Raw genomic sequence first — 70955 nt, forward strand, 5'->3', positions numbered from 1 at the left:
CGATAATTTTTACTCGTCCCTCACTCATCCAACAAATGGCCAAACCACACCGTCACATGTGTCCACACACGATACAAAATGCAATTGGGTCATGGGCGAAACCCGACCTTAATTAATCGGACTAATACTGAACCGATAGTCTAGTTTTTTGTAAATCTGATTTAGTCTTATTCAACCGGTTTATTCAGTTTTTCGTTGGTTCATTCTATCTTTTTTAACCAGTTTCTTCGATTTTCATTGGTTCATTCTATCGTTTTCAATTTCGATCACGGCGTTCGATCATCATCTAGCAATTGATACTGAGGTTTCGACCTTTTTGATCATCAAATTGTTTCCACAAACAACTGGTTTTCATATTTCCTTGTACCTAGTTGAAAATTTTGTTCATCGGAATTGAAACTTCAACTCCCTCATCAATTTTGCAATGATTTCAACATGAAAAGAGTCCCCTGCCGAATGTCCCACCGTTGCGATGGGACATTAGTTTCGATTACGATGTCCAATTTCTATCATTATGTTTTGCTTCACTTCGTCAAACCGTGTATGGCTCGAGGCTTCCCATAGTATTCTCAGAGAGTTCGTTGAAGGACGGCCATGTTGATCTTTCTCATTTTTTTCCCGGTCTCTGATCAGTTTTTCTTTTAGGCAAGGATAATTTCCTTATGTTATTCCCTGATATAAAGATATATTTTGCAATTTTTTCTGATAAGTTGATATTTTTCAAGGATATTTTGTTCGTTAATTGAGTTAATTTTCTTTCTAAAATTGTTTTGTATTATTGGTTTAAGCTAATTATCTTGTCTGCGAGAGCTCATTTGTGATATAAATAGTCTTAGGAATATAAATTTCTTTAGGAGGGAAAACAAAAGTATCACCCTGATAAAAAACTAATAAGTTCATATATTAATATATTAGCTTAAGCCAATTCTATAATTCGCTTAAGTAAATCTAACTAAAAGGATAACGATGAGTAATTGTTAAAAACTCCTAGCAATAATGATTTTGGTCGATTGAATGATTTGCCAAGGCCGACGTTTATATTGTATTCTTATTTATAGTCTCGGTTGTTAATGAATGCAACAATGATGATGACTAATTGATAGAAACAAATATTTTGAATATAGCTTACTTTTATTTTGTTTATTTATATTGGCACAAGCTAATTGTAATATCTGCCAGAGCTCATTTGTGTTATAAATAGTCTTAGGGATATAAATTTCTTTAGGAGGAAAAACAAAAGTAATAGCAAAGAGGATCCTGATGAAAAACTAATAAGTTCGTATATTTATATATTGACCTAGACCAATTCTGTAATCCGATTAAGCAAAGCTAACTAAAGGAATAACAATAAGTAATTGTTAAAGACTTCGAGCAATATTGATTTTGGTTGATTGAGACTTGTCAATGGTGGCTTTCATATTCTATTCCTGTTTATAGTCTCAATTGTTGATGAATATGACAATGATGCGACTATTTGATAAGAAAAAAAAATTGGAACAAAACTAACTTTTATTTTGTTTCTTTATATTGGCTCAATCTAATTGTCATGTCTTTCAAAACTCATTTGTTCTATAAATAGTCTTAGGAAGATAAATTTTTTTATGAAGGAAAACAAAAGCATCAGTGAAAAGGACCCTAATGAAAAACTAATAAGTTCGTATATTTGTATATTAGCCTTGGCCAATTCTATAATCCGCTTAATCAAATCTAACTAAAATGATAACAACGAGTTATTGTATGGTTATAGGTAAATGGCATTTAAGAGAATCATGTTTTTCATATTTTTTTACCTATTTTCCTAAATTTAATTTACTTTTTTAATTCCGTAATTTTCGGATAGAGATACCAATAAAAAAACTAATATTTCATATTTTTAAGAAGTTAAATTAGGGAAATTATTTTTAACCCGAATTTGTTTTTGGACAACTGGAAAAAAAAGATAAAAAAAAAGATAATTGTTCGGTCACTGGAAGCCGCCATCGACGATGGCGTTCATCATCTTTTAAATACGTTGAGGCTTATTGCAAGAATCTCGTTTCCTTTCCACAATCTCGTTGCCTTTTCATAAGTTTGCGTTCCACCATGTTGTGTTCGTCCAACTCCGACGGCACAACAAGACAACTACCAATGGTCATCGTTAGCACGTAGGAGCATGACTGGACATAAATCGTTCATGAAACTTAATTATAAGTTGACTAAATTCATTCGTTTAATTCATTTGATTATGTATTGTTTCATTTGGTTGTAATTCTCCAAATGAAAACCTAAGTCCATCTTTCTCTTCTCTGACGATGTGGATACCATGGCCGACGATGCTGTTTCAGAAGAATAACTAAATGTTTAAACCGAGTTTACGAATCAGACCCCTAAATCTAAGTCGATTTAATTATGAACAACTTTGTGTTAAACCGATTTTCTTGAAAAACCGTTCGAGTTTGTCGTGGTTCGGATATGAACGGTTAAAGGGTCAGGTAGTAATTAGGACACATGTCGGCGTCTACATGCGACACATCGTTAATCCAACATATTTGATTAATTTGAAATGTGACCCAATGATATTGTAACAAGATTGAAAAAATTTAGAGTTAAAATATACGTTTTAGTACTTAAAGGGTGCAAAAAGTATGTGTCTCATAAATAGGACATTATTTAGTGTTACATGCTAGAATTTTCCATTAATAAAAGGCCCTGTTGCAAGTGACATCGACATGGAAAAATACTCGATTGAATTGTCCATAAACATAAAATATTTTGTACCTAATTATTAGTGAGCTGTAATTATATGTTAATACAAATCCCTCAGCAATCGATCAATATATATATATACACTAAATCATCCACTCACACTATGCGCGATATTACGTACATTATAATATAAATAGATTATTAGATTTACTATATGAGTTTCTTCTTTTCCTTTTTAGCTGGCTATTAATTTTTCATCAACAGTATTTCTTCTCATTAGGAGGAATATTATAAAATAAAATAAGGGAAAGAAAATGTAGATGGAACCATAGAAAAGAAAAGCAAATAATATGATACCATCTTTTGATATTCTCTATTGTTGTGTTGAATAAATATATATGAAATTCATTATGAGGCTGTCGTAGTTGATACTGCTCTTTTCTAGCTAAAAAGCATTGATTTGAATTTACTTAACAATAATAATAATATTATTATTATTATTATTACTACTACTATCATCATCATCATTTATGAATATTATCAAGTATATATTCTGAAGTTTCTATATGCCGTTTGCAGAATGGCGCATGACAAGCTACAAGACATATTAAAATCTCATCAGTCAACATCAGTTTGTATTCAGACTCGCTAATTGGGAAAGCTCCATTGGGTTAATTATCTCAAGTACCGAAGATTAACAAATTTCGGTCACGAACTTTCTCATAGACAGAATCTGTTTGTTTTTTAATTAATAAATCTTGTATTCAGCAAATGATTTCACAAATATTATATTGAAAAATTAATTACGACAGAGAGAGGAAAAAAAAAGAAAAATGAGAGAAAAGAGAGAAAAGAGAAAGTGAGGAGATCATAATAGATGGCCACCCCCGCCACGAAAGCTTGAATATACAAAGAGAGATTTCGATTTGTTATCTTCTAATCAACTACAATTAACTAACTGATTAATTAATTAATTCCCTTTTTTAATAGTCTCTCTCTCAGTCTTTATTAATGCTCTTGCATGCATTATACTGCGTGGTACGTGAATCATACGCCATGCAAAAGTGTGGCCTGTTGGGAACATATTACATGCATGATAATAAAGAAGTTTAATTGAGAGAAAAGGGACGTAGAATGGCGCACGCTCTCGTCTGTCAATTAAGAGGTTGCAAGTTCTATTTTCGTTGTTGGACTATCTATGCCATTTTATTAGTTATAATTTTTTTAAAAAAAATTGTAATAAGGTTCATGATTGAATAATTGACTGTATAATAAAGGTCGATAGTCTGGTAACCAAGAGTTTGTAGGTTCGATACTTTTTGTGGAATTACCCTGCTCCTTTATTAGTCATTAGAATTTCTACTTCATTTTATTAAATCCATGAGTTTTCCTTATAACAGAAGGGGAAAAAACGTTTTCTTTTAGGAAAGTAATTCATTTTTCTATACATATTTTTATATATTTATGTGAGGAAGAACCAAATTCTAACTTAGGCCTTGGGAAAGACTAATGCATGTGAACTGCCGAAAAGAAGATTAATACATGTGACCCACAAATTGACAAGCACAAAATAAAAAGGCATCAGTGATCAATTGAGCTTTTTCTAAAAACTGTCTTTGCCAGTCGCACTTTCCATTTGATGACTGGAAGTTCTTTTTTATTAAAGAATATTATTTTGAAGAACAGAAAAAATAAAACCAAAAACAAAAACAATAGCAACAAAATTGATTTTAATTGCTATTCTTATGCCCAATTTTCTTTCTTAAGACAAAAGAAGATTTCGATTGCTCTATTCAAAGAAGATAGCGGGGAATAATCCTAATCCACGTTGTGGGCCAACTGATAGACAGGAGGAAAGGATCGAGGGCTTAACCTAGAGCTTAGTGGCCCTCTAATTCACTAGAATTTTTCAATGAAACATCAAATTATGTTTAATGATGGAATATTAATTTTTTCTAGTTCTTCTAATATTAAAGACAATGTTTTGTGACGTCATAAATTCATCGGGCTACTTGTACAGTACAATAAATTGGAGGGTCGCTTAAGTATCGATAACGTGTCGTTGATGTATTGTTGACGTGTATATAAAACCCACTTACATGTTGCTAACGTGTCCGGCTTATATTAGACATGTTTTCTTTGAAACTATTTTGTATGGTCTGGTTCAGTGACGGGGTGTGGTGAAATGTGATTGGTATATGTGACGAGAAGATTCGAGAACCGTGGTATAGTAGTTTAGGCAAAAATTTTAAAATGAAAATAGAAAGACTAGAAATACTATGGTAAAATATATAAATAATGGACGGATGAGATCGAAATTTGGTAGGATCTAATGGCTGAAATTAATGTTCCATCATGGAACACAAGTTGAGATTCTATTATAAAATTTAGCTATTTTCTATATATAATTATATGGGTTAATAATAAAAAATCCCAATCTTTTTAAATTTTAATAATTTTAGCACAAATTTTTTTCTTTTGCACAAAAATTCACCAACTATCGATTTAATAACAATATAAGCGTAACATTCATATCGCCGTTAATTTAAATCGGAATTGTTGTTGTATACTTGACGGTGCTACGTGACTCATGGTGATTGGCCGAGTGTGTCTCCTTTTTTAAATAAAAATTATTCTAAAAAAAAAAGCCTCAAGGTCAAAAAAGAGGAATAGGGGAGGTGTCTAGTGGTGGGACCTTGCCTCCTGCCGTCACCCCTCAATTGAGATCGTTTGGGGGTTTTTCAACTCCGATGGGGTCCTGATGTTGGCCAGCAATTTCCCATTGGCTCGTCACTGACAACCTCAATTGGAGAGGTGGTGGCTAGCATTGAGGCCTCCACCATCAAACACTTCCTATCTTCCTCTCAATTAGGGTTTTGGTCCTTTTTTTTCTCTCTTTTTCTATTTTTTTCATTTTTCAGAATAATTTTTATTTAAAAAATATTTGGAGCTCACTCGATCAATCACCACCGGGCCACGTGGCACTGTCAAGTATACATCAACAATTCCTTTATCATTTTTTTTATAATGAGAGTGTCCGGCTTTGTCCGACTAATCCACGGTCCACGTGAACATCCTCCAAGCCCACCAGATGGGTAAGTCCAACCACAGGCGTGCAAGTGGCACGATATGGAGTATTCTCTTGCATGGCATCTGAGACGTGATTTGAATTTCGAACTTCCCCTTCGTAGTCACACCCTTCCCCCTTGGTAGTCACACGTCAACAATTCCGATTAAAATTAAAGGAGATATTGACGTTGTATTAACATTGTTATCAAATCAATAATTTGTAATTTTTTGTGGAAAGAAAAAAATTCGTGCTAAAATCATTAAAATGTGAAAAAAATTATGTTTTTTTTTTATTAACCCTACTTATATATAAAATAATTATTTTTATATTTAAAGAAGGCAACCAATTTTTTCTTACCCATATTTCATTTTTTTTGGGGTAATATGGGAATTTTGAAAAGGAAGGGTGCAACATGAAGATTTTTCAAGAGGTCACCCATCATAGTACTATCTTCGTCCAAGTACGCTTAAATTCGGAGTTTTAATGGGACCCGATGCATTAGTATCGTTATGTTCCCACTCAGTTTCCTTTTCCTCCATTTATTTCGGTAGAGGCATTAGCCTATTGGGATGCTTCGATGTATTTGACATATCCGACTGTCGACTACTAGCAACTTCCTGGACTCAAGAACGAACATGCTCCAATTCTACAAAAGTTGATTTGTGAATGCGATACAGTGGTCGATCTCTTGCATCAATAGCCATCAGCTTCTTCTCTTTGATTTGATCATCTAAGATCCTTTCCTTTCTGCTGAACCTGAACTGGATGGCCGTCATCTGTTTTATTTAATGTCTTCAGGCATAGACAGATAATTTCGTCCGACTCTGAACTGACATACACCTTCGCCCAGTAACCAAGAGGTTCCGAGTTCGATACTCGGGAGTCACCCATGAACCTCTATTAGTTATTATGAACTTTATTTTATTGTATTAGATCAATAGATCTCTTCATGTAACCAAAAAAAAATATTGATATATAGATGATTCCATCTATTAAGGGTCTGAGTCGTCTGACCTTATCTAAAGAGGTTATAATGGCTAGCAGTTGGCTAAACTCCAGTCTCAAGCCCAATGAAGATGGACCTTTGTTCAAGTGGAGAAACATTGCAAGTACTTGACTCAGTGATCAAATTAACTGGAAAAAGAATTTCTATTTAAGAATTTCATAATCCGCAGTCTAGGTGGGTCCGAAAATTCAAATTGGGAATCATTCTCGATCAACTTCGATTAGAAGGGTCGTCGGCATTTTTGAAAAACATGGACAAATTTCTTTATATTCATAGTAGCTTAGCCAAGGCGACTGCCGTCCTGTCCGATACTGCATGCCACCCTCTGCAGTATGGCGTCGCTGCTGTTCGGAATCAGCAGAAATGACTGCCCCAATCTTGGCTCAGGCGGGTTGACCTCGGCCACCTGAGCTTAGCCGAGATCACCAACTTCATCAGTCCTTTCTACCGCTTCCTGGCAATGGTTGCCAGCTGTGTTGCAATTGCCGGAAGGAGTGGCAGAGGCCTTAAGAGGGTTGATTTCCTAATAAGAATTAGTTCATGAACACGAGAATAAACTACTTTCAATTAAACACATTTCCCTCAATAATTATCTTTGCCTCCACAATGGTCAAGTACGCAATACAAAAACAAGCCGATGATCATAGCCATATCCTCCATAAATCACCTCCTTCTATCCATTCCTGTGTCCAAAACTAAGACCCTCAAATTCACAAACAAAGCCGGATCGTTGATGCTAAAACCTCGATATTGGGCTGCAGTGTGTTTACTGAATGATATGCACTGTAGGGTTTTTCGATCGTACATTGGAGAAGATGGTTGGTCCTTGGCCTATTAACTACCGAACGTCAAAGAAGCAGTCAGCATGCTTACGAGTGGAACAGAAATGTTGTCATCAATCACCTCAGTAATCGGGAGGGACTCCACCACTGTTGCCACTAAGGAGATCAAAGCAACTTTCTGTATTGTCCCAATCCAATCCAGTTGAAAGTATCCAAGAGCTGAAAAATATTGGAGCATCCTACATGTTTGAAATAAATAACCAAGTCAGTTTTGAGCAAGAGGGTTTCCACTAGACTTCAGAGAATAGAGAGAGAAGAGAGAGATTCACCCGATTGAAACTAAGAAACCGAATGCGAACATTGAAATGCTCCCTGCCCAGCTCTTTCGTTGATTATATGGAAGCTTTTGCGAGCCAAAACTTCTCCCAATTATGTCAGCGATTCCTGCAAGATCGGATTTTCAAACAGATAGGCCACTAAGGAGGATTGATAGCGATGAAATATACGAGGCAGAAGTCTTACCATCTCCCCCGCACATCATGGCCACTGAGATTACTCCAGTGGGAGACTCCCGCCAGAAGACGACAGCACACAAGATCAACATCAGAACATAGTATAACGGACCCCTTAACAATTCCCTGTAAGAATCAATTCATGAATCTGAACAGACTCGATTTCCTATAATTTTAGAGCACAAAAGAGTCAGAACAAGTGGGAAGGAACTTTTACCCCGGATTTCCTTCGCGTGTAACAGATTTCACGAGTCCTTCATCAGTAACCAAGGAGAAGCCATTGATGACAAGCCTTAAGCAATTCACTAGCGGAACCAAGGAAGCAAAGTAGCGAGCCTCCACCGAGTTGCTATTCTAGATTTCAGAATTGCCAGTTGAATTCTGGCTAAACCATAACATAATATTTGTCATGACTTCAATTGAGCTGAAAAAGTACCTGAAAATTGGCCATGAAGCCATGAAGAGCAGCCCGGACAAGATATGAACCAACTTTCTGCTTAAACTCTGGTCATATTCAAAGGGGATCATGCAAGTTAGATGAGTGAGACGGAAAGCTCTTTAAGGTAAGGTCTGCAACAAAACGAAATTAGAGAGATATTCTTGCGGCTTCCACAGAACATTCATCTCTGATCTATTTAGGTACATTACTAGTTCAATGCCATCAGCACCGAACACACAGAAGAAGCTCTCCGGTAATCAAGTCCCCCAAACTCAGAAGGGAAAGAACTAAGCATCATCCCATGGGGCAACTAGTACCATTCCCGGCGTCCAACTCTACCAGGGGTTGAATACTTCAGTTCTGAACAGAGATTCATTCAAAGCATGTCGAGCTTTCCGATCATTCATATTGACATTATTTTTGCCGTTCTTCCTTTGCTTTTTCTGCTTCAAGACATGAACAAATCCTCTCACAAACACATGATCAAATCACACCAAGGCAACTAGGCAACTATAGATCGGAGCTACGATTCATTGAAACCTTATCCGATTAGAGAGAGGTGACAAAAATAGCAAATGCAAAGGCACTACGAGGCTTTCTGGCATTACTCCTTCAAATGGGATACTCATCGGACATCTTAACAGAATCATGAGCTATAGATGAATTCATAATGCAGTCTGAGAGAGCAAGACGGCGAAGAAGAGAGACAGACCTGTTGAATGACGTTATTCTCAGTGAGAGTGTCGAATGTGAGGACCAGAGAGTAAGCGCCGGCGAGGACTGCAGCGGTGGCGCCTGCATCCTGCAGCAGATATCCGGCGGCGGAGCCGGAACCGAGTGCGCACGGGCGGAGCGAGCGGGGCAGTGTGGGAGCATGAGCCAAGGAGTGCAGCAGGGGAAGGGGGACAAGCCGAGGGAAGCAAGGAGGGCGGAGAGAGGTCAGCGGGCGGCTAAGACGGAGAGCGGAGGAGGAGGAAAACGGCGGCAGCGGCGGCGATGACGACGGCAACAGGAAGAGGGAGAGACTCATGATGAAGATGAGTGGGTGGTGATGGGCTTCATCCCCAGTGATTGCCCTGGCCCTCGGCTCTACTCCGATAAATCGTGCTCAGATTTGAATTGATGCGATGGGCTGCCTATATACGAGCTTTTGCCCATAAATAACTATTTCTCAGGATAAAATTATGTATTACCAAAATGATTGATTCGAGCGATTCTGTACTTGTTCTTTTTAAATAAAGTTTCAGATTCGAGTCTTTTGAATGGATAAAATTTATGTTGAGAGAGCTTTACTCTTTTAATTGTCGACTTGGTTCGAACTGGATTAGTCGGGATTCAATGGGCTTATGGATAACAAAGTACGCACCGAAAAAAATCTATTAGTTTGTTAATTATCCTTTTTAAATCCATTTGCTATCCATAAAAACATATTTAAATTTTATGGATGAAATTACTAAAGATACTTTAAAACGGGTAAATTACATAAAAAGAATTCAAATTTTGCTTAAATTCTCAGCTTCAACTTAAATTTTACTTTTTTAAAAGAATTATCGTTTTTTATTTCGTCTTAGAAATATCATCTCGTCCAACTCCATTACGTTTTCCATCCATTTGCTTATGTAAACCTAACGAATATCAATATGGACTTGAAATTGCACGTGGCATTATTGGTCATGCGACTCCTCATAAAAAATTCAAAAAAAAATTAAATTAAAAAAATCACAGAAAATAAATAAAAATGAAATTTTTTAAAAAATATGAAAATTTAATAAATTAAAAAATAAATAAATTTCTAAAAGAGTTCGAAAAAAGTTCAAAAAATGAAAATTTTAGAATTAACGAAAAATTGAAAAAATTCAAAATATGGAAACAAATAAAAAATTAAATGAAATTTGAAAAGTACAAAAACCATCCATACAATTTTTTGAATTGACAGAAAATTTGGCATAATTTCATCCGAAAACTAAAACCATTCATGAAACGTCGCAAATAGACAAGGTTAATCAAGAACTTCAACTCAGGCATATCACCATCGATGCAGTACATTCTGACAAAATTCAAATAATTTCCTACAATTTTGCTAGATTTCTTAGTTTAATCGGAAGCTTACCTCAGAAGCAATTATTATAGAGCTCAAACTGCCAAAGATAAAATTGTAGTTTGAGAATTATTATTATTATTAACCTTTCTTTAAATTTGTTATTTTTCTATGTTTTCTATAATTTTAAAATATTATTTTCTCCGAGCAGTCCTTTTGATCAGTCCTCCTGATGTTAGGACTACTTCTAAAACCATCATATCGTACCTAATCCCGAATCGGTATCATTTTTTTCTGACTTGTGGGCAAATCTACCTATAAATGCTGGACATGGCCCTGGTCCCAATTTAGATGGGCTTGGGGGTGAAATCTTGCTTGAGTCCAAATGTTGTATTGTATCTCGATAGTACATGAGTGATGCTTCTGAGTTAAGATTCCTTGACGTTGATACAATATACGAGATCCTTAATATAAATATAGCGTTTGGTAATGAAATTAAGTTTGATTTAATTTAATTTAATATGATTTTAGGAGATGAGATAAAGTAGTTGGGAAAAGTACATGAGAGAATTTGAAGAAGATAAAAAAATGATTAATTGTATTATTAAATTGAGAAAAAATTATTGAAATTGAAGAAAAATTATTGAATAGTTGTGATAATTTAATATTAAAAATTAATTGTAATAATATATAAGAAAAAGTATGAGAAAGAATTTGAAAAAAAAAAGATAAAAAAGTAATGATTGTGTTGTTATACTGAAAAAAAAAAGTTAAATTAAATTAAATAAAATTTGATTTTGTTACCAAACATAGGTGTATCTCACTTCAGCGTGGCATTAGTCCCGAAAGTATATCGCAAATAGAGACGTTAACTACTCCGAAAGAGATCCAAGAGAGTGCTATTCATTATACCAAAAGTTTAACCATAGATCTTCTGCTCACTCATGCGTTTCAGTAATTGTTTTTACAACATAATTCAACTATAGTCAGATCTAGCTTTGTTTAGGATTAGAATTGAGTTAAACTCAACGAATTGGGTTGTAATAATTGTGTTGTTGAATTACGAGAAAAAATGTAAAAAGTAAGGAATAGTTGAGAGAATTTAGTATTAAAACTTAAATTGAATAGTTAAAAAAATTGAAAAAAAGGAAAAAAAGTAATAATTGTATTATTGAATTAAAAATAAATGGAGTAAAGTTAAAAATAAATTCTAAAACCAAATAAAACATTATTATTCATGTACAGGCCTCTAAGTTGAACTATTATGGAAGCTGATAAGGATGGTGGGGAAATGACAATCGGAAGAGACACTCCAAACACGATCATGAACCACGGACACGATCACAAACCATGAGCACAATCACAAACCACGAACACGAACTGCGATCACGAACAATACTTGAACTTGGGGGATGCCGTAGGGCATCCAAGAGTAGATTTGTCCCCACACTCAGTTACTTCGGGTTCTGGCAAAGAACTCTCAGGATACAATGAGACTCACGTTTTTCTCAAAAAGCAAAACTTAGAAAAACTCTCGCTTTAACTCACTCAAATTTCTGAAATGTTTAGATTGATCAATAATCACTTTTTTGTGCACCAAAGCGTCTATTTATTTGTATTCAATGAGCACAGAAGTAGAGAAAAGGCGTGTCTTCTCATTTGGGACGTATCCCATGGAGGAACCTTGCACCATTTTTGGCCAAAATAACTGCTTGTACAAATAGTCAAACGCGCCTTGACTGAACGGACGGTCGACGGACGTTAACTGTACGGATGGTCGACGAAAGTTGACCTTCTAGACGGCAAACACCCATTGACTATATGGATTTAAAAAAAAACCGAAATCTTATTTCCATCCACTTAGTACAAAGATTACACTAAGTAAATTACCGAAAATACAAACTCATTGAATTTGCAATGTAATTTCTCAATAATCCCCCACTAGATTGCCAATTCCAAAAATTTGTAACTCATTTACGACTTTGCATATGGGGATAGTATCGTTAAATTTCAATTCTCCCTTAGTGCTAATCTCTCAAAACCTCAACAAGGTGCTTGGTGGCTAGACACTTAAACCTTCACCCTTAAAATTGAATTCGAAAAAATCGCAAGCAAAGTCGCTTACTATACGAGTATGAGCATTCTTTTATTAGCACCGTTGTGATCATGTGCTCATCCTTTTTTGCAAACATGTACGAGAGAAAATCTTAAGAAACTCTTGTTCGAAGCGGCATCACTTCATGTCCGTATAGGTGGATTTCTCGACAACTAATGCCTATCCATTAATAGCGATCAACTCATCCTCCTTAAACATAAACACTAAATCATATATCTTCGTGCACTTATAATTCAATAATTTTTTATTACCCCTTAAACCTCGAGACTAAACTGTTGATTAGGCCGAGGTAGGGTTACCATTATCAATGACTCAATTGATGAATAGGTTTAAGACCCATCTTAGAGACTGTTCTTTTAACTATGTCTGAAGATAATCCTTTTGTGGAAGGATTAGCTATATTGTCACTCGATTTCACATAGGTAACGGTTATTAGTCCGTCCCTAATCAATTGCCTTGTATACTCATGTCTCAAACTTATATGTCTAGACTTTTTATTGTACACCATATTGTACGCACGAGACATGATAGACTTACTATCGCAATAAACAGAAATGACAATCATTGGTTATGGCCATAACTTTATAGCTAACAAGATATCTCTTAGACATCCTACTTCCTTGCCGACGGCCACCGAAGTTATAATTTTGGCTCCATCATAGAGTGTGAAATGCAAGTTTGCTTCTTGGAAGCCTAACTAATGGCTTTGCCTCCAATTGTAAAGACCCATCTCGATTTCAACTTATTATCACTTAGACTTATTATCCAACTTGCATATGAATATCCTTCAAGTATCCCGGGATAATCGCTATAGAATAATCCCAAATTTACGGTTTTTTTTAGATAACCGAAAACTTTACCTTGATAATTTGCACACAACATTTGGTCTAGTGCAGTACATTGCATACATTAAACTCCCAATTGCACTAGCATACTCTCATTGTGCTAATGCCCTACCATTATTCTCGAATATATCAATGTTCGGGTCATAAGGAGTGTTGGAATCCTTAACGTTCAAATGCTTGAATTTCTCCAGCACCTTCTCGATCAATGAGATTGACCAAGGACAAAACCGTTTTCATGTTTATGCACCTTAAACCCTAAAATTGTATTAACCTCGTTTAGATCTTTCATTTATAACTTCGAGGTTAGATACTCTTTGGTTTCACGAACACCTTCTAAGTTCGTGCCAAAGATCAACATATCGTCCACATATAGGCAAATAATGACTCCATATTTGTCTGTAAACTTGGAGTAAATGCACTTGTCTGCATTGATATGCGTAAATCCATTCGACAAGATCACTGAGTCGAATTTCTCGTTCCATTGTTTGGGTGCTTGTTTTAAGTTGTACAACAACTTGACTAATTTGCACACTTTCCTTTCATTTTCGAGCAGCACGAAGCCTTATGGTTGATCCATATAGATTTCTTCATCGAGTTCACCATTTAAGAAAGCCGCCTTCACAACCATTTGATGCACGTGCAATTTATATATGGAAGCCAAAGCCATTAGAACTTGTCGATATATGGATATCATCCTAGCAAGCGGTGCATAGGTATCAAATTTATTTCATTTTAGTTATTTTTTAATTTTTGTCTTATTTTATAAAATGTCCAATAATTTTTTCATTTTCTGAATTCTTTTGTATTTGCTTTTTTACATATTTTTGCTTATTTATAAAAATTTCAAATTATATTTTTATTTTTATGATTTTTTTCGATTCTTTGTATTTTAATAAAAAAGCCATAATATTTTATTTATTTTATTTATTTTCAAATCTTTTTTAGTTTTTATTTTAATTTTTTTACATTTTCTAATTTGTATTTGATTTTAGTTAATTTTATTCTATTTTTCTAAATTTATTATGTTTTTTCTATACATCTTTAAGAATTATTGACGTGGCGTCTGATGATTGGTCCACGTGTACTGATTGACGGCCAACTGGGATTGGTTCTAATAGTGTTATGCCCACGTCAATGACCGTTAACAGACAGTTACGGAATGAACCGAATCTATCAATTTTTTAAATGTTTATGATTGTATTTTTTCAAAGTCATACTTACAGGATTTAAACTCAAAAATAGCAAATTTTTTTATGACCATTGCTATCTTTTTTTCGTGCTAAACGTGACTAGTGGTTGGCCACAAACTATACGGTGAACTCAACCAGCCAGGTCTCAAATACTAAACGTGGAACCTATCCGATATTAGCACTCGGTAGAATGGGAAGCAACTATTATTTCGTGTTATATATACACACATTTTGTTTTTTGCATCAATGGTAGGAAAATGCTTTTTTTTACTTCTTCAATTCTCTAAAGTAATCCTTTCTGGGGCCAATCCAAGTATATTATAGCCGTAGCAAGCCTTATTCAGCACCAAAAAAAAAAAAAACTGTAGCAAGCCTTACCTATTCTCGTTTTAAAAAAAAGTTAGTCTTACGACTTCTTGCATGTCAAAGTAGGATTCGAACTTGAGACCAAGTATATCCGAATAGATTTCCTTAACTGTCCTATCAATTTTTATGCTGCTCTAGGATCCACCCTTTTGGGTCTTGTAAATCTCCTAAGCCAACGACCAACGTCTATATCTTGTCTTTCACTCGCCTAGGGAGATGGATTGTTATTAGAATAAAATGAACTAATTATATATCATTTTTTTTAATATCTAGAATATGTTCAGACTGTATTTTCAAAACTGGAGTGGATTTAGTATATAAAGGCTATCCCAATAGTTTGCTCGAAACCCGACTATTTGACAACCAGCACTCGTAGGAGTTTTTTTTTCCCTCAATAACGAGGGCTATTCAGACTTTGTCAAATTAATCCTTCAAATCCCGTACACCCCTGTAACACGCGGAAAGGGTAAATATGGCAAGTTATAATAGGTGACCTCAATGGAATTCGAACAAAAAATCATGTGAATACTTGCGCTCCTCTTTATCAGTAGGTTAATCCCTTGAGGTTTAACACTCATAGGAGTCAGATCGACTACATAAAAGTCGAGCAATTAAATTTGTGATAAACTAATGTTGTTGAATAATTATACCCAAGGAGCCACATCAACTTAAGGTAGAACATTAATACATTGATATGGCTTAAGTCCAGGTACCTTCGTTCCATCATTTTTTTTCCCCTATAATCATCGTCATCATCATATTAATACATGTGTTCCGATGATCGATTAGTTGTGTTAATGATTGACATATCGATTATCGTTCATAGTATAAATCGAAAGCAAACATCCCAGGAAAGGACTGCATTGACATTGATATTGGAAAATTTATTCATAAATATTTTTGGATTTGATTAATTAATTAATTATTGTTATTAATTTTTTGCTAGAGATTAATTATAATAAGGACATAAGGACATTCGGGGCAACCATGAAAAACCAGAGGATGCCATTGCCTAGGCCAGCCAACAACAAAGCTCTTGTCTGCCCGTCGGAATAATCAACCGAATATCCGTATCCCAGAGTGTTGACTTTGACTTCTCCGCACAAACTCCCTCCAGGGTCCCACCACCACGCTCATCTTAACCTTAAAATAAAATAATAAAAACCACGCCACGGGAGAATTTGCATTTTGCACCCTGTATTTTTATTTTATAAATTTCGCGACTATAAGTTCTTACCATGTTAAAAGTGAACCCTGTAGTCTCGGACATGATTCCACTGCCGTCTCAAAAAATTGAAAAGCCTGTTTACATATCCAAAGGCAAGTGTCACAATACATGAATTATCCAATATTCATGTTATATACTTTGTCGAAGATTGTAGAATCAACTTATGTTGTTGGCAAAATTATGATTCTTTTTTTGCAATGAACAAATGCATTTTGTTGTTATGTTGAAGTTAATGCAAAGTGAGTAACTGGTATCTGAATCTACATTTTTAATTACACGACAAAGATATCTCAAATGACAAAAGTTAGTTGTATATCGTCTTTTATCTGATCAAATTCCCTTTAATGTTATTCTTGGTTTATGAATCGATAAAACTATATATCTATATATCATGGCATACGTATATATTTGTTCAAATAACTGACTTTACCAATGGTTACGCTGTTACAGTACAAGGTGACTCAAACTTTAGGACACAAACATTCCTCATGTCAAACTTTAGGGCGCGCAGTGAAATTTCCTAATAATTCATTCCCGAATGTCAAATCACCTGGTGCCTAGCCTTCCCCACTTGGGCACAGGAGCTCCGATCGGCTGCTGCCGGTACCACCGTGCACCCGTCTTCGTCCGTATAAAATCGACTTCGTTTATATTTTAGCTTTCCAACTTCTCCAACAGCAAAGATCATTCTTTTGTCCGGGTCCATCAGGAAAGTCTTCTCCGATTGCTTTTCCGGTGGTTTCGCCGGCGTTGGATGGAGGCTACGGTGGCGTTCGGGTCGTGGATCCGGCGACCCGAGAACGTTAATCTCGTTGTGCTCGGGAAGTTGAGGCGCGGCTCCTCTTCGCCGGCGGTCGTCGAGATCTTCTCCTTCGACCCTAAGACGACATCTCTATCCTCTTCCCCTCTGGTACCTCACTCCGCCCTCATCTATAAGCGGAATCGCTCGATTTTTCTTTGCATATATGGTTGATATATCCATAGGCGAAGCAGAATTTAACGCCTTGACTCGTCTGAGATCGTTGCGTTGGTTATGGAAGTTGACTCTTCCGATTGGCCAAATACGCTTCGTTGATGTCTTCCACTGGCTGAATAAAGTTATATAATCTACCAGAAAGGAATTGCACGGAGCGATGTCTTTCAATGGCGTTGGCCAAATATCTTTCCCCTGCTATATGTTATCCCTTGTCGTTAACCATGATTTTGAAATTTTCCATGAATCTCTTATGTTTGTCAGGTAAGTTATGTGCTTGATGAAAGTGATGGGGACCCCTCCGCCATAGCAGTGCACCCCAGCGGAGATGATTTTGTGTGCTCTACAAGCACCGGCAGCTGCAAGTGAGTGCTCTCCCATCCATTGTTAAGCATTACGTTCATTCTCTGTATGAGCTTCGAAAATACAGGACATGACCGACTCATGACGGCAGTTTTAAGTTAGACGATTTTTCAGTTTCTGGTCAACTTTTATATGGGCTTATATTGCTCGACCGTTATTCTTTCTCCACAGTATATGCATAGAAACCTTTAAATCAAACTGCAGTGGGATGAGACGGACTAAGCCGGTTGCGTACTTTTCTTACAGAACTTGTTTCTTTTCTCTCTCGATGTCGAGTTTTATGTCATATGCAACTGTTAGCTTTGCTGTGTAATGATTTTAAAAAAAAAAAAGATGTAATAATTTTCACGGTTTACAGAACTTTTATTTTCCCAAAATGACTCAAAGTTGCAAATCAATGCTTAAATGGGCTTTTATATCTGACTTTTACGTCCCGGGGAAATTTTTGATGAAATGGCCGTGATTGCTTGAACTATACAGAGGCTGAAAATTTTGCAGCAGGTTCCATTGACGCTGTGCAAATTGATGCTTTCTATGCCTTCCAGATTGTTTGAAGTGTATGGTCATGAAACAAAATTGAAGCTGTTGACCAAGAGATTACCTCCTCTTAAAGATGTTGGTCTTCAAAAATGCCTCGCCTTCAGCCCAGATGGATCCAGATTTGCTGCCGGTGGATTGGTAAGCATAGCATCTTATATTGTGATTGATTATTTTAATCAGATTAAATGTGTTGCCCCGCATGCTTTTGTTCCAACTCTATATGAATTTTGTTATCTCTCATCTTTTCCACCACAGGATGGTCATCTAAGAATCTTGGAGTGGCCTAGTCTTCACGTCATATTGGATGAACCAAGAGCACACAAATCCTTCAGAGATATGGATTTCAGGTAGGATTTTGACCTTAAGGAATTTTAGGATATATAATATGACAATGAATGCTTCTGCAGCCCGACAGGATACATTTGAGCGATGCATGACATTTTAGCTTAACCGCTGGGTGCCTTACTATGGTCTCCAAAATGGGATAATATCATGTCCTTGGTTCAGATTTTCAGTGAAACACAGAGCTTTAAGTTTTGAGCGTCTTCTATCAGTAGTGACCTGGAACTACTGAAACCTTTAAAGACTAGGATCTGTGTATTGCATTTACGTACGTTAATAGGCCTAAAAATATTTAGGTATCAAAGCACTTGAGTATTTGAGATTGAACTGAGAAAATCTTCTTTATGCTCTACTGTTCAATTACAGTCTGGACTCCGAGTATTTGGCTTCAACATCTACTGATGGTTCAGCAAGAATATGGAGGGCAGAAGATGGCATCCCTTCAACTACCTTAACTCGCAAACCGGTATGATTTACTCTTTTAGCTGGTATTAGTACCTAGCTCTTTGTTCTTCTTTTTTTCCCCCTAATTTTTTGCTTCTTTCTTTATTTTTTATTTTAATTTTCCCGTGTTCCTTGGTTCAGGATGAAAGTATTGAATTGTGTCGATTCTCTAGGGATGGGACAAAACCATTTTTATTTTGCACGGTTCAGAAAGGTCAGTTCATGCAATTGCAGTTTTCTTGTTGACTGAATGATTAGATTTTCTGTGATTATCAACCTCAGGTTTCTTGCTTATTTTTCCTGGTATGAGTTTGTATTTTCTTATTGAGTTGGCACATGTTTAACTATGTAGGAGATAAAGCTGTGACTGCAGTTTGGGACATAAGTACGTGGAACAGAATCGGTTATAAGAGACTGCTCAGAAAGCCTGCTGCCATTATGTCCATCAGTTTGGACGGGAAATATCTTGGCTTGTAAGTGGTTCTCCTTCTGCACTGCTAGTCTACTTCTTAGAATATTATAATTAGTCTTGTTGAACATAAAAGAAACGGGGAATAGGAAAAATAGAAAGTGTCTGTCCTTGATAAGGCCTTTGGTACTGATTCCTTTGTCGAAACATCTAGGGGAAGCAAAGATGGTGATGTTTGTGTTGTGGAAGTTAAGAAAATGGAGATCAGCCATTGGAGCAGGAGGCTACATCTTGGCACCTCTATTACATCCCTCGAGTTCTGTCCCAGTGAGAGGTATGGCCCACTTCAGATAAAAGATATTATGCACAATCAGATAACTGGTATTTTCAGTTTAGGGCTTGCTTAATGTGCTGGAATCGAAGAATTATGCAACTTCACTATATTATGATTTGTAGCATTTCATCCTTGTGCCGTTATATACCAAACAGGCCGTAGCTCCATTCTCGTATTGTTTGTTGTGCACATGGATGAATGATCATCAAAAGAGGATGAATGATCATACGTGACTTTCCTTCAAAATGGTTGGTTGCTATTAGTTTCACCAAGTGCTAGGAGGTTTGGAGCGTCCAATGTTTGTGATTAACCAGTTTGAGGGCATCTTTTCTTTCCGGGTCCCAAAAGCTTGTGTATGTCTGCATGTATAGAATCATTTAGTTCTCAGTGATGGTGCAGGGTTGTGCTTACTTCTTCAAACCAGTGGGGCGCAATGGTGACTAAGCTAAATGTCCCTGCTGATTGGAAAGGTGAATAACTTCTTGATCTCAAAAGGATTTCTTTAGACTGAATTGTCCTGGGACTCGTGGCCCGCAAGGGCCCTAGCATATCCTGAGTTGATTCCCTTTCCTTGTGTGGCAGAGTGGCAAGTTTACCTAGTACTGGTGGGGCTGTTCTTGGCATCCTTGGTGGCGTTCTACATATTCTATGAAAACTCGGACTCGTTCTGGAACTTCCCTCTCGGGAGAGACCAGCCTGCGAGGCCGAAGATTGGGGCCATCCTGGGGGAGCCGCAGTCTTCCGACGATCAGAACATGTGGAGCGCTTTCGGTCCCTTGGATATGTGAGCGCACGTTATTACCAAAGCTATCTAGGCCCCTAGACCAGGTTTTTGTGTGAGGTGCAAATGCCAATGAACTTGAAAATAAGATTCTCATCACTACCCAAATCGATTGTAGTCTTCAAAATTAAAAGTTCCAACATATATATTAACGTAGTTAATCGTCTCTTTGTAATTTTATTATGGATTTTTCTGCCTTTTTAACTTTTTATTTTGGATGATAATAGGTATTTACCCTTCTGTTGTGGACTAAAACGGTTCTATGTTTAGTTTTCTTTTTGCCGGGAATTCTATGTTTAGTTGTTGTGCCCATCAAGGTTTAGTTTACTAATAGAAAGAGAAGCTCATCATAGGGAAAGGAAGAGAAACAAAACTGAAAATTCTCTGTGTAACGGAAATAGTCGGAATTATTTTATCAGTGAGATTACGAGATACGCTTATTAGCGTACTATCTGAGGTTAATACCGATTGGAATATCGACGTCACTATTTCTTGGCCGAAGGAGTTTAATCAATTGAACAAGAGGATGAGCTTCCATCATTTTTCTGTACTAGTCAGACGAAATTTCTCACCCTTTATAATTCCTGTGTTTTTTTTTTTTGGGTCTAGCCTTTTCTGGGAAATGGACTTCTTGTCTTGGCATAGGTTTTTTTCCACCCTGAATATAATTCATTTTCCGCCCGAACATGATTGGGATCCGCATAAAGTAGATATTTTTCGGCCACCGCAGCATGAGTGGGGTCCGCATGAAAGCAGACGTTATGCAGTGATCACCATCATTGATAAACGGAGTTCGATATTTATGACGATATTCTTTTAATAATTATTAAGATTTATATTTCTGCTGGTATCATTTTTATTGAAATATAGTCAATTCGTTCTATATATTTTTGGAAAGAATGTACTGATAAATTTCATATTCTACGTGGAATAAATTATATATTCATATATTTTTTTAAAATAGTATTTGAATAATAAAAAAATCACAAATTTTAAAAATCATGTGCAATGATGACGGGAGAGAACCGAAGAAGAAGAGAGTCAAAGATGATTTAGCAGTAAATATAATGAATTTTAAGTGATAGGTAGCTTACGTGCAACTTTTCCTCACACGAAAAAAAGTTTATATGCCATCTCCTCCTTGCAATAGTCTGAATTATATAATATATAATATATATATATTAAGTTCATCGAACTCATTATAATAATAATAATATAAAAAGATATTTGACGGGCTTCATCCTCCACTCCTCATTTTTTGGTTAATTTTCATGTGACCCCTGAAGTTGTCACGTGTATCTCATTTAACCTTATTTTAATCAATTTATCTGGCATTACTTTGATATTGGTCATCATATTCGCAAAACTTTATCTACATAAATTCGGAATTTGGTCACTGCACGTCCTAAGACGAAATTATGGGATGACCACGGAAAGAAGAAAGGAATTTGGGTAAAAAATTATGCATGAAAATTCTCGGAAGTCATTCAAAATTAAAGAGCATATTATATCAATTAAGTTATAATAACTGATGCATTTATCATATCGATCCTTCCACACTAGCTTTTAGAATATAATTATTGAATTAACCCTCATGGCAAAAATTATTCTATTAGCTCGTAGTACCGTTCGCGCACAATTGAAATTAAGAGAGATCCATAACTCCGAGGAGCGAAATGGCAACGCAAGAAACTTCCGGGCCCCATTTGATATCAAACGTGTCTGCTTTTTTTAACTTTTTTCTTCATTGGCCATGATTTGGAGATATTTCTCAAAATTTCTTCAACCTTTTCATCTTTCTTTCTTTCTTCTTTTTTTTTTCCCCTGAATTCTAAATTACAAAAAGGCATTTTCCTTTTTTTTTTTTTTTTTTCCCTGCTCAATCCACTGTCATCGTCACCTATAAAACCTGTCGAAGCAATTCATACCCAAAAAGGGAAAAAAGAAAAAAAGTCTACTCTCCCATTTCTACTTCTCTCTCAGCAAGCGGATCAGATGAATTGCCTTCAGAATCTTCCGAGGTTCCAATCACTCACTTCGAGCTCTCTCTCGATCTGCCTCCTTCCCCATCTTCAATCACGAATCTGTAATCGATTTTGCTTTTTTTTTTTTTTTTTTATCTTTGATTCGAACTCCAGGGCCTCATCTTTGCCTCTGCAAAGCTTCAAATGCCATAGCCAGTGGAAGCTACCGTGCTCTCTCAGTATGAAGGTACGGTGGATTTGAGCAGAATCGGCTTCGGTTTACGTTCGGTGTTATTTGCAGTCTACTTTTGTTAATCTGAGTCGCTTCCTTGAGCTGGCGCAGGGTGCTGCGGAAAGTTCCGATCCTCACAGGAGCATCTCTATGAAGGTAAACTATGGAGTCCGGAACTTAGCGAAGGTTTCAGTGACTGAATGTACTCGATTTTGTTGAAATGTCAATTTTCTTTCTATTCTAGCTTCAGTCTATGCTGTTGTGTTCATCAGATTTAGTCCTGACAAGCTGAGATTCTTTTTCTGTGGAGATCATAAGTTATTTCAATGCATTCCGAATTTGCAAGTGGAGTTTCTTATGCTCAAATTTTTCCTAGCCGAACCATCGGTGATAGAGTGAGCTCAAGATGATAAGATGAATGTTGTTACCCGTCAAGGGGGGAGATATTTCTATTATTGGCATGTCAGTTTCTGGATATGGGAATATTCCCACGTTTTGTCCTGTTTTACGAGATTGATCTTTAGTTAAATGTATACTCGACGTGTCTTTTGTAGTCATTGGTATTTTGTTTTCTAAAGGGCATCCGGTTAGCTAGGGGAAAGTAGTTTCTTTAATGAGCTTGAGCGTTGTGGTTTTATTAACATAATCTATTTGGATGGTCAACCAACGAGTCGTTTAACCGTAGTCGTGGCTTCCGGTGAAAGATAGAGGGTAAATAGAACTCTTAGCCGGTAAAATGTGTTTTGCTCTAACACAATCTCGAACTCATTTTCGCACTAGGCTTAATTGTGCTCATGTTTGTAGGCCATTTCTGGTTCGACTTCTAGTGCTGCAGAGATGAGTGGCTCTGACGTGAAGGAGGAAAAATCAGAGACTTATAGCAATAACATGACAGAAGCTATGGGTGCTGGTAAGTCTAATCATAACATGCATTGCAATTTGCATCTACTTTCTTGGTTTTGGCAATGATAGCTGATGATTCTTTTCTAAGGCAGTTTTGACTTATAGGCATGAACTGGGAATGAATTACAACTTCATTCGCCCAGACTTGATTGTGGGATCATGCCTACAGGTAATTATAATAATTTTACACTATATATGTAAGTTACTGTTTTGAGTTTATGGCTGGTTGCCATACTGGTCTGATACCTATCTTTTCTCCCTTCTTTTTGCCTTCCTGATTTCAGAACCCTGATGATGTTGACAAGCTTCGTGAGATTGGAGTCAAAACAATTTTTTGCTTACAACAAGATCCAGATTTGGAGTATCCATACGGCAGAGCATAAAGTTTTCATCCATGCTTATTTTAGACGTGGCCACTTGAAAAGATAGTCTACTCATCCAGTATTAAGTTATCTTCATTCCTTAAATAATACTTCCAGATATTTTGGGGTTGACATCAAAGCAATTCAAGAGTATGCCAAGACATACGATGACATTGAACACTTACGAGCTCGGATAAGGTTGGTAATGAAGAAATCCTGCAATTGATGAATAACTTCTGGAAGCATGAATAGTACTTACATTTTGCTGAATCCTTGATCATGCAGTTGAAATTCTGTACTTGATTTAAACTTCTTTACATGGATAGATTTGGGCTGTTGGCATTAAAAAATGTAAGACTTTTTTCGAACACATTACCCAGGAAATTTTGTAATTTGTCTGAAGCTTGGCAGCTTCAGCAGCCTAATAATGTCCTGGCACTCAAATGAGTGATGAGTCACATTGTTGGAGTTACTATTTGTTTCACTTAGTATACACCTAGCATCTGTTTAGCTTATTACATGATGCAAATTTAGATTCACCAAATAAAGGCTACCTTACAGTTATAATCCACTGTTCATATCGTATAGTACTCTAATATATCTTGTAGCAGGGATTTTGATGCATTTGATTTACGTATGCGGCTTCCAGCGGTGGTTAGCAAACTCTACAAAGCCATAAACCGAAATGGAGGTGTTACATATATACATTGTACTGCTGGACTTGGAAGAGCTCCTGCTGTTGCGGTACGCTCATATCTGATTAATTTGTTTCTTTTTCCCTTTTCCATTTCTTTTGGTTTTTGTCCCTAATCTAAGGGTACTGTGACACCTCTAACATATATGGTTCTCTTGTGCTGTTTGCATTTGTTTCAGTCAATTAATTCCTTTAGCAATTACCAATGTCAGTCATGTTCTCTTAAATTGATGGATTGATTGAATAGGGTGAATGGTAGACTGATGTCTTACTTTTAGTCAACAAAGGTTGATCCCTTTTGAGACTGCTGTATCCCTGCATGATAATATCTTCTTACAGATCCTAAAGTTTTCAAACTGAATGCAATATTTCAATAGTATTTTTCTACAAAGTCCTGCTGATGAGTCCATATGCGCTACAGAGAAGCAGTAGTTAGCGTTATTCCTTATATATCTTAATTATTCATTTCCATGCCGATCTATGTTGATACATAATTACTGATGCTTTACTTGAATTTCAGTTAGCATACATGTTCTGGATTCAGGGATATAAACTCAATGATGCTCACAGTTTGCTTCAGGTAATTGCTCCCTAATGATCAATGGTTTAGCTGAATTCGTGTGAATGTGCTTCTGACATGACTATTCTTTGGAATGATATGCAAATATTTCCCTCAGTTCCTTTCATTTGGAAAACTTTCTGATAAGTGAGCAGCGTTTTGCAAAATATGCATTTTAATTATTGCGCTACAAAATGGAAATTTGATCTTCCTGGTTTCCACTTAATTTATACTATTTACTTTAGAAAATGATTAGGCATTGACCTTTTAACTTCTCAGATAAGAATATATTGATATGACATTCTAAATTATTTTGTACAGTAAATTTAATGAATATTTTTTATTCGTAGGTAGACTATAGATAGCTCAGTAGATAACCATATTTTAGTTTGTCCCTATATAAGATCATGTCCTATTGAAATCGTGCCTGAAAGATTAGCAAGTATTAGGAGTCCAAAAGTTAGCTTGTGAAAAAATTACACATTTGCTCATAAGCTTACTGACTTGTTTCGCTAAAGTTATAGCTATTTGTGATGACCTGAAAATAATATGTTATCTCATTGCAGAGCAAGAGGTCATGCTTCCCAAAGCTTTACGCAATAAAAAGTGCCACTGCTGATATTGTGAGCGACTTTCCTTCTCTTACGCCTTGAAATAATCAATCTCTAAAGGTCTAAGCTTTTGTTGATCTCTGTTTTTTCATTATGTAAACATGATTTGGTGAAATATTCAGCATATTATAAGTGAGAATATTCCATTTTGGCTTATGGATTCTTAAAAAAGAACTGCTTCTGTCATTTTCCATTTCACAAACATTAAGCTAAGCTAGCAGAGGAGAAGATTGGATGCACACTTAGGAAACTTGAATTTGCCAATAAAATGCATGGACATAGATCAGGTAGCTCTTAAAGATGTCACTGTAAATTTTCCAGTCAAAAGTTAATTGCAAATGGTGGTAGCATATGATAAATTTGGGCCAAGACCTTACCGAGGGAAGTCGGTTAAAACATTAGATTAATCTTTCCTCCATCGGCAGCTTTCTTTAGGGAAAAGAAGAGAAGCTTTCTTGTTAATGCAATGGCCTAGGAAAAAAAATTTTATTCAATAATTATGCCAAATGATGCTGAAGGAGAAAGGCAAAAACATAGGATGGGACAGAAAATGTTAATATCTAAGACCATCCTGAAAGATTCAAAAATCTGACAAGAGAGAAAATTGTTATGCCAGAAAGTAGAGTTTGCGTTTTCATATTGATGTTTTAGGGCAATAACTGGATATCAAATTCATCATATCTGTTCTTAATTGAAGCTTACAGGATGTAAGAAGAAGCTGATAACTTTGACATGGAAATATGGTAACTGCTCTACTGTGGAAGTTTCTGGACTCGATATTGGATGGGGTCAGGTATTTATATTCTTCATATAGTACTCTTTTCTTTGTTTTCAAAATGTTAAAAAGCTTGCGTATGTGTCAATCTAGTTCCTCCATAAATTATAACCAACTTGAAAAAATGTGTTTCCCTCAAGCATCATCTGTGGTGGAAATGTTGCATGGTCGAGACATTTATTATAGGCTGATGTTGGGTCTGAACACTTTATCAAAGACATCTGAACGATTATTTACTTCATTTTGTTTAACATACTTTATCCGTTGGATACAAATTTGGTAAATATTATCATACTACATATGTTGGATACATGATTCTTGTTTTCCTTAACCCAATCGGATTCTACTGTTGAACTATCTCCAGAGAATGCCCCTTGAATTTGACAAGAAGACGAGATCATGGATTCTCGAAAGGGAATTACCTGTAAGTGCTCTACACTATATGATCTTTGAGAAGTATGCCAACTATTATATCTACCTAATTATACAATAGTTAAAATCTTAGATGTGGATATAAATAAAGTTCGCGCATCTGCAATGAAGATAGATGCATAAATTCAGAAAATCATAATTTATATAGAAATTACTAGAATAATGCTGAAGAAATAATGAATATATCATCTAGAGATCTTTCGTTTCGTCATAATGTAATGACTCTGCTGCTTGAAGGAAATAACAAGCTTTTCCTTTCATTTCATCTAACTGATGAATATTATTTTTTGGGAGGAAGACATCAGCTTCTTGGGTAAAGCATGTGTATTACGGCTTTTGTACATAATGTAACCACAGAGATTTACGTACTGCTTCCAATCATTGACAGGAAGGAGATTACGAGTATAAGTATATTGTTGATGGTGAATGGGTGTGCAATGAGAATGAGCTCATTACATCTCCAAACAAGGACAGCCATGTGAACAACTATATTACGGTGAGTTTCATTTGTCTCAACATATTCTAATGAAAACATGTGAACGACATGTTTGTGGAATTTGAATCATTGCTCTTTTTCATTTTTCACTTCTTATTATATGTACAGGTCACTGATGATGATCCCAGCAGCGCTAGTGCAATCCTGAGGAAGAGGCTAACATCAGACGACCCTGACCTGACGAAGGGTGAACGCATGATCATCAGGCAGTTTCTTGAGGCTTATGAGGAGTGAAAACATGAGCCATGGGTAATTCTGTCCACGCACACGTATTACCAACGACAGTAAATTTTGCGTGCTATGCAGGCAGAAATAGTTAGACGCATATTATATAACTATAGATGTTGTAGCATAATCGGTTGATAAATAAAAAATTATAGAAATGTATACATACAGACTTGAGAATAAATTCCATTATCACATCAAATAAAGGCCATGTAGAGTTATAGTTAACTATTTCTTCGGAGAACTGTCTGTTATTGCTCATATTATGCTTTAGTCATTCAATTCTCTATCTTCCATTGCATTCATTTTTTATTAACTAGGAAAATTCGGTTATAGTTTCGGAAAATAGCAAATTCGGATAGGTCATCTTCTGAAGGTCACAAGGCACGTGGTTGTATTGCTCATCAGATGCAGCTTAGGCTAATCTGGTCCAGACCGGCTACACGATGTCGTGACCTAGTGGCTTGAGCAAAGGTCGAATCGAACTTTGTGTTCGAGCTGTCCTGAATGGGATCCAACCTAGGTTCAAGTTACACGGATGAGATGGACTTGAGCCACTTGATCAAATTACATAAAGCAAATCGAGCTTTGGTTGCCAATGCCATCACATTGTCACAATCGCCGGCCTAAAAGTCAAATAAAGTGTTGAGTGAATCGTATAGTCATAGTAACTCTATAGAAATTGACCAACTAAACAACCGTGTATTATTGCAAGAGTTTTGTCGTGTCTTTCAGATAATAGTATTTTTTTTTTCAAAGACCACATAATTGATCACTTTATCAACACAAAATGTTATGATTGCATTCACCCAAACAAAAAATGTTATTATTGCATATATATATATATATATATACACACACAGAATATTAGGAGATTTTTGGACATATTTTGATTTGATACGAAAATAAAATTCTACTTCACTCTAGTCTATTCTTTCATTAACTTGACACAATTATTATCTTTTTTTTCTTCTATTTAATAATAAATTCATCATATTTTTTTAATTATTATTACAACTAATTTTTTAATAGTAATTTTTTTAACTATTAATTATTTTTTTTTGTATTTTTTAAAATTTTATAACAAATTATCTCACGTATTTTTTTCTTAACTATTGTTATAACTAATGTACTAAAATTATTAACTCTATTTTGAAACCAAACGCTTATATGATATATTCCTTTCTCATTTTGGCACGAGGAAAAGGAAGAAAAATGCACTCCCAAAACAAATACATTACCATTTTCCAAGATTTTGCGATAACGAAGTGCGTGGCGGGCTTCATTAATCGCTGGCGCGTGAACAGGGTAAATGAGAGTCAGAAATGGGAACAAAGGAAATTTCCTGTATCACCATCAGTCCTCTCGACTTTCAAAATTCAACAATTACCCCCTAAACTTTCGCGACTCTATGAGCTATGGTATGGCGAAGGCGAATGGACCTTCTGCCTCCATGATATGGAGCTCAACTCCTTCCTTCTCATGTGGCTGGTCAATTCTCTAGCCACTGAGAATGCGAGCTGGAATTGCAATCCACGATGTGTGATCTTATCAAGGGCGGTGATCGACTGTGTCTCATATTGTCATCTTTTTGCAAGGACTGAGTTTGGTCAATATTAAGAACGAGATTTTCCTCACAAGCCCATGTTGATAGATTTATCCTCCCAAACAGCTCACGGAGAATAAACGAAATGTTACAACTACGACGTTGCTACAACGACGACAGTCTATAGAGGAACTCCTCTTACTCATTTTTGTCTCCTTGAAAGCTTTTTATTTTATCTATATAAAATTCGTAAGACCTTGTTTTTTGGACTTTCAGTGCGATACGACTGCAAAAAATTTCGATAACTCAGGGGAATTACATTGTAGATGTGCCAAAAGTTGGGGAGTCGCAAAGATATTATCATTTTCAAGGGGGGGACAAACCTCAATCAGTAACAGACTAACAGGAATTAAAAAAAAAAAAAGAAGAAACAATATTCAACGAATCACATCAAATCTAACCAATGAGTAGTTAACTCTCTCGCTCTCTCTCTCTGTCTCTTCACTCCGCTCACGTCGACTCACCATTACCCAGAGAGAGCTGAAGCTCTGAGGTCTGGATCCGGAGCTCCATTTGCATACCCTTTGAGCTTCCCGAGCTTTCCCGGGAAGAGGAGGCCGCCCCTTCTTCATGGGCCGGAACTCTCCCCCGGACATGGATGACAGCCCCAGCAGCGCCACATTCGGCTCGATCCGCGATCGCTTCCCGGTCAAGCGCAACCCCAGCCACCACCACGATGCCGATCACTTCCGGGACTACCACGGCCGCTCCGCCCGCGGCCGGTTCGCCCGGAGCCGCTTCAACCGCAAGGGCCTCTTCTGGCTGTTCCCATTCCGCGGCAAGTCCCTCTTCTACGCGGCGATACTGTTCGCCGTGTTCGTGTTCGCGCTGGCGTCTATGGTGCTTCAGAGCTCGATCACGTCCGTCTTTGGCCGCCAGGGGAGCGAGCGCGCGAGGATGCTCAAGGAAGGGCTCAAGTTCGGGAGCACGCTGCGGTTTGTGTCCCCGCTTCAGCAGCTGGTGGAGGGCGGAGGCCTGGATCGAGCCCGGCTCGAGAGGAGGATCGGAGTTCGTCCGCCGAGGATTGCTCTTGTGAGTGTGTAGTGTTTCTCTTGCTGAGATTAGCCTCTGAAACAGTTTACTTTATTTTCTTGCATGATCTGTTGGTAGTTCTCTCAATTGTTTGCTGAAGCTGAAGAAGCTTAGGTGATATTTAGATTTACGCATACCTCTGCTTAGCTGCTCAATAAGCTGCATTTGCTATGCTATGGACATTCTTATGGTCCTTTTAAGCACGAGCAGTCGTTGTCAATGGTAAAAGGAATGTGCAGTTCTTGTTAGTATCCACTTGGGTGTTCATATTTTGGACATGGAGCTGGTAAACGGATTCATGAACGACATGTTGGGAATGTTGCTTCAGTGTGCTTAGTTGATGAGAAACATTGTTTCAGAAACTCGTGGTTTCACTTTCTAGCTCGACGTTTCTCTGGGTTTTGATTGCAGTTGGTTTGCTTTCCTCCCTTTCCTCTGGGGTTGATTCTAAGCAGGCAAATGGTTTGACCGAAAACAGTATGTCATTCTGTACATTGCATTGGGACAGTTCTGTTTCTATTTTGCTTAAGATCGTGGGTTTCTTTCATGAATTTCAGATATTAGGCAACATCAAGATGGACGCGCAGTCATTAATGCTATTTACTGTAGTGAAGAATCTACAGAAACTCGGTTATATGTTTAAGGTAAAAGTTTTTCGTGAGGACTTGTCAACAGTTGATTTTTTTTTTTTTGGTTTTTGTCATTTGCTTTCCCTTATAGTTGTTATGCGTTTTCATGATGGTCATTCTGCAGATATATGCTGTTGAAGATGGTGAAACACGTACTGTGTGGGAGACTGTTGGCAGTCAAATTTCGATCCTAGGTCCTGAGCAATCTGGCCATATTGATTGGTCAATGTATGATACTTTATTTATAGTTTGATTACCTTTAGGAGACCATCCAGTTTAATCAAGTGACAGGTCTCTTCTTAAATTTTAGTTAAATTAGCATCTTAATGTAAACCTTGTTCACTTTTCACAGTTATGAAGGCATAATGGTCAACTCTGTTGAAGCAAAAGAGGCCATTTCAAGGTGCATTTCTTATTGCATGTAGCTCATATATTGAGATTACTCTGTTCCAATATTTTCTATCTGGTCAATTTTACATGGGAATTAGCTCGTTGTTTTTCTTTTTTCAAGATTCCTTTTCGAGCAAGATGCTGACAATTGTTCAGCGCTTTCTCTGGTATTTTCTATTGAAGTATAAGTAGATTTTTCACTTCTTCCTTTTATTTTGATTCTATCAATTTAAGAAGGTTAGTACCATATCAGTTAAATCATCTTTTTTTTTTTACGTATATTATTTCTTCTAGGAGAATGCGATGCGTTGTCTTTAATGTGCTGAAGGATGTCAAGTTATTGTCCTAGAGGTTTTTTTATTTCTAAATTGCTAGGTTTAGTGATTTTATTTATGCAGCCTTATGCAGGAGCCTTTTTGTTCACTGCCCTTTATATGGATAGTACAAGAGGACATTCTTGCAAAGCGGCTCCCATTTTATGAGGAAATGGGTTGGAATCATCTTATTTCCTTATGGAAGGGTGCATTTAGTAGGGCAGACATCGTCCTGTTTTCTGACTTCACTATGCCGGTACACTTATCTTTTGTTTTAAATTTTCTTTACATAATTCTCCTGTTTATGAGGCCATTCTTTGGCATTTATAATGATTTTCTCTTCCTCTGTCAGATGTTATATAGTATGCTTGACACTGGAAACTTCTTTGTGATTCCTGGATCACCAGTAGATGTGTGGTCTGCAGAGAAGTACCTCGAGACCCACGTTAAGTATCAGTTGAGGGAGCAGTATGGACTCCATGAAGATGATTTGGTGGTTTTAGTTATTGGGAGTTCTTTCTTCTACAATGAGCTGACATGGGATTATGCAGTCGCAATGCATACCATCGGACCTCTACTTGTCAAGCATGCTAGGAGAAATGATGCAGGAAGGTCTTTCAAATTTGTCTTCTTGTGTGGTAACTCCACAGATGGACGTGATGAGGCTTTGCAGGTATTAATTATTCATTTGAGCAATATTTTCATGCTTCCAAGAAGAAACCAGCATTGTGATTTGTCGAATTTTGAGCTTTTCCCCATTTATTATACATATCCATTAAACAGAGACATTAGTCACAATCTTTGTCGAACAAGATTGCAGTGTTTAATAATATTTATTGCATAATATGATTATGCACCATGTTAATATATGTAGGCTTCTCACTGTTGAGTTTTTATTTAAACATTTAGTTTTAAGGAGATAACTACTTGGATGTTTAGTTTTGCTTGTTACGTCTTTAGATACGTTGTGTTTCCCATTTTATTTGGAGTATTGGCTCTTGTTGGTGCCAGTAAAAGCGTTTCCATTTGCTGTATCTGTTTGGTTATTGCACTTTATCTCTCTGTGAGTCTCTCACTTCTGATACATTATTTTTTATTTCTTACTTTTACAGGAGGTTGCGTCACGTCTAGGACTTCTCCCTGGTTCAGTTCGGCATTTTGGCATGAATGCTGATGTAAATGGTGCCTTGTTTATGGCAGACATTGTTCTTTATGGTTCTTCCCAGGATGAACAGGGTTTTCCACCATTACTTATACGAGCTATGACATTTGGGATTCCTCTTGTTGTACCGGATATTCCTATCATAACAAAATATGTATGTCTATTCACATTTTGACCTTCATTTCTCCTGAACTTTTAGGGTTCGTTGCATCATTTATCCCTGATATAGTTATTATTTCTGTGAAATTTACAGGTTATTGATGGTGTGCATGGAATCATTTTTCCAAAGCTTAATCCTGATGCTTTGATGAAGGCATTTTCCCTTTTGATATCAGATGGTAGACTCTCTGAGCTGTCTCTTGCTGTTGCTTCATCTGGAAAACTGCTTGCAAAAGACATGTGGGCATCAGAATGTGTAACTACATATGCAAAGCTTCTTGAGAACATTCTTCATTTTCCATCAGATGTTGTTTTGCCTGGTACTGTTTCTCAGCTTCAGCAGTTGACATGGGAGTGGAATTTTATTGCAAATCAAGAAACGAGTGACATGCCTAAACTAGATCATGAGGATATTCGCTTACCAAAATTTAGTGTTGTTTATGATCTGGAGGAAGAGTTGGGCGAACATCCTAGAGTCGCCTTTGAAAATGACACTGGTATTCTTCTGCAAGATTTCCCCAGTGAAGATGATTGGGAAGTTTTGCAGGGGATAGAACAGTTTGAAGAGTCTGAGAAGGTAGAAATGGAAGAGGTATGTTCCCTTTGCATTGATCAGCTCGACCTTGAGCATTTCTTTCTTCCTCTATTATCAACATTCAAGTTTAGTCTTCCTCTATATTGTAAGAAGAAGCTTATAACTCTACCTTTTTGGTGGTTTTAGCTTGAAGAAAGAATGGAGAAAGATCCTGGTGAATGGAATGATATATATCGCAACGCGCGCAAGTCGGAGAAGCTTAACTTCGAATCAAATGAAAGGGATGAAGGAGAATTAGAAAGAACAGGACAGCCAGTGTGTATATACGAGATATATGGAGGATCTGGAGCTTGGCCATTTTTGCATCATGGTTCTTTATACCGGGGCTTAAGTCTTGTAAGCTTCTTATTTATGTCAGTTATTGACCATCTTTCTAACTCGAAGCTCTTTCTTCAAATAATAATTATTCCTCATCTTCTTTTTTAAATGTGGACTCTTTTGGATTTGTCTCTATGCATTAGCATCCTGCTGGATGAATTAGTTGTTCTCTAGCCACCTACTCATATCCCAATTTGTGTGTCAGTCAAAGAGAGCAAGAAGGTTGAGATCGGATGATGTGGATGCAGTTGGTCGGCTCTCTCTCCTTAATGATACTTATTTCCGGGATCTTCTCTGTGAGATGGGAGGAATGTTTGCAATTGCAAACAAGGTTGATAACATTCATAAGAGGCCTTGGATTGGATTTCAATCCTGGCGTGCTTCTGGTAGAAAGGTATTTTTTTATCAAGGCAAATGGTCCAAATTCTTGATAAGTCTCGCAGATGTTGAGGTCATTATTGTAGTATCCAACAAACAAAGTTGAGAACAAAGACTGTTTTTGGGGAGCATTCTTCGTTGTATGCAAGCGAAGTTTTTGAAATTTACCTAATTTGCTGGCACAGGTTTCTTTGTCTACAGCAGCAGAGAAAGTTTTGGAAGAGATGATACAAGGGAAACCTAAAGGTGATGTCATATACTTTTGGGCACGGTTGGACATGGATGGTGGAGTTGCAGGAATGGAAGATGTCCTTACATTTTGGTCGATGTGTGATATGTTGAATGGTGGAGGCTGCAGGTAGTTTTCTTCATCAGTACAAGCAACAATGATGCTAGGAAACCCATTAAAATAGATAAAAAAGTACATAATTTTTGCTTAATATTTGGTTGCAAAAAATTGTCTTACTAAAAAGCAGGTATTCAGATAAGTCTGGGGCTGCTATTTAAAAGATGCGTCTTGCAATGAAAATTTAGAAACTTGTTCTTATTTCTGAAAAATTTAAGGAGGATTTCAAATGCAATTTGATTTTAGAAATGTGTTGAGCATACAATTTCCTCGACTTTTATGCATAACATTAGTACTACTATTAGATCACAACTGTCTTTTTATTGTTGAACATGTGTAGAAATGCTTTTGAGCATGCGTTCCAAAAGATGTACTCATTACCACCTCAAATGGAAGCTCTGCCTCCAATGCCTGAAGATGGTGGTTACTGGTCCACTCTTCATAGCTGGGTCATGCCGACCCCTTCATTTCTTGAGTTTATGATGTTCACTCGGTAAACTTTCTTTTAAATTTCTAATCCAACTAGCTGTCCTTTTTTCTTTTGTTGAAGGATCGACTTCCCAACTCACTGTAGAAAACATTCTTTCTATTAAATTGCACTATGAGAATCGGTCTGTCTTTAAATCTTGCAGGATGTTTGCTGACTCTCTGGCCTCCTTGCATGTAAATTCTAGCTCAAGCAACTTCTGTTTGATGGGTTCCACGGAACTTGAGGTAACAAGTGGAACTTAACTTAAGATCCTTTTTTTTTTCCCCTGGGAAACTTGGAAGAAGTTTCCCGATATTCCATTGTTGTACTTTTGGGGGGGAAAAAGGGACAAAGGAAATCACGTTATATAGCACTTACTGAAGATGTTAATTTTCCTTCTGCTGAATAATGAACAGAAAAGGCACTGTTACTGTCGTGTTCTGGAGCTTCTGATCAATGTGTGGGCCTATCATAGTGCAAGGAAGATGGTCTACATGGACCCGCACACGGGTTTGCTGTTGGAGCAGCATCCGATTGAGCTAAGGAGAGGGTTCATGTGGTCAAAGTACTTCAACTTCACGCTTCTCAAGAGCATGGACGAAGACCTAGCAGAAGCTGCCGATGATGGTGATTACCCTTCGGAGCAATGGCTATGGCCGTTAACAGGTGAAATCCACTGGCAAGGGGTCTATGACAGGGAGAGGGAGGAGAGGTACAGGCTGAAGATGGACAAGAAGAGGAAAACCCGAGAGAAACTGTACGAGAGGATGAAATTCGGGTATAAGCAGAAATCACTCGGGAGATGAGAGCAGAGAATTATTTGTTTTGCCTTGGAAACTTTGTCAAGGCATATCTGTCCAAGGGTGCCCCAACGAGACACTCGCGATATAGCTTGGAGATGCATAAGATTTGAGGGAGTCGGGTTATTCCTTCTAACCATATGGCAGCATTGATCCTGTCATTACCACTTTGAAATTGATCTCTTCATTCTTTACGGAGGCAAGCAGGTAAGATTGAGAAGCAGCTTCCTCTGAGATGGATATTTCTTTGCATTTTCCGTAAGTTTTAGTTCGATAGGTTTGATTGAGGTGGCGGGAGTATATAACCAGAATTCGAGAGCGCTGGAGTTTAGATTCGATTTTGTTCTTTAACACTATGATTAAGAAGTTTCATAGTTAGGGAGAGTCTCTAATTCTTTTCCTCTGTACATGCGATCTGCTATATGAGAAGGAGATTTTCATGAGAGTTCGGATTTTAATTTCCATTAGAAATAGAAGCTTCTAATTTTTTTTTTCCGAGTTCGGAACCTACTTGTTACTTTCGACTAGTCTTATTCAAGTTCTACAAAATCATTGAAGAGAATACAAATGATGATGGTGATTAAAGTCATCAGTTTGAGATGGTGATGGAGTCAGATTATTTTGAGATTCTTAATACATCGTCGGCACGGAATGTACTTAGCTAAGACTTGGCACGGAACAAGCAAACAAATGTCGGCCCGATAGAATTAGAAGTAGCCTAAAATTCGAAACGCATGCATTTGATTGCGCCTAAAAATTCGTACGGACTGTCCGATTCCATCCGACCATGAAACTACAGGGAACTACGTAGTATTACCGACACGAAATATTTATTGGTTGGACCGGGGACTGGTTCGTCCGGGCCGGTCTATCCGGTTTAATGCCATCCGCCATTTTCACACCATCATCACAGCCATTTCCCTCTCTCTCACTCGCTCAGAGTCACAGTTCACCGGCCACTCTGCGCAGTGCGCGCTTCCACTGCGTAGGGTTTTCTTAGCTTCTCACTTGTCTCCTTAAACCCCTCCTCCACTCACCCTCCTTACCTACCTCCCTCTGTCTCTCTCTCTCACTCTCTCTGTGTGTAAGCTCTCTATTCCTTCTGGGTCTCTCAATTTCGTTGACATGAGTAACCAGATTGATTGATAGTTTCGTGTCCTTCAATGCAGTTTTGTCGCCGGTGCTGGTTCCGGAGCTATGCACACCCTTAAGGGTGGTTGGGTCGGGCAGACATTTGCTCTGGCCAAGTGCAATGAGTCGTCATCGGACTCCGGCGGCAAGAAGTCTCGCATCCGACGGTCCAAGGAAGAGCGGAAAGCCATGGTTCAGTCCTTCATCAATAAGTAAATATCCCACCAGCCCTCCTACTCTTATAAACTGTAATCGTAGTAGATTGAGTGTTTGCGTCATCAGCAGTTGCATTCTCTCGGGTTTTATAATCTGGTCTTTCTACCTGTTTGTTATCTGAGAAATGATGATCCTAATGTGGTGCCTGTTAGAGGTAGTTTTCTCATTCATATGTTAAAATTGATATCTCCAGGTATCAGAATAAAAACAATGGGAATTTCCCGTCGCTGAACCTCACACACAAGGAAGTTGGTGGGTCGTTCTATACTGTAAGAGAAATCGTCCGCGAGATTATTCAAGAGAATAGAGTGCTCGGACCCGCCAAATTTTCTCCTCAACAGAAGACGTCAGATGATCAATTCTCACAAGAGTACCCTTTGGGCTCGATAGCCGCTGAACTTCAAGTTCCTCTTTCCATGATTCCGAATGAAGCTCAGCCTGATCTTGTTTCTTTTCTCAATGATGGTGATAGTGACGAGTGGGTTGGATTATCTGATGAGAAATTTAGCGCTGACAAAGAACTGCAGATCACCAATGGGAGTCTAGTAGACTCGGAGAACGATAAACCTGTAGTAACAGCTGAAGCTGGGGTCCTCGTGGATGAGTCGGTAATATCTAACTCTAAAGTGATTGATTTGACAAATGTGGAAGTGGAGACTTTTCCATCGAAGTCGATCACCGAGGGTGCAAATATCACAAGGGAAACTACCGGTAAAATTACAGCCAACTCTCGTGAAACTTTGGATGAGAGACAAGACATAGACTTACACTCAAGATCAGCCAGTGACAGTTCTCGGCTTTGTGGAGTAAGTTCTCCAGAAAAGTCTGTGCTTGAGGATGATAAAGTGGATTTGAATCACGCGAGGTCATTGGTAGCTGTAGAGAGCAACAAAAATGAGGACTCAAAAGTAGTAGGAAAACTTGCAGGCCCTTCGGTGGAAAGTTCAGATAGCAGCTCTATAACACAAGAAGGGATTACACATGATGCCGAAAACGGTAAAAGTTTGATCGACAAAGAATCACCTTGTGATGCTTCAACTCCCAAGGGATCCAAAGACATCAAGGAAGATGCTGCAGAGCAGGTAACAATTATTCCATAAATTTGGCTGCATAACATCTCTGTTTTTTCTGTTACTGTTCAGACTAATTATTAGAACTATTTAGTTAGGACACAGTCAATAACTTCCGTATGCTTTGCTGCATAACATCTCCGTTATTTGATGGGCAGAAAAGACCTCTTGAAAAAATTAGCAGGCATCTATTAACTAACAATTCACGTGAAACTTAAGAATGCTTTGCTGCATGTTTCAGATTGCTTCATATTTTTTGCTATTCCTTATAAACGGTCTTTGTTTTTTGCTTGTTGCTATGCAATTTATGCTGATTTTCGTTTGTTGTCTATTAGATGATGGTGAACATATTTCACATGAATGAGGCAATAGCTTGAAACTTGATGAAAATAATCAGTTGATGCTATTTTCATGTTTCGGATAATCTCGAGATTGTTGCTCAAGACAACTATTATTTTATCCCCTTTCTCTTCTTGGATTCTGCCCCCTTTACAGTCTATAAATCAACCAAATGGTGTACCTGTTAAGAGTTTGAATGGCGCTATTCAGAAAAAAGAGGCCGTGAATCCATCCCAAGAGACAGAAATCAAAACCAAACCTGACGCCTCATCTAATGGGAGCTTGCCCAGAGAGAAGAGTCCTACTCCTACTTTAGATAGAATTAACCTGTAAGTTAAATGTTTCTTCCTTCACATATTATCTCGGCATGGTCGGGAAGTTCACATATGAGTGTGCACTTTCATAAGTGGCTGCCGGTTCTTATTACATGATTTTTTTTTTCCCCTCTCTGGCAGCGAGTCCTGGGAAGTTTCGTCGAGGAGTACATCGAGAAAGGAAACCAATCCGCTCTTGGCAATTTTCAAGGCTTTCGTCGCATCCTTTGTGAAATTTTGGTCGGAATGACAGATTTGTGTCTGTGATTTTCTTGTGGGTTTGCTTGGTTTGTTTGCTTAGCTGATTAGAGGGCATTTACTCATTGCCTGGTTCTTGAGTGGTTCCCATGAGTCGGTCTGTTTCAGTGTTGTGCTCTTGGTACGTTGGTAGCACCGGGAAACATATATTAGCAGGTGAGAATATATATCAATTTCATTACCGAAATTGCGTCAAACGATGAAATTACTTCAGTATCGGAGGGAGGAAGAAATTGTTCAATTTTACTTCCCATTTTGTACTTCTTCGAGCTGAGCCTATTACCTTAAGTAGAAATGCTGACCAATACGTGCTAGAGCACGGTCCAGCACAATGGGCCGGGAAAATTGGAGCGGTAGGTTTGCATGGTTTTGAAATTGAATCCATCGAATCCTATAAGATTCAATTTGGCCAGATCACTCATCAAACGTTTAGTTCGTTTTACGCTTTTGGATCAGATTGTTACTGAGGGTTAAAACATATAATTATATTATACTCAATTTAATTTTTAATACTAAATTCTCTCAACTATTCATTACCTTTTCACACTTTTTCTCATAATTCAACAACACAATCATTACAATCCAATTAAAATCAAAACTCAACTCTACTCAACTCTAAAATTCTATCTTACCATCAATTGATGCCACATTCTGGAACCTTCTAAAATTTGTTTTGTTACTGAGTGCGATGAGGCATGCCTTCTGGAGGTGAAATCCTGCATCCACCAAAATAATGCACTCCTAAAAGCCTATCCTGCACACGAAACGAATTATGTGACCATGATATATGTAGGACTGGTGCCCCGCTAAGTGGGCTGGGCCTAAATTTTCCACCAACCTTGGCCCATTTGAAAGTTTGCTAACTTCCAAACATGGAAAAAGCCCATCAAGTAGGGCTTCTCTTCGCCCCCCCATGGATCTCATGCGCACGTCCCATATATAGTTGCGTGCTATTCCACTTGTCGGTTTTCATTAATACTCCAGTGCACGCATGAGGGGAAAGTGTTGCCCGGAACACTTACCAAGCAATTCAATAGAGTAAGCTTTTGCTGTTGCATCGGAATTAATTGATTCGACCCGTAGGTCGGTCCTTAATTTCAATCCATACGTAGCGTCATGCCCTTCATTTTGCCTTTTCGTCTAGATTAGGTTTACGCCGATTCTTTTCTCGATTAATCCGAACAACCATATTAGTAGGTAGCCCTGGCACGACTCATTGAGTTATTCTTTCTAGCAGCCTCCCCCCCAGCAGATCTAGAAGTCGGGTCGACGACGTCTTTCCGGTTTGGGGCATATTCAACTACTAGCATTACTGTTCATTCATTGATCCTTGTTATCATACAACCTTAATTAATATTAGTCCTTTACTTTCAGTTCCACCGGATTCAGTTCAATGCCATTAATTTCCACACAAAAACCTTAATTTACCCATTTCTCTTTAAGGATTTTGACATTAAATGAGCAGTGAAAGGGCATATTATAGGGGCAAAAAAAAAATCTTACTACCATTTCCGCCAAATGTGTATAATGAATGGCGTTGCCAAACCTTCAACTACTTCTTAATTCATCTAAGGCTTACCTAGCTAGGTGTACGTTTGATTCCCTATGATTAATATATATATATGGTCCTCTATGTAGGGTATTGTCGACTGGTCTAACGATTATAGGCCTCGCTATATATATATATAGATGAAGAAGAAGATTTAGAGAAAATATCTTATTGTTCACTTAATTAATAGCATGGATTTTAGTTTCCAACCCTAGATTCTCCATAGCATGGATTTTCCAATGACAGTTGCAGTAGCTAGGGTTAGGTTTTCCTCTCATTTTATTTGCGACATATTATTAGAAATGAGTATTGAGTCTATGAGCCCTATCTTGGTGCTTTGGTTAAACAAAGAAATGGAGTATTAGATAACCTAATTCGTTGCTAAAGTGTTTTTGGTTATACTATGATTTGGAAGATACAATTTCATAAGTTTTACTCGGGCTTGATCATTTTCTTAATTGAAATTTCATTTGTAATCACACTAAAAAATTTCAGTTAAATGAAATGAGATTTTGGGTCGGAGAGTTAATCGTTGAGCGAGATCATAATTAAGAGTGCCCCTACAGTGCAAGGCATCAACATCTTTTTCGAGAATATCACGTGGCATCTGCATGAGATGAACCCGTCTTTTTTTTTTTTGTTATAAGGGAGGCTTATGGTCTAGTATATTGAAATAGAAGTCCCACTGGATATCAAACTTTCTGACCTCTTAGTCAACAGGCGAGAGGAGCGCCACTACGCTATACCTTCTCTTGATATGAACCCGTCTTACTACATAGACACATGTATAGTTTTTTTTTTTGGTAATAAAAGGAGTTCTCATTCAAATATTAAGGAACATCGAAGTCTATTACAATACGAGGTTCCGATAACCCCCATAGCATCCTTAAGCAAGCCTAGGCCTAAAAAGGAAGGAACAACGTCATAGATTATCAATGACTCGAACTGGACTCCGCCCTTATTGGCCAGTAGATCAGCGCATGTGTTTGCCTCTCGATAAACATGGGGCAAGCCTGATTTAGTCAAATTGGCTGCGTAGAATCCAGCAATCATCGATGAGCAACTTCAATGATCTGTTATGGGATTTGTCACCCATATCCATTGTAGCAGCAGTAAGGCATCGATGTCAAAAGACAGCTTATCAATACCCACAAGTTTCTCTCAGTCCATTAAGTTCTGCTACTACACTTGTTGTTGTACCCACATTCATTGAGAAACCCGTAATCCACGAACCATTAGAGTCCCTAATAACTCCCCCTGCTCCTGCTTTTCCTGGATTTCCTAAGCTCGACCCATCAGAGTTTAGCTTACAGAAGCCTTCTGGAGGTGGGTTTCATCGGATTTGGATCTGGATCGGTGTCTTTGCAGCACTTGTTTCCTTTGTAGCTTGGAATTCAGCTGGTTGCTGAAGTACTACGCGGGGAAGGTTGCTACATTTTGTCAGTTTGAACGCAACTAGGTTTCGAGGGGCGTAGAGAAGAATTTGGTTCTATCATCCAGGGGAAGCAAAGAATCCCAAAGGGAGACAGCAATGCATCCATCTCCAAGAATATGTAGGACAGATTCGGGTTCGAGGTAGCAAAAGGGGCAGGTGGGATCACTAACGATGCCTCTCTGGTTGAGTAAAAAGGTTGTGGTCAATCTTTTGTTAAGGCACAGCCAGATGAATAAACGGATACGAGGCAGTGCATCAATTTGTCAAACCCAGTACGTGTCGCATGTTGGAGCTGGATTACAAAAATTTTATAGGCCGACGTAGAAATATAGGATTAATTGTGTAAAGGGCTCACATTTCCGGTTAAATAATATTTCAATGTTTTACGTTTTCACAAGAAAAGATCCATATTGGTTCCAATTTCCAAATCTTTTCGCTATGGGACAGTGAATTCTTCATCAACGTTTACCATGCTTGCATTTGTTGTTGCCGACACCGGTTTTATGAAGGGCGTGTACAATTTCAATGGTTAAGGGCTTCAAAAAAAAAAAAAACTCTGAATAATAACATTAATAATGATTTTTTTATACGTATTGTATCCATTTGTTCGTTACCTTGGAGGTAAAAAAAAAAAGAAGAAAAAGAAAACCCCTAATTAAAGAGATTCAAAATGGGAAATATTCTCTCCGCTGGTGAAAATCCCGAAATGGGGGTTAAACCAAAAAAGGAGATAAGTTGGATTAATAATTAATTAAAAAGCAAACGGTTAATGGTACGTTACGTAGTATAGCTGCTAATGCTTCCTCGTAATAGAATCAGCAGCGTTGCCCCCTCCAAAATCTGCCATTCTGTCAAAGAATAATTAATAATTAACTATTATTAATTAAATTACAAATAATAATTCAAAAAAACAAATCCAAACCATAAAATAACTTATATAGGATTTGAATATGTTTTTAGAGCAGAAAGAGTCAACCAAAGAACGTGAACCGATCCCCCTCTTTTTAGTCTCTCTCATATCCCTCGCCTTGATCCTACTCCTTTTATTATTATTATTATTATTATTATTAAACTATATATATAAATTTTTCTAATTTACTTAATTGTGTATATGTGTGTGTATATATAATAAGGTCATTAGTTAGAAAGAGTAAAAGAGCAGGGAAGCGTAAAGAAGCCTAGCTAAGAAAGGGGGATCCTTCCTCCTTTGGATCTGATATGTGTTATATATATATATATATATATATATATATAATGAAGAAGCCATTATTACTAATTAAAAAGTTTTTTTCTCTGCTATGCTCTGTGTGCAATGATCCCTGCAACTGCTAAATGGAGAGACAAAGAATATAAAAAAAGGAAGTAAGTAAGGAGGCTTGTGCTTATGCTGCTGCATCCAATGACAAAAACAAAGGGAAAATAAACAAATAAATAACTCACACATAGAGACAAAGAGAAATTCTTATTATTTAATTAGCATGCAGTAAAACCCTAGATAAAAAAAAGTAGAACTTGACATGAGGAATAAAGTGGTGATTAACGAGGTACATACGTACGTTAACATTCCGAATGTTCTTTTCCAATGCTCCCTCTCTCCCCTTCATCCCCGTCTCTCTTGTTAATTCTATAGGAAGCTTCCTCTTCTTCTTCTTTTTTTTTTTCAATAGGAGTAATAAATTAAAATGATTGTAAAATTTAACAATATGATCGGGAGTGAGGTCAGAAATAGTAGATTCTAACTCAGCCCGTAAAGACCGATATAATTAATTATTCGGATATAAATGACGAGTCCAAAAGTAATTAGACCAGCGGTATCATTTTGAGGTAAAGAAAAATGGCCGGCCAAACCAAATATTTTGTTGTGAGACAAAACCTAGAGAGATTTCACAAGATCATATGAATACTAAAGAAATTCTTGCTTATATGCATGCATGTTTGATATCTGAATGCAACGTATCTCTCCATTCTACGTGCAATACAAAATTTCATTTATCAACTCCGGTGGTTCGAGTGAGATTTGAATTCCACGTGTAATACGAAATTTCATTTATCAACTCCGGTGGTTCGAGTGAGATTTGAATCATGTCGCCTCATGATCGATAACTAATTGATTACATTAATTTTTTCCTAGACTATAATCAAAGAATTGGGCATATTATTACAAAATTATAGTTTTTTTTATTATTTGTGTTTAATTGTTTAATGGAGAAATACATAATAATAATAATAATAATAATAATAATAATAATAATGCAACAATGTTGGAAGAGAGGAAACGGACACTTCACGTGGGAAGATTCAATTTCCACGATGGGTTAGGCGTATTCGGTAAACTCACAAATCCAATCCCCCACCCGATCCATCCAATAGATTCATTCATCACCCAAAAGGAATCCTATGCTGAAGAGATATTATGGTAGGAGATAACATAAAAAGGGCATTGAGATGTACACCGGATGCATGTGAGCCCAGAGAGACTGGACTATTCGTCCAAAGAAGGGCTTGTGTACACCCGGAGCATAGTCGAAGTGTTTTCGAGCGATCGAAGTGAGCAGCCGTTTTCTCATTGAATTGGCGCCACGCGCTTTGATGCGACTGACCTCACGCTCCAGATAGTTTCTTCCCCTCGTCTCATGGGCCATTTAATGAGAGCCTTAGGAAGCCACCTGTTAGAAAGGGAAATAACTTTTAATATTATATCTCTCAAAATTATACGAGTAATATTTTTCATATTTTTTTTAGAAAAAATCTAAAGTATACTAAAAAATGATTGAAAGATTACTCAATGATGAGAATTTTTTCAGTCATTTCATCTTATTTTGAATGAGGATATACCAATAGTTTAATTTGTTTGTATTATTTCAATCGATGCACACATTTATCTTTACATTCTTAGTTGTTTCATATATTTTGTCACATAGCCATCATCTGTTTTAATTATACTATTTTTACAATTATATGAGATACATAATTGTTTATAACTACATAATTGAAACAAGGGGTGTGAATGGATGGGTACGGGTGGTTTTTAGGGAAATTTTTCGGTCTCCATTTACTTCGAACTGTTTTTTTGAAACAAAAAAATCACACCAAAACCATTTGATGGTAAGAAAGACCGACCATGCATAATTTCGATTTTTCGGGTGGTTTTTGGGACCAAAAAAATAAAAGAGACTATGTCTTAAGCATTGTTAAGTCCAAATGATAAATACAACCATCAATCTTACAGCTTCCAAAGAGAGTCAATACAAAACTTCAAAATAACTACAAAGCAATTAACAAGACCAAACATCACATTAATAACAAAATCCACTACAAGTCAATGCAACGAACTTAAGAGTTGACAACGAGATGGACCAAGGATTGAGGCTAGAGAATCGAAGATGGTTGAAGAGACCAAAGAGCGGAGGAGGAGGAGACAGTGGAAGAGTCTGGAGAGGAACTGAGGAAGAACAATGGTTAGGGCTTGGAAATTAGAGATTAGAATAGAATTTTGAAATTAAAATTAAGTAAAAAAACATTTTAAATATGTAATATATATAAATTGGGCGAGTTCGGGTACTGCCGATTACACCAGGTGGTCCACAATTTTTTTAGTTCAGTTTTTCCTACCCCTAAAACCCGCCCAAAATTGTCATTAGGTTTTTTGATTCGATTAGGTTCGCGTTTAATTTTTTGGTTTTTTAGATTTTTACGTACACTTCTAATTGAAATGGCCCTTCAGGTTCTTAGATATTTTAATTTGTTCAAATTTTTATACTCTATTAGGATTTTTTCTCTTTTTATCATTCTTTTGGGCGATAATATTTTGGATTTATCCAGTTGAGGATAATCCATTTCACCTCCAAAAGAAAAAAATAAATAAAGGGAAAAAAAAGAAGATGAGAGTGTAGGAGACGTTTCTGAAGGAGCGCGTGGGATATAGCATTGAATGCTGCCCACCAAATCTTAGTTGTATGCTTCACAAGTCATTTCAATAAAGTTACCAATTAACCACTTGGACCCTGTCAACTTTAATTTACTAATTAATAGTTATTTAAGTATTTCCTCATAAAGGCTGAGATTTTATTATCTTTTATGGTCTGCAAATTTATTAAGTATTAAATTTAATGAGAAACCAAGACGTAATATTAGGTGAACCAGCTTGATAATATTTGGAACTCTTTTATTATTAAATAAATCTTTATTTTACAATGTTGTAATCTAAAATTCAATTATACAAAGATGACTTTTAAAATTGAATTTTAGAGGCTTAATAAACTCATATTTGCCCGCATAAATGAAATATATGTTTTTCGACTATATTTCTAATTAGAGAAATCGATGAAAGATTAGGTTATGGAAATATTAAAATCACTATTGATCAATATGAATTGATTCAGGTAGCTCAACACCTATTCCATTTAAATAAGGTATTGAGTTCAATTCTTCAGAAAAAAAAATTACGATAGGAAGAGTTTCACCTCTTCCTTCATTAACCTGACCTTAACCTTTTGGATGAGGGGTGGGGCATAATAAAAAAAAAAGTCTGGGAAATATATATGAGAAGCTAGTAGATATTCTTAATACCTCATAGGATCTTTTGTTTTGGGGTTAGAATAATCTTATTCGCTTTGTCTTCGTAAGTGACAACAAAACACTAAGCTAAGGGCAGCCAAAAGTGCTCGGTTAGAAAAATTAATATTACCATTCACAATGCACCAATGCATAAAACTAACTATTAGGCCATCGTTTCATGTTTCGAAATTTGTCATCGCGGATACATCTTATTCAAATGTAAAAGCATTATCACAGAGTTCTCAGTCATACACTTAACAATCACGTCTCGGGGCGAAAGGATGACCTGACTGTCACAATATCCACAATTAGAAGACACATACGGATGTGACATTCTAAATTAAAATGTAGACCTAAAAGATCCTATAAGGTGGTTGGGTGATCGGGTCACGGTACTCATCCGATAAGTCCTATCCACGTAACGCATTTAACAATCCCGATATAACCCGAAGCTAGAAAAGACTGCACTGGTCCCGTTGTGCCGAGATAAAACCGAACGATAATACGGGATCGTGATATATATCGGGGTGAGATTGCTTCAAGACCTGCAGGCGGGCGGATTCGCTCAAATATAAAATGCAAGTCCATGGCACAGAAGGACAAAGCAGATTAAAGACCCCACCGGACTACCACTCCCTCTCTCTCTCCTCCCCCCCTCTACCTTCTCAGGCACGTCTCTTCGATCAACGAATCCTTCTCCGCCATAAATAGCCACAAGCTCTCGCTCGAGCAAACTCCGATCCCGATCCCCCTCTCCTCTCCATCTTCTCTCTCCGCTTCTGAAGCTCGAAGATGTCCACCAACACGGATCTCGATCAGGACCGTGACGACTCGTCCCTCCCCAGCCTACCGAGGATCAGAGCTCCTCCGCCGTCCTCCTCCTCCTCCTCCGCCGCCGCGGTCAATTCAAGCAGCTGCAGCTCCGCTGATCGAGCACCGCCTGACGGAGACGAAGGATGCCGTACGCCGACCTCGTCCGAGCACAGGATCGCCCCCGCGCTGACCTGCCCGCCGGCTCCACGGAAGCCGCGGCGCACGGCCACGCGGAAGAGAGCGCGGCCATCGGAGGCGGAAGAGCTGCTCCGGAAGGTCAGCCAGGAGGAGATCGAGGCGTTCTTCCTCAGCTGCGAGCCGAAGACGGCCGGGGCCGGCGTGTTTCGCGTGGCCGCGAAGAGGACGTGTTCCTGTAAATGAAACTCTCTCTCTCTCTCTCTCTCATATTCTCTCTATAATTTCTCTTTTTTATTTTTAAATTTATTTTTCTAGAATTTTTTTGAGATAATTCTCGACGGGGAGAATTAATTAATTGTGTACGTACACAGAAACACGTTGATATATTGTCACACGCAAATGCACTGTTAGAATTCATATATAGATATCACATCACATCATATATTGTTCATCATCATCATCATGTATTCGACGAGTTCGAATGATATCGAATCAACGAAATTTGGATCTATAGTAATTACATATCAAATTACATTTATTTCTCAATTCGACTTGATTTATTTTTTTCATTGGTGATAACTTTCTTGAGTATAATGTTTGTTTTAGATCAGAGAACAAAATAGTTCCCTTTCATGGGAGGAGAGGCCAAAAAAAAAAAATGCAAAAGAAAACGGTCACATGCAAAATCTGAATATGTATAGCCCCTTTGAATATTCTCCTGAATATAGCATAGGGTCCCCCCCTTTTTTTTTTTTTTTTTGGCCCTTTTTGAGACCTTTCGATATCTTCTGAAATTAATGGAACAACATTAATTCTCGATTTATTACTTCTTAGGCTCGATAGATTGGATACCCGAGTCTTATATCGATTGTTAAGGGGGGACAAATGATACGTCCATCAATAAATGCTAAAACTTGGATCGAGAGATGATCGGTTGGTTAACCTCTGCAAGATCGTAAGGGATGAATTATTGTCAAATCACAGTACTCTTTGTTTTTAATAACACTTATTACCATACTATCACATTTAAACTTTGAAAGGCATATTGTTTTCATATATATCTTATAAGTGTTTTTTCTTCTGCGACATAGATCGTTCTTCGCAATATTTACATAATTATCAAATGGATTTATAAATCGACCGACTCGGAGCATTCTAAGTAAGGGTTCGCTGAACTTTTGACCTAAGAGGATCAATCGGTCAATCTACAACATTTGTGTAGTCCGCTCATAAACTGTACACAAATATGAGAACATAAAAAAAAAAGTTTTTATCTTGAATTAAGAAGGATTTGATTTCTTTTTTTTGGCTGTAAGTGGTGTATTCGCTTTTCCTGGACGGAGATAATTTTTTTTCAGTGTGCATCCTGGTTTCCGGAAACCTAATGAGCTCTAACTAATCCAGTCGAGCCGGATTGACTCACAAAGGGGAAATACTCTTCAAGTATGTATTTTCTCCGTGATAGAGATAATTTTTTACAAAAATGAATTGAAGGCGTGATTAATTATTGTGAATTAATCCATGGTAGATGAGATTAGTTGTAATTTTGGTGCAAGAGAAGATTTTAACTACCTGGCAATGGAGAAAGAAAGAAAAACTAATTACAAGCAACAACGCACAGAACTGGTCATCGTGACAAGCCAGCAAAGCATATTGGCAGGCATACTTAATTTAATTTAATTTAATTTGGAGACAAGCAAAGCACATTGCTGCCAACTTTTTTTGTTTGACGATGTTTGTTTTTTCCTTTTATTTGTTTCGTAATAGACACACCACCTAGGGATCAGATCACACAATCTGCATGTACATTATTATTAATATGTAAAGATTATCCAACCCACAAGAGAGTTAATACTAATAAATATATATACATATATATAGGGGTGAATTGAATATGTCTATCTGTACGTATGGCGTTCACGAACGTACATCGTCGATCGGTAAGTTCCTACTTGGAAGCCTGGTCAGAGGACTCATTTCACGTTATTTTGACCTTTTATATGTCACAACTAAATTTGGCTCTCCGGCCTGCAAACCTCCATCTCGAATTCGACCGGTAATTTAGTCGATCGTGTGAAGAAATATACCCTCAAACTTCGTACTGAACCAACTTTAATTTCAATTTCTCGTGCTAATTTATTACATTTAATGAATTTGCTGTGTTTTTGTGGTTTCTAGCTAGTGTAATAAGTTGTTTGTCTGTGCCTTATTGTCATCTATTCCTTATGTATAAAGAGATTTATGCACGAAAATGAACTCATTATTATGAATAAAAATTAAAAGAGCTTCTCATATCTAATACGGACGTCTGAAAAATATATTCGAATTTGACTAATTATTAGAGATATATGCATAAAAAAGTTGCCCAAAAGATGAAGAAAATATACGCAAATATTATAGTATCGACAGAAATTTACCTGTCTTGCTAATATTCGACAATTTTCCATTTTAAAGGGTGAATAAGAACATTGTGAAAAGCATTATAATAATTTAACAAAATATAGGGGAAAGAAAATTACAATATGTTATAATTTCAAATTAATAGATGTATAAATCTGGTCACATCATGAAATTAAATCGGTTCCCCTAAATCATGGCCCGGAGTGATGGTAACCCCTTGTGGCAGCCGTGTGATGCGTGCGTGGACCGCGTCCAACACCGCATCCGACTCTGATACGGGTCAGTACGATCAGGAGTGATGCAAGAATTCCCTCTATATTTTTTAGAATAACATTGGAAATTTAAATTCAAATCATTCTAGTTCCGAAGATGCGTGGCATTTCATCATCCCTGTGAAAATAGTTGAACTAATTTAAATTTAGTGATAACAGTATTAATAATTCAGATCTATAACTTATGATATTGACTTATAATATTCATAACAGATGCGTCGAATGGACGTCAAGTGGTTGATATTATCCCCCAGGACTCGAACTTCTTTGTTTCAGCGGGCGAATCTATCAAACTTGATTGGCCATTAACGAGTAACCCTAATGTGGGTGGATTTGGCCAAGGGGATGCAGAAATAGTACTTCAAGATCCATTCCGTGTCCAAGGCCTTTTGTTCTTCTTAGCATTTATTATTTTGGCACAAATATTTTTGGTTCTTAAGAAGAAACAGTTTGAGAAGGTTGGTCATCCGAAATGAATTTCTAGATTGGCAAATTTATCATCATCGAGTTCATAAAAAAGAATCGAATTCTAGTCGGCGATTATTTGTACTGCATTCCTAGTCATAGTATGTATATTGTGAAGAAGACTATTTGACTTTATTCCTTTTCTGTTTTTTGAGCCAAATTAAATTGGAGCAGCATCAGTATGTCATTATTGCATTATTGTTTAAATGTCCTAGAATGAAAATAGAATGAATCAATATTTTTCTAATCTAATAGGCTATCTAATAGACTAAAAAATATAGTCTTGTTTGGATTTACAATAAAAAAAATTTAATTTTAACTTTAACTTTAACTCAACACACTACACAACAAAAACACACATTTCCCAAGTAAAAAATTTTAACTTTAACTTTAACTCAACACACTACATAATAAAAACGGGAAAATGACACTTGAGGTCCTATATGTTTGTTAATTTTTGACATCGAGTCCTAAATGTTTAAGTTTGGAAAAACAAGTCCTAAAAGGTTTGAAAAAGTGACACTTTTGGTCTTTTCTGTTACTCCCGTTAACGGAATTCAGCAAGGCAAACGGAATGCCACGTGGCGCTTCATGAGTGGTCACGAGTGGATTCAGGTCCGGATGTCGGGGGCAGAATCGGGTCGGGTTCGGGCCGGGTGTCTCCTTCTTCACCCGACTCCATCCCCTGCAACCGCTGCCCCTGCAACAATGGCATCAGGGCCATCCTTCTTCAAGCCTTTCCTCACACCACCCTTTGTCTTCTTGGGCAAGCGAGGAACATTCTATGGACTTGCAGGAGGTTGCTCTGGACCTGCTCATCAGCCCTGTCCACATTCTCCAGGAATACAACACACAGGTTTTTTGCTGAGGTCCCCTGCAATTATGTCCTCTGAAGTCTTCCCTGAAGTGAGCGACCATTTGGCTTATTTGCCTTATAGCCTCCTGCTGCCTTCCGACCTTCTCCCTGAGAGCTTTGAAAATAGCCTTGAAATCATCACTGAAGAATTGCTCGGAAATGTCAGGAACAGAGATTGAGTTGGTAGCTTCTCCAATTTCTGAACGTCTTCCATAATTTTGTCAAGAAACTTTCCTTCCTACTAGAGTTGGGAGCAATTTTTTGTTCATGGTTTCCAGAAAACCCTAAGATTGCAGATCGATTGTTTGTTCATAGTTTTGAGAAAACCCTAAGATTGCGGTGAGGAACGATGAAGAGCTGAGCAAGCTCTTGGGCTCTATGACCATCGCCAATAGAGGAGTCTTTCCAGCACAGGGGCGGCGCTAGGGTTTCGAGTGCAGGGGCGGCGCATGGGGAAGGAGTCGGGTGAAGAAGGAGACATTCGGACCCGAACCCGACCCGATTCTACCCCCAACTACCCGAACCAACTCTTGACCACTCAGGAAGCGCCACGTGGCATTCCGTTTGCTTTGCTGGAATTCCGTTAACGGGAGTAACAGAAAGGACCAAAAGTGTCACTTTTCTAAACCTTTTAGGACTTGTTTTTCCAAACTGAAACATTTAGGACTCGATGTCAAAAATTGACAAACATATAGGACTTCAAGTGTCATTCTCCCTAATAAAAACACACGTTTTCGAAGTCAAATTTATAATCATATCTCATTTGTCTTTTTTCACGATAAAAATCAAAATCAAAATCAAAATTATTTTAACTCTGAAACCAAACGCATAAAAAATTCCACTGGATACTAACCATAAGATAAGTAAGTGGAGAATAAAAAGCAAAGGATTCTTTATCTTCATAGTCTTCGACACAAGAAGGGAATTTTGCAGTTCCTTCCTTGTGTCAACATAATAATGGTTTTTGATCTCGTTCATTAAAGATTACTATTTTTAATGTTGAGACTTAAGTCCCACATCAAAAATATAAAAGGAATTCCACAATTTTAGAAGAGATTGTGTACCATAACCTATCAGTTCAAGCTTTTGGGTTGAAGATGGGCCCAATCACTTATAAGCTCAGTGGGAATTTTACACTTAAAGATTACTGTTCTCTTCTTTGTTTTGATTTTTTACAAGTTTATCAAAACCTTTTTTTGTTATTTTTTTACGTATACACCAAAAATAGTGAAAAAAATGGGGGGAAATATTTTGAGAAAATAGAACTTATTCGATGAACTTATAAAAATATTTTAACTTTGATGGAGTACTAAATAGAGTAGGAGTCTATCCGAAAGGATTTGGATAATTTCTGATCTATAGATATTGGAATTGTGTCATTCAGAAAAACTAAATCGAGCAATTCCTCCTCCCTTTGCTTCTAACTTTGAAAGTATCAATAGATCCTATCCATCAAGTAAGAGATGTTATAAATCAATTAATGAAGCTTTCAAAAATATTATGAAAAAGAAAACGAAATGATGTTTTCTTAAACATTGAGGAAAGTGATCTATTTGGTGTAAATTTCAAGGCTCCTGGCTTTCTCTCTCTCTCTCTCTCTCTCACACACACACACACACATATGTATTACTTATTTATTTAGAATCATGTAATTAAATAATACTCCTCCCAGTTCATAAATGTAATTTATTTTGGCGAATCGTTAATCGAAGTTTTCAATGCAAACATGCTGAAATTTTGAGAAAATTACAGAGTAAACATTCATATCTGTTAGTCAACATCCTAGATTTGAGTCTACATACAGAATATATAGTACAACACGATGCTACGAATACTATTTACTCAAAAGCAACCCGTGGCCATATGACTTATGAGTTACGAGGGCCCTCAGTTTTAAGTTTCCGATGAAAAGAAAAATGATTTACTTACAGCAATCATATATAATACCTGTTTTAATTTAATCTTATTAATTAACTGTCTGCACTAAAAAATTTGAAATGACAGTTTACGTAATGATTTCTTATCTGTTACTCTCCAAAAGTAAAAAATACTTGATTTATTTCTTGTCTTTAAAGATTAAAATTGAAAACAAAAGGAGGAAAAAGAAATGCTTATTTTATACGTGCATGGAACATGTATGCCCCATGTCAAGGGAGTCCCGATCCCGAGGAGTGGATTAACTAATAACAAAAATCTAAAAAACATATATAATAAAATTTAAATTACGCGATCAGTTAATTAGTCAACTTTGGAGCTGATTTATATTTACTGTATATAGGCTCACATGGCTAGATTAAAAAATTGATTTGTTCGTAGATTCTTGCCCAAAATAGATAGTTATTACATATCTGTAAATTGAACATGCTCGATATTAAGTGATAAACTATATTTCATGTTAGATATTAAGTTATGACAATATTTCAGACTTCCGCATTGTAAATTGAGATTTAATTGACGGCATCAATAAATATCACAAGTATCTAATGGAAGAGTTATCAAAGAAGTGACGATTTCGGTTTGTAGGTTCGACATGAGCTTCATGAAAAGCCTTGATTCCATGGACTTGCGGTTCCAGGTTGGTTTGGGGTGCCAATGCAATGGCTGTCACCTACCATATTTAAAGAATTAAAGAGAAATGGGTTTGACCTCGTCTGGTAATAATTTCAAGATTTGAAGTTTGATTCTTGTTGTGCAGCAGAACTATTCATGAACCTTTACTAAGTTTTTTTTAATGTAATAAACAAATAAGCTTCCTTCGTAAATCAAAAATAAAAATAAAAAAGAAAAGCAGTGAGAAGAAATGCTAAAATTGACAATGACCATCACTGTCGCTGAACAACAATTTCAGATGGGCCTGAAGGCGTTGTAAACTGAAATGGGCTTCGTTTGTTTTGCCTACCTTTACGGAGCCCAATGGGCCAAAACGTGGCACCAACACATGGGCTTCCGAGCCCATTATCTTATATATGGGCAAAAGTAGACCACGGGGCAAACCTCGTCTTCGGGCATCTCGCATATTAGCTTGTCCAAGTACTCATCGGATTCTCATTGAAGACTTCTTGATTCTGACTCGAATTCTCGTTCTCTACGGAGTCTAATTTTTCATGAGTATTTTTTGAGGAAAGAGTTCCATATTGACAATGATACTAGTCGAAACGCTCTATGGTGCGGGAGAACTACTAAGTCGAGTCAAGAGCTGACTGTGTATGTTTTACATGCTAATGCAGGACGATGAGAAGAAAACACGGGAAACCAGTTAAGGAACCTTGCTTGAGTTCGATATAAGGGTTTGCAAAGTCGAAACAGTAGGGCGTGGCTATTGATGACACCAAAACCCAGGTGTAAATTCCTGTATACTTCGTGAAGTTTTCACCATCATCGACATCGAGTTGGTGGATATACTATGACACAACTCAAGTACAAATTGGCATCAAATCGTGAGAAAACATCAATTTCTTGGTCTCTTCTATTCCCTGAGTGTGCTTTATTTGGGTCTGAATTAATTGTTGAGTTATGGAGCCTGAAGTACTGTGAATCCGGATCGGCCATTGGGGATGTAATTAGGGTTTGTTCTCTTTAAAACAACAGTTTATATCTCTTGTAACCCTAACTCAAAATAGTGGATATACCTGGTTTGGTGGCGCCCCCAGACGTAATCAGAATTACTGACGAACTGGGTAATCAATTCCGTGTGTCACTTTTGCTTTTTCGTTCATGTTGTCTTCTACTATCGTACATCAGTTGCAACATTATTCGTGTAAAAGACGGGTTCAAAATTTTTGTGATTTATGAAAATTGGTACATTGTGGTTACATGGATTCTCTGCAGCTGTAGAGAAGTAGACTTGAGAGGATATTCTCGGTTTAGCTTTTCATTTTCTGTAGTTCTGAATCCATCCCAAATCGAAACCAAATCTGGTTTCAACACTGAACACTAGGAAATGCGTGACTTGTGAGCATAAACTGGTCAGGTCAGATAATTCCCACTGATCCCCAGATGGATCGATCGGCATGCTGGGGTGGGATCGGCATTAATCAGCTCTGGTTTGAGTTTCCTATGATGAGTCCAGACCGAACCAGATCATGCTAGAAGAATGAAAGTAAAGAGAAATGGGACAATGCTTGTTATCGGAGGGAAAATGGATTAAGTGTGAGGCTCAGGCTTTCCCTTCCAAACAACTTCATACAAATCAAATTGGGGGCCTGATCGATTCATGAAGAACGCGCCTTTTGCCTTCTTATATATTTCTCGATCAGCCAATATGATGATATGATATTGTGGAAGATAAAACCGGCACATTTCCTGACTAACTTCGAATGGCAGCATTCAGCAGTGGACAAGAGAGCAAGCAACCACTTACGATCCTGGACTACCCTGAAACCGGGCAACGAGTGCACCTGTTCACAAAGCAGGTTACGGCATCTGACCTCAGACTGGGTTTACGACTGATCAAGTCTGCAGAAACTTACTTTAATGAGATTCCCCTGCAACTCCGGAACGAGATCCGCGAACATGGGGTAGATGGTAACGTGTTACACCCCAGCTGCACGTTTCCCCGACATCATGCTTGAGAATAGCGATATCGTTGGTCCTCCCATCTACAGGTTGTCCAAAAGTGGCTGGGAAGAGGTCGCCTCAGCAAATGATTGGCACAAAGATCATTCAATCGACTGTTGGGCAGTGTTCGATCCGATGACAGGCATGTTGAGCTTATTGATCGAATAAAGTAACAACAAAAAGAATTGGCGCAATTTAACTCAACAGTCATGTGCAGGTCATGTCAAGATGGTTATGATCTGGATTTGATTTTTCAGCACTTATTTTACTCTTTAATAAGCTTAGCATGCAAGAGCATTTTGTCTGAATAAAATTCAGATTTTATTGTTTCTCCTTTTACTTTGATGAAGAATCGTAAATCATGGTCTCGATCGAGCTCTTATATTGCTTATAGATAATCACAGTTACTGCCACAAAATTGATGGAATAGATTATTCTCTTTTACGGTATTAAGGGTGACCGATAATCAGAACAACAATATCCTGCCTTACAATGGGGCTAATATTGATAATCCATCATCAGCAAGGGAGACCGATGGACTTATTACAATGAAAATATACATCAACATTTTGAAAGTGGATATACCCACGAACTCATTTTTTTATGCTTCTTTAGTTGTATCTGAACTTGATCGAAATTCAGTGTCTTATATTGGCAACCCATTGAAACAAGAGGAAGCAGGAGCAAAGGACATGCATCCTTCCTTACCCCCAAAAAAAGACATGGATCGAGTTACATCGAGTACAACAATTTAGTAGATTTCGCTTAATTTATCATTTGGTTCAGTTTTACTCTTATGTTTATGAAATATTGTTCCCCAAAACAAAGCGGTTAGACTAGAATCATTCTGCAATTCGGTGTAGCTGGACAAACTTTGTCGTGTCTTAGTGCAAAATTTCACATGTATACTGATGACGGAGACATTGATGCTCCGTTTGATTTCGCAGTTAAAATCACAAAAATTTTAACTTTAACTTTAACTCAACGCACTACACAACACATATACACATTTCCTAAGTCAAAAATTTTAACTTTAACTTTAACTCAACACACTACACAATCATTTGTCATTTTCTACAATCAAAATCAAAGTTACTTTAACTCTGAACCAAATGTATCATGCGACTTCATTATATATTGGTGACAACATGAAGAGTTGACACCGACTCGAACGGGTCAGCAGCTTCACTTTAAAAGGACGAACTAGAGAATTTTTACTTCTAATTATTCTTTTCAAAAAATCATCCGATCCATTTAAAAAATCATTTCTTATGCCTTTATATATAACATGTGAAATAAACTTTTTCCAATGGATCTCCCGAAGAAAAAAAAAGTTTATTTGACGACTTGCATGGGAAGTAATTGCTCCTTGGAAGTGGAAGCAAATAACCATACTAAGGAAGCGACCGATCGGCTCATAATTATAGGGAAAAAAGTCATTTTTTATGTTCATCATAAATCTTTTTTTTCATTCACTTTCATATTCAACCTTGCATGTTGTGTTCCTTTTTTTTTTTTCTTGTCAAAATTTCAATTTTCCATCCAAAAATATTTTCAGAACTTTATTTATTAAGGAAAAGTTACAAAATTGGAAAGAAAAAAAAAAGTTGAATGGGAGATGATCGGAGAAGGGAAAGGGGGTGGCCGAACCTCATCAGCGGCCACCCCACCAGGTCCGAGATTTCAGACGATCTCTTGGCTGGATTCCGAGGGAGCAGCCCCTTTCTCTTTCCTCTCTGAGATTGTCGGTGACCTCCGGCAAGACCCCCTCACCCTCTGAGGTCATCTGTGACCCTTGAGTCCTTTGGCAGGCCAGCGACATCAACAGGGAGGGGTGGTTGCCGACAAGGCTCCAGCCACCCTCCTCCCCTCTCCTTTCCCTTCCCCGATCAAGTTCATTCCTTGTTTTGTTTCAGCTTTCATTTCATTTCCTTTCCTTTTTTTTTTTTTTTTCCAGTTTTCGAATCTTTTAATAAACTTTACATTCCTTAAAATATTTCTGGACGGAAATTGTAGTTTTGGAGGAAAAGTAGATGGTAGTACTGAAAAGAACAAAATGTGCAAAGATGAGGATGAAAGTGAACGAAAATGAAAAGCAATATAAGATTGACGATGACGTCTAGAAATGGCTTTCCCATAATTATCCACGTTGGAGCAGATCGTTCACATTTTAGTGATAAGCAATCTGGTGCCATATCGATTGAAATTAAGAAAAAAGAATCATATTAACCTTACAAACACAACCTTAAACAAGGTAAGTTCATTAATAGACAAAGACAACCTTGAAAAAAGGATCATTCAGGATTACAGTATTTAGGTAGCATTGGGGAACAGAATAAACACGTTTTGGATAACTGTGCTTTAGATTAACAAGATGGACTTAAATGTAAGTTTACCGGCACGTATTGGATAAGTATGTACAGGCTCAGTCACAATCTGTTCCACCAGTAGTCGGAGAGGTACACTTACGCAATAAGAGCGAAGAAAGCACGGGCCCCTGGCTACCAATATATCGAAAATCAAAGCATATTAAAAACAGCCTTCTTGCTTTCACTATATCAAAAAATAGCCATCCCGAGTTCCACATCTAGCGGATTGCAGCAAGGGTGTATGCATTGAACAGTTCTAAGTCAACATGAAATTATTTATCCAGTCAACTAATTCCTTTACAGTCTCTATTTTCTCTCGATGTCCCCAGATTCAGTTCTTCGTCTCGAAGCCAGACATCTTTGAGAGCCCGGACTCGGAGACTTGCATCATATAGGCTAAGATTGAGGACCTAAGCACCCAAATCCAGGCCCATGCTGCCTAGCAGTTCAAGGTCCCTGATATGGGGTCGGGTTTATCGAAGCCTGAAGAAACTGCTGCTGCTACAGCCACAGCAGAGGGGAAGAGGAAGAGATTGATGAGGGGACTGGGGTCGAGCCATGGGATATCGAACTGCCCACGTGTCAAGGATGATAGAAAATGAGTATCACAAAGTAAGAGGTCGCAAGACTTGTGGATGATACTTACAGATTTTTCCTTATTTCATTGGGCTTATAAAATGCTCGTCTTTGCTCACCTCTATAGTTGGTCATTGGAGATCTGAATTTTTATATTGTTTGTTTAACATGCTCTTACTTTTACTCTCTTGTTTCAGAAAAATGCAGGAATTTGACGCTACCAATTTTTTCGGGGAACTCGAAGCCACCAATTTAGCATCAATGGGAGAGAGTGTCTCCAAAGTCAATAACTTTAAAATAAAAGAACTTGATGATCACTTTTAGCTCCCTTGAATGCTGCAGATTTCTTGAGTAGCTGCTTCTCTTATTTTTATTTTTTTGAGATATGTATAGTTACATTATCTTATGCTGTACTATGCTAGTAATCAATGATTAACCATTAGCGGGCTATGTATTTTATTAATTTTATAAGTTTGTATTGTGCATTTACATTTGATTTGATCTGAGAGGACTAACAAAAAAAGAAGAAGAAGATAGAAATACAGAAAAAACTAAAAAAGAAATTACGTAAGTAGAGAAGCTTGAAAAACGTCCACATAAGAAATTATTGTTTTATATTGCTTCTAAAAAGATAAAGTACAATAATGAATAATTTGTTTTATATTGCTTCTAAACAGATAAAGTGCAATAATGAATAATGAAATGGGTCATATTAGTTTCCACATAAGTAATTGGTTCGAGCAAATGGCAAAATTAGTCACAACCAACTATTATAGGGAGCCGATTTTGAATGAGCTCAAGAACGATCATTATACTCTAATGATGATTGTGCTATTCTTGATTGTTCTGACTAATATGCTCATCTAAAGCAACAAGCTTCTTCTGAGATCGCCTTGTCCATGACTGAGCCGCCCTGCCGATTCAAAATCATTTCCCCAAATAAAAAGAGCCGAATGTAATTACCGTGCACAAGTTGTCATTAGGTTTATCTTTTCACGGTATTATATGGTATATACTACATTTTCAGTTAGTTCGAACTATTATGATCAACTATTATGATCATTACATGTTATGTTAAATTCTCTTGCTTCAAATGTTCGTTCCACTTAAAACTGTCATTTGCTCAAAACTAATATGTTTAGTAAGAGATAATACACCAATTATATTTTAGTGCGAGCCAATTGTAATAATCGCTCTAACTAATATGTTTTATATAAATTAGTATTGTTCTTCTTCCTCCTCACAAACAAGATATTTCATTTAATCTTATATATAATTGATTTCCTTGATTAAATAACTCATAATTGGAAATAAATATAAGTATTAAAACTAAAGTAAAAAATAAATAATTATTAATAAATATGAAAAATAAAAATTATAAATTATAAATTATAAAATAGAAAAGAAAAGTGAAAGTAAAGTTACTTTTATACAATAAAATATATATCTAAAATAAAGAGCGTCTAAAAAGAAAGTTATTTTTTTAAAAAATAAAATAAGTATCTAAAATTAAAAAAAATGCAAGAAAAAATTATTTTACAAAATAAAAAGATATAGTACGATAAAACTTTTATTTTTTAATTATGAAAAAAAAGATACTAAAAAAATCTTGAATAATTGTAAAATAACAAAGATAACTTATTTTAATATAATTGAAAAGAGATAGGGATTCAGTGTGTTCAAACGGGTTTTTTAAAAAAAAAGTATTTATTAAAATATCTCCGTAGTCTACTGAAAAAAACTAATGAGCTACTATTTTGACAATCTTGAAAAATATAACTAATATAAAAATTATAATATCTTTAAATTTCAGAAAATAAAAAAAATGATGTAAAAAAAGAAGAAGTTGCATGTGGAACTTTTCAGAAGTGAGGATCGGGAGTATGTACATTTTTTGCGGCGCGGTTGATCTTACTCGTTTTTCATGTTGAAATCTCTTGTGAATCCGGTCTGTCTTATTTGGTTTGTTTATTTCACTGGTGGATCCATGAACATGTCACTGATTGAGCATGAGAATATATAGGAAACCTGTCAAACCATAAAAAAATATTAAAAAAAAAAACAATCCTTTATATACTCCTTGACCAAACAACATACCTTCGTTGTTGTGTAGTATGTTGTCTTTAATCTCGTGTGTTAACACAAAACCTCATGATATGATGCGGAAGAAGCTAAAGTAAGACGGTCACTGTATTGAACTATCTGATCCCCTTCTTTCAATATGGAAAAGTTGCCGCAAAGATCTACTAGTGCTAGTAATCACAAACTTCTGAACATGAAATATACAGTCGGGGGCATTGGTAGTCATAGATCTAGTTGCAGCTGTTCCCACACGAGTCTTCACGATGGGGATACATATTCGCAATCCTTGAGGTGTTCCTTCAGTGTCTAGGTTTCAATTTCCCATTTTCCTGGTCCCACGCTAAGTCCATTTTGGGCAGTTGGTAGTTGTCGGGTCTTAATGACAAATGAAACTCGGGCAAGTCAGCCAGTTTTCCGAGAGCACTGCATTGCCGGAACCATCCTTAGTTCTGTTCTAGGTTCAATAATTGATGTACATGGAGCTTCCAATTTGATGTTGAAATGTTCTTATTTTTCTTGATCTAAGAGGTACCTGTAAATCTGAAACTTCCTCGAAGCAACTTCTGGGATCTTCTGATTTAGATACTTCATAACACCCCAGAATGGAGGTATCCTAACGAAGAAAACCGAGGGAAAAAAAAAATCAATTTGAAATGGTGTAGAAACTTTCTGTAGTCCCGGTCCAAGCGAGATCTCTAAGGACCAGGGCCCCATCATGCTCTTTGGTGAAGCGGGCTTTATTAGGATCTAACATGGAGACAGGATCAGCGAGGCAAAGCTTAGGCAAGCCTTCTTGCTTTTTGCAAGTTGTTCAGCAGCGGTAAAACAGCACACAACGCTTACTTTATTTGATGGATCGTTTCCCTTGTCTGTAATCAGACCGTGGTAGTAGTCAGCAGCCACCTAGCGGATCAAAACCAAAGAACGGTCAATAAGCTAATAGAGAGAGACACACACACAATTTAAATGTTTACTTGGAAATGCTTGTCTTAACAATTAGAGAAACTCTGCTTCGAGGAAATTCCACTTGACGAACCAGAGGTGCTTCTTCCTGAGTCGTGGCTCAGCTCACGTTGGGACGAGCAGCAATGAGCCTGACTAAAGTAGGTCAGCTGCTCGCAAGCTAGCCTCCCCTTCACTGACAGACTCGCGTTTTAGGTTTCCATGGCCAATCCAAGTTGAATTTCCGTTGCTTGAATTCAAAGTCGATATGGTATCGATACACAAGTATGTTTCTATACTCAAATTTCCCGTGAAGATTGGATCAATGAAATCTTATTGAGGTGACTGATATATTGTTCTACACTTGACCTAGTGCTTTGATCGATACGGCTTCGAATACACCTTCCTGCAAATCTGTTGGTAGCTTTTTCTAATGGAGATGATGAATTAATAGCAGTGGCACAAATTAAGAATAGAATTGAGAAGAAAATAGTCCGAATTTAGTGTCGTTACATACTTTGTTTCAGGCGGTATGTGCATTAGAATTTTACGGACGCATACCCTGATGCCTTCACAAGTAAATTGACAGCATCCCTCTTGGAACCTGATTATATAGCAACCATTCATTCTGTTCAGAAGGAAAAGAATCAAATTAACATCCGAGTTCGAGGCATAGGCAATCTTATCGCACCTAAGGATACAGTCCTTACATCAGAAATCTATTTCTTGGCTAAGCATCCTATCCTTACATCAAAATTACCAGATCGGTCCTTTGGAATCATAAGTGAGTTAGCCTCTGATAAAGTGACCATGGCCATCATGTGAACCACCAGCAATTCGAACCACGAGTTCGATACAGAAGTTTTCTGTTTCAGCAAATTGAACCGAAAGAGTACCTTAAGGTGATAAGTCCTATAGGACTCGGTGCAGTTCCAAAGTTGCCGATCCATCTAAATTACAACAGAAGTAATTCTCTTTGTTGATTTCCCATACTTAGTATCACTAAAGGTTGCATCGAAAAATCTCATGACTGCAATCCCGAATTTTCAGTTTCCTCTAACAGAGAAAATGAATGAATGTATGCTTTGCAGCACCTCAATCACGATCATGTCAAGCCCTGTAATGTGCAAATCTAATGGAATACCCAAAGCCGGAAATAAGAACGTGGGAAACCAAATAAAATAGCGGAAGGAGCTTCAGAATCGGTTGATTACCGTTGTCCTGGGCGAGTAATGTATGAACAAGATCTTTAGGGGCAAGGCCTTTGAGTGGTCCCTGAAGGTCGGACTCAACCGAAACCCGCAATTGAAGAGAGAGAGACCATAATACAATAAAATGAAAGTTTTAAATATTAATAAATGGACATAGATAGTCCAACTTGAATGTCGAGCTTGAGACTTTTTAATCGGTAAGTGATGGTGCACCAATCGCTACACTCTCTTTTGATTATTGCTTAATTATTTGGTATGATGTCATCAATCAATACTCCTTCAGTGTAAAGGAAACAAATCCCGAACAGCAACCCGAACAAAAAAAAAAAAAAATCACGAACAGCCGTTTTTTCAAATCTTGTTGTCCATTCTCCGCCCTCTGCATTGCCTTACGAACCGCCACATACCGCCCCTTTGCCCGCTTTTGGTACCTGCCTCTTTGAGGTCGCCGGTTTAATACTGTCAGCACCTAATTTCGGTCCATCGGCTCCGAGGGGGGCAAAATTGTCATTTCCTAATTTATCACATTTTCTTAAAAAAAAATTATTAAATTAATTTAAATTAAATTAAATTATATATGTACCAAAAAAAAAGAGAAAAGATTCGGGCAGTCCCGGGCAGGCCGGGCAGCGTTGACTGGCTGCCCGGGACCGCCGGCATTTCAAAAAAAAAAGAAAAACAAATTAATCGGGCAGGGCCGGGCAGCGCTCACCGGCTGCCCGCGATCCCCGCCGGCCCGAAACTGCCCCCAAATCGCGGTTTTCGGCGATTTTCTCCAAATCGGCTGAAATCTCAACGGAAACGGGGAAGAAATTGCAATTAAATAAACAGAAATGGAATTCGGCGAGGGAGGAACAAGACCCATTGAGAGAAATCGGAAAATTTGCTCCCGTTTTAAGGAATTTGGAGATCGGAGAACTCGGAATACCCTCGCCGGAAAATCCCAAAATTCTCCCCAATTCCGACTGATTAAACGCCGGTGAGGCCCCGATCGACCATGGCGAAGCCTAAGCGGTGCCCAGAGCCATCTCCCGCGTCCATTCCGGCCCTCATCGCGGCGTCCAGGGGCGAGAACCGCCGCCCGCAGCTCCGTGGCCGCCGCTGACCGCCCGATCCCGACTGCCCTTGGCTAACGGGCTTCGGCCCAGTTCGTTCTTTGCAGGCCCAGCCCGGAAGCTTGGCCCATTCAGGCCCAACGCCCAGTCCAGCCCAGCATCTCTTCCGGGCGGTTTATCCTTCGGGCGGGCGCTCCGATCCGGTCCGATCCGACCCGATTGTCCGGCGATTTTTTTATTTTATTTTTTTTATTTACAGAGAAGCCCCTCAACTTTCCGGATTAGGTAAATCATCGACTTAGTGGCATGATTAGGACTCATTTCCTGAATATTATTGCTTGCTTGATGGATATAATGTGAATTGAGTGTTCTTGGGTCGCGTGGGTGATCGGATTTGTCCCGAACTCGATTTTACGAACTTTCCATTTTGTTACATTTCTGTCCAGAGGACTCATTTTATTTTTTTCAGATCTGCCCCGAACCCTAAAATTTATTTTCAACCAAGTCCCGGTCATTTTAATATTTCCCAATCAGTCCTTGGAGTTTTCAGAATTTCTCAAGCGTCCCAAAAGACTTTCCAGGTTGTTTCAGTTTGGTCCCTGGGCCATTTTTCACCCTTTTCAGATCTGCCCCGAATTTCAAAATTTCTTTTCAATCAAGTCCCAGTCATTTTATTATTTCCCAATCAGTCCTGGAATTCCCAGAATTTTTCAAGCATCCCAAAGAACTTTCCGAGTTGTTTCAGTTTAGTCCTGGGGCCATTTTTTATTTTTCAGATCAGTCCCGATTTTCAAATTCATTTCAAATAAGCCCTAGGACACTTTCAGTAATTTTTTACACACTCCCCATTTTTAGAATCTTCAAATCAGTCCCCAATCTTTTAGAATTTTTAGATCAGTCCCCAATTTTTTTAGAATTTTCAAATCAGTCCCTGCTCTTTTAAAATCGTTCAATTCAGTCCCTGGACATTTTCTAAAATATCCGGCCCTTTTCTACTTAGATCACTCACCGACAATGCATGTGCCCCATTTAAATATTTCATTTTTGTAATTATGTGATTATGTCGGAAATTAGAGTTTATCGGGCTGTCAATTAATGACTATCTCGACGGCTCGAAAGCCGTAGACTAAAGCATTCGGCAAATTTCTAACTAACCTAAAATTCTACATACGGGATAATCGGGACGTTAAATTTGGTTAAACTAAATCACTTGACACTTTTAAATGAATTGTATGAACCGATTTAATTACCTGTAATCGCATCGACAGTTCAAAAACTGTTAATCATGCCTTTTTCAAAATTCACAATTTCAAAAGCACCGAGATACGTACAACGTAATCTTGATTTTCATGCACACACATATTTACCGATTTAAGGGCATGATTACCGGTTCTTGTCCTGCCGTCACTCTAGTGTAGGTTTGTGTTTAGAACGGGTTAAAACATGGGAAAACGGATTAACCTCAAACTCGGCTTAATCAAACATGGTCAAATAGTCAAATAGAGGGTTAGGTTTTGGGTTTTTAGGTGAAAAACACTCTTAATTGGTAAAAGCCATATTGTCGCGATACAGAATAATCTAAAAAATAACCCACACATTCGAGACTTGACTATGGACATCACGTCTGTCGAGTCCGATAAAATAATGCCGGATGCTACATAACCTATCCATCACCCCTTTTTGTTTGTTTTAAGGTAGGATTTGTATGCTAATGTACTCCGGTTAATAATCAGTTAATTCACGTAAATTCGGCGATAAAAAAGAAAACCCCATTGTTTATTTATTTGAGCTTGCTTGTTACATTTTTTGCACTTGTTTGTTATGCAGATCGAGCCCGATTCTTAGGGATACGATTCACTGGGTCCAATGCCCATAACCTTCGATCACGGGGTCCAATGCCCCCATACACCGAGTGCGCATTTAATTTAATTTCCGATTTTTTCCAAAATCATACGGTGAGCATGAGTGAAATAACGGTCGAACGCGAACCGACCGGGATTCAGTCATTGTAATTTATCTTTTATTTGAGAGAACAATGTAAGGGTTTTATGATGCATATTTATTCATGTAATAATCCATGTCGGAGAGTGGACGGTCCAAGTGTATATTCGAATTTACGGTGTCAAAACGCGTAAGATGAGCGGAACTTAATTAAGCGGTAATTAAATAAAAAATGGCAAGCCTAGACAAGCTAGAGTACCGATAGGGCATGCGAGATATAGGCTCGCATGTAACAGAACCCCCGAATTCGGAACCTCGGGTTTCGCAGACCATATACCTTAGCAATTAGGTGTACCCCGTACCCCTAGACCCGGGCAACTCATCGGCCCTCGACCTTCGGGTCGTAAACAGGTAGTGGCGACTCCTTCTCACGTGCGTCCGTCGCGCGTCCCCGGGAAGGTGGACACTCCTAAGCCGCGTTGCATTTAGGCGCGCACATGCGTGCCCCGACGAGACGAAATTCGGGTGCGCACAGCTTGGCGACTCCACTGGGGACTTTTAGAGGGTTCGGGCTCGTCTCTGCTTGCTTTGCTTGCTTGTTTATTTACCGCTTTCTGCAATTTTTCGCTTATCTACTTTGCGCACTTTCATTTCCCGCACATGCATTGCATATCATACTAGCTTCTAGGTACCTATGGGTCGCGTCCCACGACCGGTATTAGGAGCATAGGTTAGTTAGGGGTTCCGAGTAAGGGTACGTCACACGGTTGGACCGTCGATTAAGCCCCCAAAGATCCCCGCTCGGTTTCAAGGAATTAACACCCTTGAGTAGGGAGCCCCCATCCTTACGTAGCACGGTCCCTGTAGCACTAAAACCATGCATTTTGCAGGAGTTCCATGCCATCCTCCGGCTTGGACGAACTGTCCGTTGAGTCGGCCTGCGTGCCACTTGAGTCTTTTCTATTTCAAGAGCGATGTACCTTGTAATTTGTATTAAGCCGTTGGCATTTACTTTTTTTTCGCACACATGCATCATCTGTTTTACAAAATTAGGGTGTCATTCATATGGACGAGTCCTAAGTCAGTCTTCCTTTCGTCTTGGTAAGAGACGCCTTGCTCGGCCTCTTGCTCGTGCCTCGACGAAGTCCGTCAACACACAAGGGTCCCACCCGGGTCTCCACAAATAAAGACCGACACATCTGACAGAACATCCCCCACTTCAGGCACAGCTACTATAGTCGACCTCACCAACAGCATGATCGATCACCTTCGTCGATAAGCTACTGAGAAAGATGAAGAACTAGAGGGAGCTCGCTCAGACCCACTACAGAAATCCGATATCGCGCTCGCTCAAACTCCGAGTGTGGTGGAAAACTGGCTTAAGGCTTTATTTTACATTGTACTTTGATCATTTTGATGTGAATGGCGGCATTAGTTTTGAAAAACTCACGCATCGCATATATCATACTCGTTTACTGTTTTGCATAACAGCTAACGTCCCACCATGCAAGTGAGTGAAGACCTTCTTCGCAGGTAGACCAATCACGACTTTCACGGCAAGGCAAGTCGTGACCCGTGGATTAATGCACCTTCCTTGGCAAAACAAGCTTCTCACTAATCCCATGCAACTAAGAGTCATCGCGTGATCGCGCACACGTCTCTTCGCGCAACTGAGCACATCCACCAGCACAACCGAGTGCGTCTTTCCGCGTCGTGCGAGCATGCCTCCACCTTACCCATGCACACATCCCGGCGCGCTCGCACGACGCCTACCAGGCTAGTTCGATCCCCTGCGCCCTTGCGTTAAAATTGTGAACTAGTTTGCTTTTTCATCGTTCCCCTTTCCCCATTGCAGGAAATAACCAACAAGAAGGCAATATGAATCCAAAACTGCCACAATCGAGACATGAAACACTTCTCTGCTACCTCCTTGGACTCCAAACACTCAAGACCGACCGTCCCTCCACAAAAGATCACAGGCGATAGCTCTAACGAACATAGCATGTCCCAGCCCACCCGCCACGAAGCTTCTAACACGATCACTGTGAGATCGGTCAACCGAACATGCATATATATAATATATATATACATACACATATACACACGTGCTTACGAAATATACATGCATGTTATATACTAAAATTTTGTGGCTGCAGAAAAATAAAATAAAATAATAAGGGGTGGAAAATGGCCCCACGTGGCCTTCATTCTTGCTCCCAGCAATTCCACCGCCATTCTTTTTGTTCCATTTCATTTATTTTGTGTTCCTTCTTTCCTTTCCCCTGTTTTTGGTTGAGAGAAATCGAGAGAAACAGAGCAGCAGAGAAACAGAGAGAGAGAGAGAGAAAGAAAGAGAGAGATAGAGAGAGAGAGAGCACGAGAGTTTTAGGGAGAGTTGGCAGTGAGGGAGATAAAGGAACAAAGTGGGGCAAGTAGAGGAACACCGATTTGAGTGAAAGAGTTTAACTCGTTTTACGGTAACGGTATGCTAAGTGCTCTGCTGAGATGGTTCCCTTGTGTTTTAAGTTTTTCTTGTTCTTTTTCCATGATTAATTGTGTTCCTTCAGTTGTTGTTTGAGATGTGTTACTAAATCAAGAAAAAAAAAAAAGCTAGAGAAACGGGTTTGGAGATGTGGATGGATGGCTAATTGAGGTGGAAAGACTGATGCTCTTGAGCTTAGTATTAAATTGCTTAAATTTTACTTTTTCGTTTGGGGGTAGGTGACGGAATTGGGAATTATACATATACATATACGCATATGTATATATATATATATGCGCATATATAAAGCTTTTCTTTCAGTTTGGTAGGTTTTGTTGACTTACCGTTGATGGCTCATGTGGGGTATGAGTTGAAAATCTATTTAGATCAGCTATACCTCCTGTTCTTGACTTTTGTTTTATATATATACTGGTATGTCATTTCTTCTCAAGAGCTGGTTTGCTGCCTTGTACTAACCTTGATTGGATTGAGATTTTCTATTTTTGGTGTGAATTATCCTTATTAAGTTGTATTTCATCATGAGAAATCCATGGATAGATTAAGTTAAAAATAATAAGCATATGTATATTTATTTATTTATGTTGGACGTTCTAACTATGTTTACAATTTATAGGAGCCGAAGAGACCAAGAATACACACCCGGAAGGCTCAAGTCATTGAGTTATCATTTTGGGGGTCGTTGTGAGTATTTTTATTCCACTATAGAATGAAACTAAATCTTAAATTAATTATATAAATGCTTGCTTGATTGAAATAAGTTGAATGAGGATAGTACGAGGATTTAAATGAGTTATTGTAAATGAATTCGGTTGATTGCGATGTGGTGAAATTATTGTTTGTAGCCATGGGACCGCTGATCCGACGGTATATAAGTAGGACGCCTAGACCGCTGATCCGGCGGGATATAAAAAGGGACGCCTAGACCGCTGATCCGGCGGGATACAAAAAGAGACGCCTAGACCGCTGATCCGGCGGGATATAAAAATGGACGCCTAGACCGCTGATCCGGCGGGATACAAAAAGGGACGTCTAGACCGTTGATCCGTCGGGATATAAAATGGACGCCTAGACTCCCACTGCCGGAGGATAACAGGCAGCCCCCGCTTATGAGGAATCAAATGAAAAGTTTGTGGATATGAGTGCGGGGTCATGGTTCTGTCGAAAACTCTGTCGCGAGGATTGCGACCCTATGGCTACTATTATTTGTTGCTTTTGAATGATTGTTTGAATTATGTGATATTGAATTGGCCGATAAAAGAAAGGGTTAAGATTGGAAAGGAGATATATATATATATATAGATATATATGTATATATCATTAGAAAGTTTGAAGTAAATGGTATGACTGTCATTAAGGTTGTGAATGCTTAAACATGTTTGACACTTCATTTTATGGTGGAATTTAATACTCACTGAGATGCAGCTCACCCCCTGCATATATTTTTCCAGATGAGCTAGGAGCCAGACTAACCGCACAGGATATCTTTTTGGACAACGGGGATCAGTGCGGAGGATCTTTTTGAAGTAGGGCCCACTCCTAGTATAAGTAGTAAGTTCTTGTAGAATGTTATGATTAAGTTACGACCTGAAACTTTTGTTTAGTTGAGTTAGTGATAGGGTTGTGGAAAGTACTCTCTTGAGAGTTATATATATATATATATATATATATATCAGAACCTGCTGAATTGATTATATGCTTTTGGTATAGCTTGCTGAATTGGTTAACTGTTTGGGAGGTGGAAAACATGTTATGAATAAATCGTTTATGTGATAATGGATATCGAGAAAACATAGGGGAAATTCTGTCGAAATTTCAGGTCGTGACAATCACGCTGCCGATCGAAGAATGGGCCGAACTCACCCCGCATGACCGGCGAGTCGTGCCAACCTTCGCGAAGAGCATCACCGTGTGATCATATGCACACCTCTTCGCAAGACCTTGCGCATCTACTAGCGACTAAGTGCGCCTCACACATGACCAAGCATGTTCACA

General features: G+C 37.8%; 6 protein-coding genes and 1 pseudogene across 7 annotated transcripts; 5 read left to right on the forward strand and 2 right to left on the reverse strand.

Annotated features, from left to right (window-relative positions):
• Positions 1-6952: 6952 nt before the first annotated feature.
• LOC116197951 (probable phytol kinase 1, chloroplastic) lies at positions 6953-9621 on the reverse strand. Its single transcript, XM_031528235.1, has 6 exons — positions 9207-9621; positions 8492-8559; positions 8273-8404; positions 8066-8181; positions 7873-7987; positions 6953-7782 (listed from the first exon to the last, which is right to left on the reverse strand). The coding sequence occupies exons 1-6, from the start codon at positions 9522-9524 to the stop codon at positions 7596-7598; spliced, it is 936 nt and encodes a 311-aa protein (XP_031384095.1). The 5' UTR covers positions 9525-9621; the 3' UTR covers positions 6953-7595.
• A 7309-nt stretch (positions 9622-16930) lies between these two features.
• LOC116197814 (SEC12-like protein 1) lies at positions 16931-20762 on the forward strand. The gene is made up of 10 exons (XM_031528065.1): positions 16931-17187; positions 17515-17615; positions 18159-18291; positions 18409-18500; positions 18862-18961; positions 19081-19153; positions 19292-19412; positions 19563-19682; positions 20082-20152; positions 20265-20762. The coding sequence occupies exons 1-10, from the start codon at positions 17032-17034 to the stop codon at positions 20468-20470; spliced, it is 1173 nt and encodes a 390-aa protein (XP_031383925.1). The 5' UTR covers positions 16931-17031; the 3' UTR covers positions 20471-20762.
• A 1567-nt stretch (positions 20763-22329) lies between these two features.
• LOC116197108 (phosphoglucan phosphatase DSP4, amyloplastic) lies at positions 22330-27950 on the forward strand. Its single transcript, XM_031527134.1, has 14 exons — positions 22330-22484; positions 22602-22674; positions 22771-22815; positions 23464-23569; positions 23655-23731; positions 23847-23923; positions 24042-24122; positions 24536-24668; positions 25139-25198; positions 25744-25800; positions 26486-26581; positions 26928-26987; positions 27384-27491; positions 27600-27950. Exons 1-14 carry the CDS (start codon positions 22459-22461, stop codon positions 27723-27725), a joined length of 1125 nt encoding a protein of 374 aa, XP_031382994.1. The 5' UTR covers positions 22330-22458; the 3' UTR covers positions 27726-27950.
• A 1777-nt stretch (positions 27951-29727) lies between these two features.
• Positions 29728-36471, forward strand: LOC116195534. 2 transcript variants are annotated; one of them, XM_031524785.1, is made up of 15 exons: positions 30218-30354; positions 30766-30831; positions 30912-30998; positions 31108-31211; positions 31336-31386; positions 31772-31943; positions 32040-32360; positions 32800-33003; positions 33103-33600; positions 33730-33939; positions 34127-34315; positions 34485-34657; positions 34986-35138; positions 35278-35359; positions 35531-36471. In XM_031524785.1, the coding sequence occupies exons 3-15, from the start codon at positions 30930-30932 to the stop codon at positions 35918-35920; spliced, it is 2616 nt and encodes an 871-aa protein (XP_031380645.1). In that variant the 5' UTR covers positions 30218-30354; positions 30766-30831; positions 30912-30929; the 3' UTR covers positions 35921-36471. The 2 variants fall into 2 exon arrangements, with proteins under 2 accessions (XP_031380644.1, XP_031380645.1); XM_031524784.1 differs by lacking the exon at positions 30766-30831 and having other exon boundaries at positions 29728-30354.
• A 331-nt stretch (positions 36472-36802) lies between these two features.
• Positions 36803-39488, forward strand: LOC116195535. The gene is made up of 5 exons (XM_031524786.1): positions 36803-36899; positions 37084-37257; positions 37455-38343; positions 38827-38999; positions 39126-39488. The coding sequence occupies exons 2-5, from the start codon at positions 37112-37114 to the stop codon at positions 39232-39234; spliced, it is 1317 nt and encodes a 438-aa protein (XP_031380646.1). The 5' UTR covers positions 36803-36899; positions 37084-37111; the 3' UTR covers positions 39235-39488.
• A 7665-nt stretch (positions 39489-47153) lies between these two features.
• On the forward strand, positions 47154-48251 carry LOC116194141. Its single transcript, XM_031522874.1, has one exon. The coding sequence runs from the start codon at positions 47576-47578 to the stop codon at positions 47975-47977; it is 402 nt and encodes a 133-aa protein (XP_031378734.1). The 5' UTR covers positions 47154-47575; the 3' UTR covers positions 47978-48251.
• A 13359-nt stretch (positions 48252-61610) lies between these two features.
• Positions 61611-63203, reverse strand: LOC116193864 (annotated as a pseudogene).
• Positions 63204-70955: the final 7752 nt, after the last annotated feature.

The sequence above is a fragment of the Punica granatum genome, chromosome 2 (assembly GCF_007655135.1).
Source record: "Punica granatum isolate Tunisia-2019 chromosome 2, ASM765513v2, whole genome shotgun sequence".
Classification (NCBI taxonomy): Eukaryota; Viridiplantae; Streptophyta; class Magnoliopsida; order Myrtales; family Lythraceae; genus Punica; species Punica granatum.

What these genes read in the sequence shown, in the direction of transcription:
- LOC116197951 (XM_031528235.1), bottom strand. Translation starts at nt 9,524, where the DNA reads ATGAGTCTCTCCCTCTTCCTGTTGCCGTCGTCATCGCCGCCGCTGCCG. An exon ending in GCTTCATGGCCAATTTTCAG is followed by an intron (nt 8,405 to 8,491) that starts GTACTTTTTCAG and finishes AATCTAGAATAG; the next exon opens with CAACTCGGTGGAGGCTCGCT. An exon ending in CATGATGTGCGGGGGAGATG is followed by an intron (nt 7,988 to 8,065) that starts GTAAGACTTCTG and finishes CCGATCTTGCAG; the next exon opens with GAATCGCTGACATAATTGGG.
- LOC116197108 (XM_031527134.1), top strand. Translation starts at nt 22,459, where the DNA reads ATGAATTGCCTTCAGAATCTTCCGAG. An exon ending in ACAGGAGCATCTCTATGAAG is followed by an intron (nt 22,816 to 23,463) that starts GTAAACTATGGA and finishes TCATGTTTGTAG; the next exon opens with GCCATTTCTGGTTCGACTTC. An exon ending in TCGATATTGGATGGGGTCAG is followed by an intron (nt 26,582 to 26,927) that starts GTATTTATATTC and finishes AACTATCTCCAG; the next exon opens with AGAATGCCCCTTGAATTTGA.
- LOC116194141 (XM_031522874.1), top strand. Translation starts at nt 47,576, where the DNA reads ATGTCCACCAACACGGATCTCGATCAGGACCGTGACGACTCGTCCCTC.
- LOC116197814 (XM_031528065.1), top strand. Translation starts at nt 17,032, where the DNA reads ATGGAGGCTACGGTGGCGTTCGGGTCGTGGATCCGGCGACCCGAGAAC. An exon ending in ATTTTGCACGGTTCAGAAAG is followed by an intron (nt 19,154 to 19,291) that starts GTCAGTTCATGC and finishes TTAACTATGTAG; the next exon opens with GAGATAAAGCTGTGACTGCA. An exon ending in TGTCCCTGCTGATTGGAAAG is followed by an intron (nt 20,153 to 20,264) that starts GTGAATAACTTC and finishes CTTGTGTGGCAG; the next exon opens with AGTGGCAAGTTTACCTAGTA.
- LOC116195535 (XM_031524786.1), top strand. Translation starts at nt 37,112, where the DNA reads ATGCACACCCTTAAGGGTGGTTGGGTCGGGCAGACATTTGCTCTGGCC. An exon ending in GTTCAGTCCTTCATCAATAA is followed by an intron (nt 37,258 to 37,454) that starts GTAAATATCCCA and finishes TGATATCTCCAG; the next exon opens with GTATCAGAATAAAAACAATG. An exon ending in ACTTTAGATAGAATTAACCT is followed by an intron (nt 39,000 to 39,125) that starts GTAAGTTAAATG and finishes CCTCTCTGGCAG; the next exon opens with CGAGTCCTGGGAAGTTTCGT.
- LOC116195534 (XM_031524784.1), top strand. Translation starts at nt 29,893, where the DNA reads ATGGGCCGGAACTCTCCCCCGGACATGGATGACAGCCCCAGCAGCGCC. An exon ending in TTTCTGACTTCACTATGCCG is followed by an intron (nt 31,944 to 32,039) that starts GTACACTTATCT and finishes TTCCTCTGTCAG; the next exon opens with ATGTTATATAGTATGCTTGA. An exon ending in TTCCTATCATAACAAAATAT is followed by an intron (nt 33,004 to 33,102) that starts GTATGTCTATTC and finishes TGAAATTTACAG; the next exon opens with GTTATTGATGGTGTGCATGG.